At 36.1% G+C, this 70,262-nt stretch overlaps 7 protein-coding genes across 7 annotated transcripts; 5 read left to right on the top strand and 2 right to left on the bottom strand.

Annotated features, from left to right (window-relative positions):
- Window positions 1-2,840: 2,840 nt before the first annotated feature.
- ColSpa_04573 (uncharacterized protein) lies at window positions 2,841-3,770 on the top strand (the record flags this gene model as incomplete). Its single annotated transcript, XM_049270785.1, has 2 exons — window positions 2,841-3,575; window positions 3,648-3,770. 2 exons carry the CDS (start codon window positions 2,841-2,843, stop codon window positions 3,768-3,770), a joined length of 858 nt encoding a protein of 285 aa, XP_049126742.1.
- Window positions 3,771-4,619: 849 nt separating this feature from the next.
- ColSpa_04572 (uncharacterized protein) lies at window positions 4,620-5,048 on the bottom strand (the record flags this gene model as incomplete). The annotated part of the gene is made up of 1 exon (XM_049270784.1): window positions 4,620-5,048. One exon carries the CDS (start codon window positions 5,046-5,048, stop codon window positions 4,620-4,622), a length of 429 nt encoding a protein of 142 aa, XP_049126741.1.
- Window positions 5,049-11,916: 6,868 nt separating this feature from the next.
- Window positions 11,917-12,387, top strand: ColSpa_04571 (uncharacterized protein; the record flags this gene model as incomplete). The annotated part of the gene is made up of 2 exons (XM_049270783.1): window positions 11,917-12,168; window positions 12,286-12,387. 2 exons carry the CDS (start codon window positions 11,917-11,919, stop codon window positions 12,385-12,387), a joined length of 354 nt encoding a protein of 117 aa, XP_049126740.1.
- A 34,109-nt stretch (window positions 12,388-46,496) lies between these two features.
- On the top strand, window positions 46,497-47,054 carry ColSpa_04570 (putative N-acetyltransferase p20; the record flags this gene model as incomplete). Its single annotated transcript, XM_049270782.1, has 1 exon — window positions 46,497-47,054. One exon carries the CDS (start codon window positions 46,497-46,499, stop codon window positions 47,052-47,054), a length of 558 nt encoding a protein of 185 aa, XP_049126739.1.
- Window positions 47,055-49,655: 2,601 nt separating this feature from the next.
- ColSpa_04569 (chitin deacetylase 1) lies at window positions 49,656-50,752 on the top strand (the record flags this gene model as incomplete). Its single annotated transcript, XM_049270781.1, has 3 exons — window positions 49,656-49,701; window positions 49,754-49,829; window positions 49,882-50,752. The coding sequence occupies 3 exons, from the start codon at window positions 49,656-49,658 to the stop codon at window positions 50,750-50,752; spliced, it is 993 nt and encodes a 330-aa protein (XP_049126738.1).
- A 2,363-nt stretch (window positions 50,753-53,115) lies between these two features.
- Window positions 53,116-53,496, top strand: ColSpa_04568 (uncharacterized protein; the record flags this gene model as incomplete). The annotated part of the gene is made up of 1 exon (XM_049270780.1): window positions 53,116-53,496. The coding sequence occupies one exon, from the start codon at window positions 53,116-53,118 to the stop codon at window positions 53,494-53,496; it is 381 nt and encodes a 126-aa protein (XP_049126737.1).
- Window positions 53,497-54,148: 652 nt separating this feature from the next.
- ColSpa_04567 (allantoin permease) lies at window positions 54,149-55,269 on the bottom strand (the record flags this gene model as incomplete). Its single annotated transcript, XM_049270779.1, has 4 exons — window positions 54,149-54,181; window positions 54,212-54,433; window positions 54,487-55,004; window positions 55,077-55,269. 4 exons carry the CDS (start codon window positions 55,267-55,269, stop codon window positions 54,149-54,151), a joined length of 966 nt encoding a protein of 321 aa, XP_049126736.1.
- Window positions 55,270-70,262: the final 14,993 nt, after the last annotated feature.

Raw genomic sequence — 70,262 nt, 5'->3', positions numbered from 1 at the left:
TTTATCCACCACTATGCCTTCTGATAGTGGGACTCTTGACATGCCGTTCATGAGGCTCTACAAGCTCTTGATGAGAGCCAGCACTTCGGTCTAGTAACCCAGTCTCGGAATCATGGTGGGTTGCACTACCTTATCAGACAGGGAGTTCACTGTCAATCGCATCCAACACCCAAAAAATCCTCCGAGATACCAGTCCCACGGCACAGGCTGGCGTCACATGCCCTGCATGCATAAAATGGACGGTTGTTATTCGATCATAGATGTTGTTTCGTCCCTGGAAGACCCAGCAAAACTTTTGTGCTTTGGGGGCTTGATCCCGTCAGTCGACGACGCAAAATCGACTCTTCTCTTGCTACGCGACACAGAGAGGCGGGTTATGTTCCGACGTTGTATCTGTACTCTCCGTCAGACAATTTGAATGACTCCCTTTGTTCAAATAGGGGTGATGACGCTTCGACTGCTCTCGGAGTAGCCTACTCACCTTGAAGTGCTGCAGTGCGACATTCGATCGTGAGGGTGGGTGTCAACCCAATGCCAAGCATAACACAACTAGCGTATTGTACGGTACGGGCCAATTTGTTGTGTACTGCGATAGCGACGTACGCAGCTGTGCATGCCGAGTAGCCGGGTGCGCATGTGGTAGTGCAACTAGGGCCGGGGACTTGACATCCTCTATCAGCCTTATGCGATAAGCTTGCATGCAGAATGTGACGGCATGACTGGACCAACCATACTGAAGCAGCTGCCGTGAGTCGCTGATAAGACTTGCACATTGTCAAGTTATGAATCCAAGTGTTTTCAGTAATCAGTTGTCGATAGCAAAAGTCTCAAAGTCGCTAGCAGCTGTCAGCGATTTTGAGGTGTTTGGATAATACATGCCAGGGCTCATCGTGTTCAACAGGTCGCAAATGAGGACCTCTGTAGTTGTGCAACACAGAAAAAGCGAGAATCAGGTTCATGATAGCATAACTTTAACACCAGTGCGTCTTTCATCAGGCTCTCTTGACACTATTGAAAAATGCGCTGCTGAACAGAGCAGTGCTTTTCGAGCCATGAAGGTCGCCTGCGCGGGTCGAATAACAGGTGAACAAGGAGTTCAACCTTGTACAAAGCATGATGAACGTTCCCGAGACGTCTAATCAGCAGCAAGGTTGAGCCGTCATGAAGCTAAGCAATTCACATAGACATCATCTCTTCAAAGCCGGAAGATCATGTTGGAAGACTAGATGTCAAAATAGGGAACGTCTCTGAAAATGTAAACCTGTACGTTATATCCCGGCAGTCATTGCTTACGAAAGCTATGGTTCTATTAAAATGCTTCACTATCACCGATGTAGCATCCTGAGAGTGCCAGTAGTTTCGATATCCGGATCTAGGCTGTAAGGTGTTACTGGGATAAGGATTGACGTAGACATCGGATCTCCCGGCATGCACGCCCATTACTATAACCACTTCTGACTTTTGGAAGACTGAGATCTTCTCAACGTATGGATATCGATTGCGAATATTACTTGGAATCATGGCTGCTCGATCATCTTGCGTCTTGTTTATCGAAAGCATTAGATGGCCAACCACCTGCCTTCAATTTCAAAAGGGACGTGGGTTATGTATAGATATCAAATACCAAAAGGCGTAACAGGGTGATTTGGAAGATTTTCTGGCTGAAGAGCTTGATTCAGAGTGTCTTCAAATTTTTTTGGTTAGCAACAACTAGACTCTGCTCCGACAATTGAACTGTTACCTGCATGAAGTGGCGGCTTGCATGGATGCCACTGGCTTGATTACTCTTAAGTACAAGAAGCGAGAGCTCATACTGGCAGAAGTGAGATACATGACTTGGACTGTTGATGCCCATAAGACTATATGACCACTCGGGTGACAAAAATTAGCGCCAGGATTTGTAAGGTAAAGGCATAGGAAAGCGGCGCTGGTTTTTGTCATCCGAGTGATGACTCCGATTCTAATTTGAGTATGTCTTGAAAAAATGGAGAACGGCTGCAAGAAGCTGGTCTTCAACGTCCCACACTGTGGCAATCTAGTCACCGAAAGCATCCCTCCAACCCTCACATTCTTGACGTCCTTCTTGTTCGATCCCAATTCGAGCTGTCGGAGTCAACGACCCACCCACCTGTCCCAAACCTGTCAAATCCTTCTTGGAAGCACGGTTATCGACTCGCCAATCCGATAGAGTCATCTTATCTTGCGGCCTGCTTAGGCGAGGTGAAGATGCGTAACGTCAAGCGTGGGGCAGGACTTGCTTCGAAAATGCGCAAAATGCGGGGAAAATATGGGCGATGAGGAAAATCAGCTACCGCTACAAGCCTGATTAGGCATTGTTTCCCCAGATGTTTACCTTGTAGTTAACCCGCGGGTTATTTCATTCCCTTTCACGGAGGTTCGGGGATGCCACGCCACGTCACCCACATGATGTTTGGACCAATAGATGATGATGGATATGCGAATGGTGGGTGTTTGTCAATCGGCTTATAAGTAGAAATCAAGTCAAAATAGCAAAGTTTCTTTTTACCGGATCATATCTTCGACTCCAACATTTTCCAACTCGGTTTGGACATCTGTATATCTGACAACGGAGCTACCGACTGAACAGTTCGCGCGAAAAGCAACCACCCAACGCTGATAGCCGGCTTATTTCTGACGGCTTCCTGACTAAAGATACTACTATGCCTCACGCAGAGTCCTCAACCATAACAACGCCTCCCACCATCAATGGCGTTCACCTCCACGTCAATGATGGCCTACTCTCCCCAACGAGGTCGAGGCTCTAATCCAGTCCTATCCAGCAGAAGACCTCAACATCCTCCGCGAAAGGTTCCGCCGGAATGGCTACCTTCTCGTCAAGGGGCTTATCCCGCGAAGATGTTCTCTCAGCCCGTGAATCCTACTTCAAGTCACTTGCCCCCAGCGGCGTGACCAAGCCAGGAACATCTCTCAGAGACGGAATATTTGATGATGCAAAATCGCCCGAAGACTACCCGGGTATCGGTGCCGGCAGCGTCAAGAATGCCGCCCCAGGCGAGACCGACAAGTCCGCAATCTTCACCTCAGCAGCTTTGAAAGCGCACACGGAAGACTGGTACGCCGGCTCTGAGGATGGCACAGTCCAAGGCTTCTGCAACCACCCGATCCTCCACGACTTCATCTCACGCTTCACGTTGTGGGGCGACAACACGCTCACCGTCAAGCGCACACTGCTTCGCAACAACACGCCGGGCAACAAGGCCATTGGCGTGCACTATGATCAGTCCTTTATGCGGTACGGAGAGCCAACTTCCGTGACGGCCTGGGTGCCCATCGGCGACGTGCGGCTCGAGGGCGGCGGGCTGATCTATATGCAAGACGGCGAGAAGCTAGGCGAGGAGATTGAGAACGAGTTCACAGCCAAGGCCAAGGCAGCGGGTATGAGTGAAGATGAGACGAAGAACGCGTTTAATGCAAACATGATGACAACAGGATTTCTATCCGAGGGGCCAGCGGACTTCGGAAGGAGGTATGGTAAGAAGTGGTTGGTGAGTGCATATGAGGCCGGCGATGTTGTGTTTCACTCGGCACATATGGTAAGTCTATTCAATGATCCCTAGCTGGTCGTGATCTGCCCTTGGTGCATCGGTCTCTAACATGGGTGTCAGATTCATGCCTCGACTAAGAACCATGACCCTGAGGGCCGTATCAGACTCGGGACCGACTTGCGCTTCGTCGACAAGAGCCGACCATGGGATACTGTGAGGCACATTCACACCACTATGATCTGACATAGCGACTGATGACAAATAGCGATGGGATAAGCACTACAGCTTCGGCGATGGCGTTTAACATCTTCAACCACGTACTAACTACAGAATAGATACTTGATGGTATTTTCTGGCCATGTTACTTTTTCACACGTACAGAGAAAGTAGGAGGTCAATGGAGATTAAAAAACACGTTTTGGGTATTTCCGACTCCTAGCAATAGCAAGTCGTTATTTTCAACCACGATGATCATCCCCGTTCACCTAGACTGGAAACTATCAAGCTCTGTCCATTGCTCCTTTAGAGTCTTGACCAGTGCTCCTGTTTTCCACTGCACGATGGTCCTCACCTGTGCCAAATATTTGATGGTATGTTCTCGCTCGAGTGGGTGTCTTATGAGATGCCCGCCTGTGATGTTGATGTCAGATACCCTCTGGAAGTGGACACAGGCCTAGGTGAACTCACATAGAGACAGCATATGCGCCGGTAAATAATAGGCGTTAACTGCTTCGTTCGATAGAGCCAATCCCATCAGAATACAGAGATAGAACGTGATCTCGCGCTGATAGAGTTGTTAATAGTGTGCAGGAAGTGATGCCTCATACTTTACCTACCTCACTATCCATCCTCTTTTTCGTCCCCTCAAATCCCGCCGTCGGGTTTGAGCTATTGTAGTCATGGAAGCAAAATATGGCTTTCGAAGCGTAATAGTAGCCGAGACCGACGGTGGCTGGATAAATCAGCACCGGTGCGCAAACCCTTCCATGCTAAGGGATCTGCCTCTAGTCTCCGTTTTTGACTTGGCACAGGAATGAGCGCTCTTCTTACCTGGATCAGCAGCCATCCAGAGGGTTGGGAAAGGCCTCTCCCTCACCACATCTGCCTTTTCGTAAAAGAGCGGTCGGAACGAGATGGTTTCTCTCGATACCAAACCTCCACGTCGGCTTGCAGTTTCTCCCACGCCGTCGCGCTATCTGTAGGGGATTCTATCCCATCCTCGGGAAAGAAAAGCTTCAGCACCTTTGCGAATAGGTACACGATGCGATTTGCGTGCGCCGTGTCATCGTTGCTTTTGAATGTGGACGATCTCTCAAAGTTCTCCAAGCATATTTCTATGGGTGTTCGACGAACCAGGTATACGTAAAGGGCCTGGCGGAGGTGGACCCAACTCGCGGCCTCGGCTAGCCCGCCCTGTGTGACAAAACGGGCGATGGCGTCGTGATTCAATAGGTTTCTGGTACCTCTGAGGTGGTGGTAGTGTGAATCCGTTTCGTTGTCGTATTCCTCGTACAGGCGCATGATGACGACAGCCGTCAGAAGGATGGAGTCCCATGTCTCGGGCGGTTGCGAAAATGCTTCGATGAGCAGCTCGATGCAGCGGTTATGATAGTAGGTGCTTTCTAGATCGGACTCTTCATTGGAGTCGTCATTACATTGGGTGTCGAAACGACTCGCAAGAGCAAAGATACCGTTGAGCAAGATGGGTTTGCGAAGGGCTAGGCGAGGAACATCTAGAGTGAAAGGTCGGGCGTCGTGACAGGCATCGATCTGGAACGGTAACAGACATCAGCAATGTTGTTTTCACAGTAGCATCGCACTTGAAAGAAGCCTCACAGATGGCGCTATCCTCAAGATATAAGTCCGGAATAAGAACGCCTGCCGCCCAGTGAACCCGTAACATCCAGGGTCCCGGGCTGGCCCCGGAGATTTGCATCCGAGATAAGACCATCAGCCCGTTCTAGCTGATGTAAAGAGCCAGCTTGCGTTAAAGGAGAATCTCCTAGAAGATAGGATATTTGAAGCTGGGGCTGTACTTCCCCAGCGTTCCACTGACTGCTGTCGGCTGTGAGACCATCGCAGTCGGATTCTAGGAACCTTAGGCTCGACGTAAAGCTAGCACGATGGCGGATTTCCGGCGGCGGTCCTCCATTCAGCACGAACCCAATCGGTGCACTCCCATCTCCGTGTGAACCGTGGCCTGAGAATCGCTGACCGGGTGCTTCGGCTCGAAAGCTGTGCGTGGCCGGCGGAGTGAACTCGAATGCGAATTGAGTCTCGTATGAGGCAGAACCATGCAGAGATGTGTGAGAGGTAAAGCTGTTGCTCCTGTCACCGGTAGTCTGGACCGACTGGACGGCTGGCGATGATGACGCTTCGGTAGCAGCTTCATCTCCGCGGCTTACTTTGCTCTTGCGCCTGACTGAAGAGAGTGTGAGCTTATGTATGGCGTGCAAGGGGCGGTGAGATGATCGCCAGCGAGACTGAGACAGGGGAGCTGGGTGTGGATGTGAAGACGGTAGGGGCACATCGAGTCATCCAACAAAGGAAGTCTAGACAAACCTCTCTGGTCCGCCTTGCGGGCTTTATCACCAGCAGCCTTCCTCGCGCTACCGGGCGCGTGCTTGAACCGTAGCGTCGTGTCAAAGTGACATTCAAGATCAGCTTCGACACACGCGCCGCAGCCCGTCGCACCGGGTTGCACGACGCATTTACGGTGACGCCGCCGGCAGGCGTCACAGCAGCGCCGGGGCTTCATGTAGGTCCGGCCAGACCCTCGCTCCCAAACCCAGATCCGTCTCGCCGTTCGGGTGTCATCCGAATCCCGTTCTGTTGAATTAGACTCGATTAAAATGCCAAATTCACTTCGGATTAATCAACTCGAGTGTGAATGGCCGGTTAGTGGGTATTCAACCCCGAGTACCGAGGTAGGCAGACAACAGTGCGATGCTTTCTCGAGATTTTGGGATATGCGGGGGAGACAAAAGATGAATCCCGCGGGTTACATGGCCTTTTGAAGACATGGTCGGGGCTCGGGATCGACACTAGGCGGGGCAGGAAATGCGGGGTGAACCCCGAGCATAAGCATGCAGTACCGCGATTAAAGGTGCGTCACGGGGGTTGCTCCGTGTAAGATCCTGTAGGGTGTTAGTATCATGGTGCCGAGCGAATGGAGGTGGTTTCTGGTGCGATTGTGTGGCCGCTGACCGAGAGAAGGAAGTAATAGTCAGTAGACGCTATCGTCTTTACTTTGTATAAGTCAAGTCACCCACTTCTGGGCACCCCACCCATGTGGGCACCCACAAAACGAAGCTATCGCAACAACACCACCCTTTTCAATTGACTATCGCCGAGGCCCAGATGCAACTATGATACAGCTTTCTGCCTCACTAGGGCAATCAGATGCGCTAGATTCATCTATATCAATTTCAGCATTGCTAGCCTTGATCTGGGCTTGCTGTATATTGCTGATGTTAGTGAACTTAGTGTTAAGGTTGATTTTGATAGTCTTCTTTTTTTTTATTGTAGTGTTGTTGATTTAGGCCTGGAGAAGTTGTATTTAGTGGTAGGTAGTAGCTAGCTAGAAGGATTGCTTTTGGAAGCCTTTTTTGACCTTTCTGAAGAGCTGGCGTTGTGTGGTAATACTTTGATTTAGCTTGCTGAATAAGTCTAGTTGACTATTAAGGTCCTTTATTTTCCTAGGCGTAGACTATGTAATAGCAGATGAAGCAGATGCTTATCCCTCTATATCCTGGGCATCTTAGATACTTTGGGTACCTTGGGTAGCCTTATTAAGTAGTGTTATTAGTGTTATTGCTTTAGGCAGTAATAAAGAGCTTATAAGAGGTTTATTTATAGTAATAGGCTATAGTCTAGTATATTTCTAGTTATTTAGAATATTCTTTTTTATTAGTTTAGTTAAGTGTGTTAGCTAATAATAAAATAAAAAGTATCTCTTATTTATTATAGTTAAATTATTTTATTAGCTAAGGTTAAGCTAGAGCCTTTTGTGATAAGTTGTTTTAATTAGGCTAAAGATTAACTAATCTAGTGGTTAAAGGATATAGGAGGTATATAGCAGCAAGAATAATAGATAGACGTTATTAATATAGTATTACTATATGAATTTTGTTGTTATATAGCTTTTATACTTATCTAGGACTAGTAGTCTAGTTTGATTAGGCTAGGAAAAGGCAGTTTGTAGCAAGAAGACCTTTAATAGTTACTTAATAATAGTCTTATTAGTTATTTATTTATTCTCTGTTATTATAAACTCTTATTTATTATATAGGCTAAGATCTAGAAGAAACTATTACTACTAGACTATTTTGCCCTTATATATTACAAGAGGATATAGTGTTAGGCCTTTAGCTGAGATACACTTAATAATAGATACCTAGGCTTATGATCCAGGCTGCTTTTTCTGTATAGACTTAGTTTTTGTTTTACTTAGTACTAGCCTATTATGCCTTGGCCCTTAAGGATACTAGTCTTATTTATGTTATATCTGTTGGTTAGCTAGATGGCTGATATTGATAGGATCGTAAGATATTTAAACTAGTCCCTGATAATCTTAGTAGATGCCTTATTAACACGTCTAGAATCAATAGATCGACTTCTCTGGACCTTGATAGATAGGTTTCTTTGTACAAAGGCGTCTATCTATCTCTTCCCTAGAGGCTGGGTATTGCCTATGGCATGGAGGATACGCTGGGCAAAAACCTTGACTTGTTGATGCGTTGGCGCAAGCCCAAGGTCAGCCTGTATCTGTACCCAATTAGCCAGCTTAGCCTCCTGACTAACAGAGAGCCGCTGGAGGTCAGTAAATGCGATATCTCTAGGTTGGATACCCTTGAGGCGATTCTGAAGTGTTGACCGAGGGACGCCCTATTTCCTAGATGCTGCCTGGACAGGGACGCCGTTGGCGATATCCCCAAGAGCCTTGCTAACCTCATACTCGGTATATTGACCCATAGGGTATAGAAGAAGGTATCTGCAAAAGATGAAGTGATTTGGATAAGGGATGAAAATGTTGTGATAGTTTGAAGTGGGAGGCTGGTCATGGTGTTGAGGGATTTTTGGGGTGCCCACATGGGTGGGGTGCCCAGAAGTGGGTGACTTGACTTACCATTCTCTCTGTCCCCAACCCAACGGCCCAACGAGAACTGTTGGTAACAGGTAACGAATGGAAGCAGAACCTGACCGTTTCCGATCGGAAACAGGCAAACCAATATCTACTCGGTAACAGACAGACCCGTCGGACGCTTTGAGGTACATATTGACCCAATGGAGGAGCTCTCCAAGTTTGCCGTTGAAACCCACAGCAATTCCAACCTCACCACGAAACTGTACGGGTCCAATGCCATTGTCGTCTAAGGGTCAGAATGAATAAGAAAAATGACGTGTATTATATTGTCACCAAAACCAGCCAATAATCACGAAAACAATAGCCTAGGAAGTCCCCTATCATCGCATCTGACATCTAGGCTCAGATTCTAGCCACAAGGCGCTGTGCTGAAAGCTTTTCGCAGGGAAATGGAAGCGATCCCAATCCAGCACATCTATCAAATCGTTGTTTTAATGATAGATTAAACCATTTCTTCAGAGTAGATCGCATCACACCACATCGAGGTGGCTGATAGCAACGCTAAATAAAATCGGAAAAGATCATAAAACTGAATGGTAAGTCCACTTGACGATTTAGTTTAAGTTCATGGGACTAAAGCTTGTCTTGATGGACAAAATAGCTTAACAACCATGCCATTCGCGTTCTTTCTCTACTGATACTAACTGACGCAAAAGAGATGGTGTTTGGGCTATAGAAAAGCAGTCGAGTTATCGCAAATTTTGCATTCTTACGGCTTTTCCTTGGGATGGTTGGTAATCACGATGGCAGTTGGACATGCGAGTTGTGCCTAGAGTCTTGGCTACTTGCTTCCGCCCTCTTCGCTGCTTCCGTGATCTGATGGAACTACTGGGCCATGAACCCATCAGATCGGTATGCAGTAGCCTTGGACTGTTTTCTACTAAAACATCAATCACCGTCAGGGACGAGGTTATTGGATTCTCTTGTGAGAGGTCTGGTGTTAACAAAGGAGCGCGGATTGAGAACCTTAGCACTCTTGCTCGAGAATCTAATCCTTGACACCGTACCCTTTTTGGTTATCATTGTAGATCTTTCTTGGACGCGTCCCATTTGTTTGCAAGTCGCACCGGTGCCACAAGCTAGTCAGTTAGACCGAATGAATGCCCCTCTTCTACACATCTGTCAAACCTTCGGCTCATGACATTGCCAAGAGGCTGTTGCTATGCTGAACACTGAATTACTGGCTTTTCTTTACAATAACTCATCTCATGAGCCTCGATCGAGCTTCACGTTACGAACACGCTGCTACACATTGCTTCGGGACAAATGACCAACAGAGGGGCCATGATTGGCCCAGTCCGGGTGGACTCGGGAATGCTTACGTAAAAGATATCGCAGTGTCGCCGCTAACCCGTTTCTGGACTAGTGCATCTAGCTCCAAGATCCGCCAGAGGGGCAGATCTGCTTTTACAGGCTTTGACAGAAAGCCATCTCGTTTTCCAGATCTTTCTGGATTTGAGGGGGAAGCCGGGTTCAAGTGAGCGCGACGGTAAAGGCTCTTTTCAGAGAAGCACGTTTCTCACGCGTTCGCGCCGCCGTTGCTCAGTTCTTGCAACCTTCCACTTGAATCCAACACAAGGACAAGAGGAACTGTCATGCATGCGTCGGCAAAATAGTCTCCGAGCGCATTCGGTTCCCGGCAAACAACAAGCCCTACGACGAAACGATACTCGCATCTGAAAAGGCTCATTGCACCACAACGCGCAACATAAGGTTCGATTGAACCTTCGTATCTGCCGTCTCCCGTACCTATTTCCGGTGACGTGGGCAAGGTACAAGGTTTGCCGTCTCTTCCGGCATCAACAAACCCAACCAAGCGCCGAACAAACATCAAGGGCCAATTCATCAGACGCAGCCAAGGAGCCTCACAGGCGTGGGCCGCGCTCCCCACCGACGCGTCACTAACAATCTGCACCAGTCGGCCTAGGGCCTGGGCGTGGCCAGGGCATGACGCTGTCTTTGTCACAGCTGAAATGCAGAGATTTTTGCATACAAGCCACGGACCACAGCTCATAACCACGACTCGGCGCGCGGTCACCCGAGAGAGTCCATCACGGAGGAATCGAGGACCATGCCAGAGGGAGGGAGTCAAAACTGGCTTATCGGCGCTGGGTTTGTCGGCTATCGTGGTGCATCCCCCTCGGAATAGAGCGGGAGCGCTGAGCCCATGGGGTAAGTGGGAGGGCCTATCACTGGTGGCCCCCTCGTGCGATGCGACCATGGGAGGAACCGGGTATTGGAGGAAGCCGTGACGTTTACGCGTGGACGAGAATGCGGGTTGGCGCGGGGGGGATATATGCATTGCCGGCGATACAGCGAAGCAGTTTATCCTCGGGTGCTCATCATGGTCCTGGTGGTTGCCAGTGATACTGCACTGGGCGTCAGCCAAGCAAGTAGTGACCGAGTGGTGATGAGCTGACAGCGACGCTGGGTACTGTACCTCGAGGTATGCTGATATCACTCCTAGGGTGCAAAAGCGTACTGCATTTCCGGAGTGATACCATCAACATCGACAAGTGCAACAAAGGATAGGGCCAAAGTCTCGTCGACCGGGTAGCATCCCCAATCGTCAAACACCAGGAGTCTCCTACCGGCCCTGGCAGACACAAGTGATCCCAAGCCGGATGACTCCCCAGGCGCGCCAAGTGCAAGCCGAGCCCCCCCATGGCCCGTCCCAAGCCAGTTCCAAGGCTCAAGGATCCATCGGGCTCCCAAGGGGGCTCTCACGGCTGGGATAACACTGGCCAATAGCCCGTTAGTGGCCAGAATCTGCTGACGCTTGCTTCAGACTGATTGTCCCCCTGGAGGACTTGGAAGGCTGTGTTCCGCATTTGGCCGAAGCATCGTTCCCGCCCCCGCCCCTAAAAATTCTAGATCCGAAGACGGCCACGCCCTGCTGGGCCCGAGATCGATAGTGGTGTGTGTCTCCCTGCCGCTGCTGCTGCGCGCTCGATTGTCACTGCCCGTATCTATTTAGGTACAAGAGTACCTTGACATCATCATCGCTTGTGATTTTTCCACGCCCCCTTTCAACGACTCTTGACTCAGCTCGTGTGATCCATCTCCGTTTTCATAGCATCCTCTTACGATACCAATCAAACAACACGTTCAAAATCACAGTTTACAGCGTTCCACCACGAAGAGCCATTGTACTTGAGGCCCTGAATTGAGTGGGACTTGGACGGAAACGAGGCCATCATTGAAAAGGAAAAAAGAGACGTCAACCACCTTACCGCCGCCACGATGAACTGTCCCTCGCGCAACGACGACATCACGCTGGAGCATCCCGACTGGAACCAGAACCCGCCCTTTCTCGCCGCCGACCTCACCACCTGCGAGGACCTGAACGGCATCGCCAACGCCCGCGAGCAACGCCGCGCCCGGAGCGGTGCCGGGGATGGGTCCGACGGCCGGGGTGACGAGATGAATTACCAGACGTTACCGCGCGTTTACAACCCGATCGGAGGCGCCCCGTTTCGGGAGGGTGGAACTATGGTAAGTCCCTTTTTTTTTTCCGAGAATGATTCCAAAATGCTACTAAGCTACGATGCACAATATGTGTTCGTCACCGCTCAATGGCTGCACCAACGGAATGGGAAAACAGGTGGCCAGCTGCTGTTGAGCACCTCACCGCCCTCGGTATTCATGTGCAAGCGCCAACACCGACGACGTCTAAACACCACCTCACAACACGAAATGCACATGGGACGCTGACCAACATCATCTTAGGTTTCCACCCCCGAAACAAAAAGGTGCATGGTGGTGACGACCATACACCTCCCCTCTGGGCCTCCGCGCCCCCCGCTCCGCCCTCTGGGGCTGGGTGAGTTGGATCATGTCCGTCCTTGGCTGTTCGGCCATCATCTCTGCTCTCAAGAGCCCCGAGGCTGTTGCTTCGTTCCTCGTTGCATCCAAGCAAACCGCCCAATGTGAGTTTACTCTCTGAATCCTTTGCTTAGCCTTCAGTCATGATATCGCACGCAAACGCACAAACTAATTTCACCCTTCGTCCCACAAACTCTCACATGAACATAAGCTGACGGCACAGCCATCGCCAAACACTCCGCCCGCTCCGTCCGCCGCTCGACCTGCCCGACTGGCGGCCTCGGCAACGAGGACGCCTACAACACGCCCTTCCACGTCGGCGCCCTCTTCATCATCCTCGGCGTCTCCTTCCTCGCCTGCGCCTTCCCCCTCATCGCCTCCGTCACCCCAGGCGTCCGCATCCCTCGCCCCTTTTTCTTCGCCGTACGCCACTTCGGCACCGGCGTCCTTCTCGCTACGGCCTTTGTCCACCTCCTCCCCACGGCCTTCACCCTCCTCGGCAACCCGTGCCTCAGCTCCTTCTGGGTCGAGGACTACCCGCCATGCCGGGCGCCATCGCCCTGGCCGGAATCTTCCTGGTCACCATCATCGAAATGGTCTTCCAACCCGCCCGCCACATGTCCCACGCCCCCGACGACTCCGTCCTCTCGCCGCAGCGTTCGGGATCCGTCGACAACGACGACAACCGTGATCCCGGGCCCTACCTCTCGAGATGGCCCGAGCCGCGGCGCCGCCGGCAGCATGGGCCGCACCCTCTCCCGCATCGGACGGGACGAGCAGCAGGCCGGTGACAGGCTTGCCAAGCGCGTTGACGAGGAGAGCCGCGCCGTGCAGCTCCACGCCAACGGCGTCGTGACCCTCTCCCCCGCGCAGCAACACCAAAAAGGACATTCTGCAGTGCATGATGCTCGAGGTCGGAATCCTGTTCCACTCCGTCTTCATCGGCATGACGCTCAGCGTCTCCGTCGGCCACGAGTTCGTCATCCTCCTCATCGCCATCGCCTTCCACCAGACCTTTGAGGGGCTCGCCCTCGGCTCCCGCATCGCCTCCATCGACTGGCCCAAGGGTAGCCTGCAGCCGTGGATGATGGCCTCGCGTACGGGTGCACCACGCCCATCGGCCAGGCCATCGGGCTCGCGACCCATAGGCTGTACAGCCCGAACTCGGAGTTCGGCCTGATCCTGGTCGGCACGATGAACGCCCTTTCGTCCGGCCTGCTTGTCTTTGCCGCGCTGATTGAGCTGCTCGCCGAGGACTTCCTGTCCGACGAGAGCTGGCGCATCCTTCGGGGCTCCAAGCGCGTCTGGGCCTGCCTGCTCGTCTTCTTTGGCGCGTTCGGCATGAGTCTCGTCGGTGCATGGGCTTAAGTCTGCATGCCAGCTTATACCGGGGACGGGGTAAATGATCCATCGCGTCGAGAGATCTCTGGAGACCTAGACTATTAGTGGTTCCTCGTTCCGTATATTGGATGTTGTCGGCCATCCTGCGGTCTTACTGCGCCTGAAAAGACGCGGTGAGGCGTCCATTCGGAAACCATGACGAGATCATGAAGAGGGAATGGCGCGAGCTGTCTCTTCACGATCCCGTCAACATTGCCGTTCTTTGACAGAGGTGTGCAGTCAGCTGCTGACCTTGGTTTCTATTTAAAGTTGAGATTGCCGATGGCTGTTTGATGGATTATGTTCATTGAGCCACGGCTTGAAAAAGCCGATGGCCCAGGTACCTTGATTGATATTTGTTTCCGCCCATCCATGGGTGTCCGCTCGTTTAAAGTTCCAAAGGCCACAATTAGATCTCGCAGAAAAGATTAGAGGAAGGCATTAAATAAGAATACTTGTTGGAATAACAGCACCAGCTGGTTGTACGACACGCACGACTCAGGGACACACATCATGGCAGAGGGCACAGACTGGATATTCGGCCCTCGGTTATCCATTGAGGGGATCAAAAGTATATTCATGCCGAACTGACTCAGGGACGTACGAGATCATATATCTTGTGTACGAAAGCCAAGTCTTGTAGTTAGGAAGATAATCACGGAAAATACATCTTTGGTTCACCCTAACTTTAACCCGAGTACGATCGTACAAACGGGTTCTCTCAGGAAGAGAGAATCCATTCAACACTGATCAGTGGTTGCTTGGCAATCCGTGCGATTGCTTTGTGCAATCACAGATTAGCAAGAGTGAAGAGACAAGACTTAGGCTTTACGGCCGGGCTACCGGGTAGTCTTGCACTTCGTGCGAGGCGAGAAATCCTCAGGGATACCTAAGGGGTCACGCTAGAAAGTCTCTTGTGCTAAGAAGCCTTAATCCTACCTATTGTCGCCTGCTAAGCTGAACCGGGTAGATAGGATAAAGACGACTTTTGCTTTACTATCGTACAAGACAGATTCCCGTTGTCGCCTGCTAAGCTGAACCGGACGAGAATCTTTATTGTACCGTACGTAGAGTACAAAGTGTGCGCCACGGCACCAAACAAACCAATTTTGACGTCGTACGATACGAAACGACTACCGAACACAACATGGCTTCCCAAGAGGATCCAGAAGACAATCGTCAAAGCCAATATGACAATATTGATGGATACCTGCCAACGTACGAAGAAATAAGTGCAAGGAGCGAAGTCCCACTGCACACGTGGAAGAAGACTGTGAATCCTAGACGCTGGGGAAATCCAGTCGATATTACACAGCACCGTCCGAAGAAGAGATGACTACGTACATTGCGTACATCAACATGGAAATGCTTCATCTTAGGCAATCAAAGGAAAACCTGACAATATCACTGTACGAAGATTTTAACGAATGGTCTACCTTCCAATGGGAAAAGGTCTATCGTGCGTTCAGGCAGAGTTCATACGACTTATTGAGCTAAAGGGATTCCGATTACCGCCAATAAGAAATGTGAATCAACAGCTAGTTGAATTCATCAAGGAGATTGGGAGGAAGTTTGATGAGCAAGAAGAACAGCTTTCTACTCGTACAGCACTTACACCAAGTCGTACGATTACAACAACTCAAACACCTGTTCGAAACCCTGAATCAACTTTACCCCAAAACACAGCTGAACCAACAACAGAGCCAATCGAACCCCCGTACGATACACAGACAACTCAAACATCAATCGTACGAGAGCAGTCACAATCAGCTTCAGGAAACATACCTCCTGGAACAAGATTCACACAGGAGGTTGAGAGTTTTCCACAAATCCAGGGTCGTACAACACCTTTACATCAAGGAGACAGCATCTATGACCTACCACCAAGACGAATAGTCCAGAATGGATTGTGCGAGCCAACTACAATTTCAATCTTCCAAAAGGGATGGAGAAAGGACAGGAATTATACGGGCAAGCCGTACGATATCCTGTACGACAAGGCAAAGGTCTTTATCAGTTTTTGTCGACGCCTCAGGATCACTGAAGACCAATACCATGCAGTATTTCCTGATATCTTGGCTGATCGTGCGGAAGAGTTTTATCTCCATCACATTGGACCAACAAGGAGATGGGACGAGATGTACAACATGTTAGAAATGCATTTTAACACTAACATCAACCACACTCTCTATTGGACAGATTGGACAAGTCTATCCTTCGCACGAGTCAGACAAGACAATCCAGACAAGAATCTGATGGACGTATTAGAGATACTCTTAGACAAGATACCCCTCGTACAACGGGCACTTGGCCCAGGTTTTCAGGGGGAGATTATGCTTCGTACGCAAGTCACCCAAGCGTGCAGAGGTGTACCAGAGCTAGAAACTGCTCTAAGCAATCTTAAAGCACATCACACGTGCGAGCAATTCTTTTCTAGTCTAAGAGCATCACTACAAGTCGCTTTAGACAGGAAGTCTATGTCGCACGACATCAACTTCGTGGATAGAAGGTACTCTAACAACAAGAGTTACCCACGACCATCGTACAATAGACCGTCAGACAACAGAGGATCTTCTCGACAACCTTGGAAAGGTCAACCTTCATCACGACCTAGGTTTAATCGTGCAATATCTAAGAAAAGATGTTTTGTGTGCAAGAAGGAGGGTTGTTGGTCTACGAATCATTCGGACGAAGAACGTAATCGCGCGAAAGACCAATACCTTCAGGCATGCGGTATACTTGAACAAGAACCACAGAGAGATTTTGCCTCGTACCTTCTTGACTTTGAAGGAGAAAACCCAGTGGACGAATCGTGCGATGAGGAGGGAGAATTTACAGGAGATGAAGAGACATCAGCTTTCCTAATGTCTTCTTCATTCTTCCATCGCACGACAGGGGAGGATATCTTTTCATTACCAAAGACGTCAGAGGCCTGTCAATTCTTGTTGCACGATCCTTATATCTCATCGTACCAAGGGGAACTATGGGATACAGGAGCAGCGAAGTTCTCTACTGTAGGGAAACCTCAAGTCCTTGCATACCTACGGGAGAACCCTCGTACGGCAATATCCTGGGGACCAGGATCAGCAAACGTACGATTCGGGGCAAGTGACTCAATCACATCGGTTGGCACTATGGAAATGGAGAATCAGCTTGGAAAGGTTACGTATCACATCCTTGATGCTCCTACTCCGTTCCTGTTTTCATTGTACGATGCAGACAGGTTAGGTGCATATTTCAATAACGTCGACAACGTGATTGTACGGCAGGATGGAAAACCTATCCCAGTCGTACGGAAATGGGGTCACCCATTCTTCAACCTTAGTCGCACAGAGGCCAGCATGTTCTTCACAGAAGGACAACTCCGAAGGCTTCACAGACGATTTGGACATCCTCGTACGGACCGTCTTTACCACCTCCTGAAGAAGGCTGGGCATCACAACATTGACATCAACATTCTAGAAAAGGTCCAGAAGTTTTGTCATCATTGTCAATCGCACGACTCAGCACCAAAGAGGTTTAAGTTCACACTTAAAGACGAAAGCTACTTCAACTATGAGATAGTTGTGGATGTCGTACGACTAAGAGACAAGAACGCCTTACACGTTATCGACACAGAGACAAGCTTCCAAGGAGCCACCTTCCTGAAGTCCTTATCTGCACGAGATACGTGGAATGCACTTTGCAAGTGCTGGATCAGCACGTACGTTGGTCCACCAGACCATATCGTACATGACCCAGGTACAAACTTCGCATCAGCAGAATTCAGGAACTATGCCGACATCATGGGCATATCGTGCGAAGAAATGCCAGTAGAAGCCCACTGGGCAGTAGGCAAGATAGAAAGAGCTCACGCTCCTCTGAGGCGTGCGTACGATATCTTGTATGCTGAGCTTGGGCACAACACGGACGAGGAAACCATCCTCCAGATGGCTGTGAAGGCATTGAACGACACAGCTGGTCCGCACGGCATCGTACCTACACTACTTGTCTTTGGTACATATCCAAGGATTAACAAGGACTCACCTCCATCGCCCGAAATCACCCAAAGGGCAGAAGCAATCCAGAAGGCAATGAAAATGCTTCAGAGCATTCGTGCAGAAGTAGAGATCAATCGTGCGATCAACACCAGAAATGGCCCTAACCTCCAGAGCATACTATCACTACCGATCCAGAGTGAGGTTCTAGTATGGAGAGAAAACAAGGGATGGACTGGACCGTACGAAGTCCAGGCTATAGAAGGCCATACGGTGACAGTCAAGATGGTCAATGGTCCTACACAGTTTCGTGCGACACATGTCAAACCATACCATCAAGACACAGCACAGTCAGATTCAGATATCGCACGACCTATTCCTCAGAAACAGCCAAACAAGAGAGGAAGACCAAAGAAAGGCCAGAGAAGGGCTGTACGACAATCACCACGTACCAATCAAGCATTTCTATCTCAGAAAGAAAAAGACCACAAGGAGTTAGCAGAAAAGTTACGGCTTGATAATGTGATTACAACACCAGGTGCTCCGTACGAAGAATCAGACCAAACAGAGATAGACAACCTTATTAACCAGGGAGTCTTCACCTTTGTACCGTACAATCCAAAAGAGCATGACCACCTCCGTATCTACAAGACACGGATGGTACGAGAGATCAAGAACTTGTCATCTAAGCCGTACGAGAAGTCAAGACTCGTCGTACAAGGGTATGGGGACTGGGAAAAAGAAGAACTCTTAACCCAGGCACCTACTATCCAACGGATGAGCCAAAGGCTCATACTTGCGATTGGACCTACCCTTGTGCGAGACTACAAATGCAAAGGGGAACTCAGAGACATAACTCAGGCATATACACAGTCGGACGATCGTCTAACCAGGACAATTATCGCACGACTACCCAAGGAGTTAGAAGACAAATACCCTAAGAACACACTTCTCCATATCTTGAAACCACTATACGGCCTAGCAGAGTCAGGCCTATACTGGTACAAAACCTATTCTGAGCATCACAAGAAAGATCTGAAGATGACAGAGTCAACGTACGATCCATGCTTGCTGTATACAACAGAAGGACCGGATACCTTCGGGATTACAGCTATGCAGACAGACGATACACTTAGCTTTGCTACACTTGCCTTCTCCCAGAGAGAAGAAGAAGAGCTGAGAAGGAAAGGACTTCGTGCGAAACCAAAGACCACCTTATCGCCCAACAGTGAAATTGACTTTAATGGGGGAAAGATTCAATCGCACAATGACCACATTACCTTTACTCAAAAAGGCCAGGCAAAGCACCTGAAACTCGTTGATCCTGATGCGCACGATGCACATCAGCAGTATGTTTCCCAAAGGGCAAGAGGAGCATACCTCGCATCTATCTGTCAACCAGAGGCATCGTACGACCTGTCAACTGCAGCCCAAACTAAGGAGCCTGATAAGAAGGATATTGAAGCTTTGAATGTACGACTTCAGTGGCAAATCGATAACCCTACACGAGGTCTTACATATATCCCTCTTGATCTCCATCGTGCGAAGATGTACATCTTTACGGATGGATCATTTGCAAACAACTCAGATCTATCGTCACAACTTGGATTTGTTATCGTACTAGCTGAGGAAACAGCTCGCACGACAACAGACTTCCAGATCAAAGGAAACATTATACACTGGAGTTCAACAAAGTGCAAGAGAGTCACACGAAGCGTACTTGCAAGCGAGTTGTACGGGATGACCACAGGATTTGATAGTGGGATATCCCTTAGTACGACACTTACCAAGATCCTTCGTATATTACAACTCCCAAGGATTCCAGTTATCATCTGTTCAGACTCACGATCTCTATATGAGTGCCTCGTACGACTAGGCACAACAGATGAAAAGAGGCTTATGATTGATATTATGAGTCTACGTGAGTCGTACGAAAAGAAAGAGATCTCAGAAGTGAGATGGATTGATGGGAAAGATAACCCTGCCGACGCCTTCACCAAGAAATCGCCAAACTCAGCACTTGGACAATTGATTACAACAAACACATTAAGGATTCGAATCGAGGCGTACGTTGAAAGATTAGGAGAAAACACTTGACAATTAATTCGTACGACCTCACCGCCGTACGTTACCAACTATCTGAAAACGAAGTGTAACCTCAAGAAGGTATCTGATATACCTGACCACTACCAATGCCGATCTCAATGTCGGATCGTACCTCCACCATATCCACAACCTTCCCGAATTACCATATCGTGCGATCCATCTGATTGTCGTACGAGATTTCAGGGAAGAGAAGTTGTGCGATTACTCCTTGTCGATAACCATGGGGCTGGCAGAAGTGCCAAGGAAGCGACCGCCCTTGCCGACGTTCTTGCCAAGCTTGCTGCCAGGCGTACGAGGCTCACGAGCATTAGTGACGTTGGGAGCCTTGTAGTTGCTGGGGCCGCCGTTATCATCATCATCATCATCGCCCGGGTTGTCGGACGAATCAACATCTCGACCGCGGTGGGTGCAGCGAGCGCCGTGCGACTGCTAGACGCACTCGGCGCAGGCGCCACCCTGAAAGGTGGGAATGCGGGTGCACTGGCGGAAGCGCGGGGAGTCAGTAGTCGCGCATTTATTGCCACAGGCAATGGCCGCACGACCACGAGACTGAACCAAGACCGCAAGGAAGTAGCCCTGGCGGCGGATGATGCTGGCAACAAACTGCTGGACAGAAGTGTTGCTAGTGACGCGGATCTCGATATCGCGCGACGGCATGTTGATGATGAGACGCTCCTCATCCTGCAGTCAAGGTTAACGTACGAAGACAAGGTAAGGACAAAAGCAACGTACGTTGATGGCCAGAGCCAACAGAAGAGCGCGATTGTTGGCGTTGCCAGTCGGAAGACGAAGCCAACGACCACCGGACGCATCGGTATGCATACCGATGTTGCCGAAGATCGAACCACCGGGGGCAGCGAGAGACATGATGGATTGATCGTGCGAGGTGCTATTGATGAATCAGTAAGAGGAAACGTACGAGAGGAAATCCTACGTACAAGTAGTTGTTGTTGGAGTTGATTGAGGAAGAAGGGGAAGATCGTCGTTGATCGATTGTATGGGAAAACGACGCGTGCGAAGGGTGAAGAAGAAAAGAAAAAGAGGAAAAGAAAAAAACAAGTGAGAAGGGGTTTAAATAGCTAAGGTTGCCGTACGAAGGAAGGAAGGTACGTCAACAGCAGGAGCAGAAGTGAAGTCAACGAGGAAGGAAGGAACTTCACCAACACGTGACTTGCCTGCTCAACCAGGCAAGAAGGAAATGGACAGTTGCCTGGAGTTTTGATATTGGTGATTTATCGTACAACGCAAGTGGCCTAACCCACAGGGTTGTACGATGAGGTTATTGATGTCACAATCAGCGCAACCTGATTGGACACCGCAGGGAGTCGTGCAGTCACAAAAGAAAAGTTGTGAGTGTTGGAATAACAGCACCAGCTGGTTGTACGACACGCACGACTCAGGGACACACATCATGGCAGAGGGCACAGACTGGATATTCGGCCCTCGGTTATCCATTGAGGGGATCAAAAGTATATTCATGCCGAACTGACTCAGGGACGTACGAGATCATATATCTTGTGTACGAAAGCCAAGTCTTGTAGTTAGGAAGATAATCACGGAAAATACATCTTTGGTTCACCCTAACTTTAACCCGAGTACGATCGTACAAACGGGTTCTCTCAGGAAGAGAGAATCCATTCAACAGTTAATTTATTTAATAGTTAGTTATTAACTAAATATATCTTCTTATCCTTTTCCTTATATATAATAAATACCTTTACATTTTACTTAGTCTAATTAAGCTAGGAATAATACTTTGTTAGCTTTACTATATAGCTATATAGTTACTCTTAGAGAAACAGTATCTCCTTTTTATTAATTATATTAAACTTCTTAACTATTTACTTTCTAATTCTTTTTACTTTTATTTTTTTAATAGTTACTAATAACTAGTTAAGGTAGACCTTAAGGTAATAGGCCTAATTAAAACGATCTATGTTAATATAAGGTAAGTTAAGCTTTCTAATATAATAGGAATATCCCTTATTATTATATCTTTTAACCTTTACTATAGTCTTATAAATATCTTCTATAGCTAAAATAAGAAGTATAGTTAATACTACTTTTACTAGATAATCTGATTCCTTTTTAGATAATTAAATTACTTTTTTATTATCTTTTTATAGCTTATATCCAGGAATTTCAAGCTTTTTAGTAATAGTCCTAGTATTATTACTAGACTCTAGTTTTCCTAGTCTTAATATAGCTTGGTCTAATTAAAAAGATAGCCCTTAAGAGCTCTTATATAATTATCCTAGTCTAGTAAATAGTCTAGGAATTTCCTAGGATTACTAAACTTCAGGAATATAACTAAGATATAAAGCTAAGTTTACTTTATTATTAGTATTAGTATAATTATATTAAGGCTATATATATAGTTAATCTATATATAGAACCTAAAAAGCGATCCTAGAAGAAGTGGTTTATTTATTCTTTTATTATTAGTAATAAATATACTAGTTAAAAAATAGTAGCCTTTAACCTAGATAAGTATAATAGCTATTCTATTAAAGAATATATACTTTAAATTAAGATTAAAAGCGTTTATTCTAAGTAACATAGTTATAAGCTTAATAGTATACTTGTTTATATATAATCTTAAAATAACATTAATTTATAAACCATTATTAATAACACCTTTAATTAAGTTATTCTAATTAAAGTAAAGACTATTAACTTAGACATTAATTATAAAGTAAAATATTATAAAGTATAGAACAATAAACTTAATAGTAGTTAAGTTAAGCGTCTTAATAAATCTAACCTTAGTAGTTCTACTTATAAGGTTTAAGACATCTCTGTTATATCTATTAATTACCTTATAGGCCTCTAATCTTTCATATGGTTTTACCTCTCTAATTAAGTTAAAGGGAGCCTCTAGGTAAATATCTAAGTACCTATTACTGTTTAGTATCTAGCGTATTATTACTATTATATCCTAGTTAAGCTAAGGCTAGACTTAAAGTATAACGTTAAAGGGAATAATAATATTCCCTTTAAATTTCTTAGTAATAGCTTAAGTAAATATAGCTTAGTCTACTATTTTTAGTTAATTTAGGATAGAATCCTTTTTAGTAGGTTCTTAAGTATATTCTGAACTATATGTAAAGTTAGTGTGCTTATCTACTAGTATAGCTTAAATAAAAGAGGACCTTGAACTTTTAGGAGTCTAATAGGCCTAATTAGAGTATACTAGACTAGTAGGTTATATTAGCTAAGGAGTCTAGGTATAAGTATTAATATTTATTTTTTTAGCTTAAGAGCTAATACTAGAAGTACTTCTTCTTTAATATATATTTTTTAAAATAAAGCCTTAATATACTAAATAAGGCCTTACTTAATTAAGGCAGTATAAAATAGGTTATAGTATTATATCTAATAACCTAGTAACTATATTTACTTTTACTTTTTAAGTTAAAAAGACTTTAATATATATCTTAAGGAATACTAAGATATATTTAATAAGATTTACCTAAGTATCTTAAGTATATAATAGTAAATAGTACTATATCTTAGGTTAAAAGGAATGTCTAATACCTTAGTTAATTATACGTTTTACTACTTTTATAGCTTCTAAAAATAAGGTATTATTTACTATATAAGTAAAAATAGTAACTTGGTTAGGCTAGTAGTTTTTATAGGCTTTTTAGATAATAATATTAAGAACTGTATTTACTTTAACATTTAATTCTTAAAGTACCTTATACTTATAGACGTTATAGTTTAATATAATTAAGTTAGCTTCTTTATTCTTTTTAAGTTATAAGTATATCTAATACCTTCTTTAGTTATATATATTATATTAATACTAATTAGAATAGCCTAGAATAAAACCTAGCTTACTAAAGGAGAATAGTTATTAAGCTAGTAGTATATATAGCTATAGAGAACTAGATATAAAGATATTATAACTATATATAACTATAAGTTAACTATTAAAAATAATCTAGGCTTTAAGACTAGCTTTTATAGTAAGTATAAGAGCTACTACTATTTTTAAAAGTTTATTTATAATAAGATTAGTTATAACTTTAATATCTTTAAAAATAAACTTCTTAAAGAGTATACCTTTAACTTAATTAAAGCTAAAAAGCTATTTTAAGGAATAAGGAACTATAGCTAATAAGAAGAAAGTAGAAGTATTAGAATCTTTATAATAACCCTTATATTTTAACTTTTATTTTACTTATATAAGTATTACCTTCTTAAAAGTACTAAAGTTCTTTCTTTTAAATAGATTAGTAAAGAAAAGTCTTATCTATAAAAATACTACTATAATTATGTTTTTAGAAAATCATATAATAAAAAGCTTAATTAGCCCTTAAGTACCTATTATAAGCTTCTTTTTAGCTTTTACCTTTTCTTTTATACTCTTAACCTTTTAAAACAAAGTTATAGTTTTTATTAGGTTATTATCTTTAATTAAGTTTCTCTTTATAAGGTCCTTAATATAATAGTTTAGTTAAAAAATAACTTCTTTATTAAATTATTTATAAATATTAAAAAGAAACTTACTTAGTTCTTACTAAGTCTTTTTTTTAGCCTTAATCTTTATTATTACTTAGTATTTATTAAGTAAATACTATAATAATACTTTTTTTTTTTTTTATTAAAATAACTTATAAGCCTAGTTAAGGCTTTATACTTATTAAAGAAATCAGTAATATTATAACTATTAAAGGTAAAAGCCCCTTTAGTGTTTAGTTGTTACTTTTCTGGTAAAGTAAGTCCTTTAGAGAAGTAGTTAGATCTATTGTGTAGTCTAACAGACCTTGTGGTTAATGTAGTGAACCTGCTTCACTAAAGATAGGATCTAAAAGATAGAGGTGAAAGAAGTTGATTCTCTTAATGACCTTGTAAAAGGTCTACTTTATATAGTGGTAGACCTTCTATGTTTATTAGTAGAGGTAATATATGCTTTTCCTGCCTTAAGATATTACTGTACTAGTAATATCTTATAGGGTTATTGTCTACGTAGTCTAGCTAAAATGTTACTATACCTGCCTTTTTTCTTACTAATTCTATTAATAAATCTGTTTTTATCTTTTATCTATTATTATAGCCTTAATGCTATGAATTCTAATAAAGATTATAAGTCCTAGACCCTACTTAGTGTTAGCTTTCCTATATAATCCGTCATGTTTCCTATTTCTTTTATTATTCTTTATAGATTTATATCTTTTAGTAGCCTGTTTATTCCTTTACTTTTGTTAGTATATACCTTCTTAGTAGGGGTACTAGTTGTAGCGCTAAGAGCGTTACGTTTCTTAGTAGCCTTAGCGTAAAGGTTAGTGGCTTTCCAGGCTTTAGTAATACCCTTAGCGCTAAAGGCATAAGGTTTAATGTTAGGTAGGTAAGGGTTACTGTTACTATGACTACTAGTTACGTTTTTGCTTAACTTGTTGCCCCTAGTAGTAGCCTTGCTGTAGGAGTTAATAGGGTTAATAGTGTAGCTGTTTTAATTCTCTTAAATTAAAAGCTGGTCTACTACTATGTTAGTCTTATAGTTAATAGCATTAAGCTTATTAAATATTATATTAAACTCTTTAAATTTTATAGTAAGCTTAGTAAAAATTAAGACCTTATAATAAACTTTAGTAGTAAGTTTACTATATAACTAATTAATTATATTATTCTAAGTAATATTATTATCTTTTTTAGCTTTAATCTTAATATAAAGCTAGTTAATAGCCTTATTATAAGTTATAGTAAGGTCTTTAAATTTAGCTTTAACCTTACTTTATTAAGTAATAACCTCTTTTTTTTATTAAAGAAGTATCTTAATAATAGGTATGTTACTAATAGCCTTACTAGTAAATCTAGTGTCTTTAACTTACGCTAAGCTTAACCTCTACAGTTCAGCAAAATATCTATTAATAGACTTAACAAGATATCTATTCTTATATAATATATGTACTACTAGAACCTACACATAAGATAATAACTTTACTAACTAACCTAATACACTAGTCATCTTAGTATTCTAAGCTCTTTAATAAGCTTTCTTAATATTATAGATAATACTATTTATAACAAATAAAGTATTACTATTCTTTTACTTAAATTTTTTTTTAAAGAACTTATTAAAAATAATAAATACCTTCTTATAAAGCTTATTATTAAAAGTAACAGTTATCTCTCTATTAAAAGTAAAGATAGTATTCTTAAGGGAATAATAGTAATTACTAGCCTTACTATAGTAGTTACTTCTACCAGCTTTATTATAGGTAAAGGTAAAAGTGTTAACTATCTAAATAAACTTATTATTACTGTTCTCCTTATTAAAGTTACTATCTCTATTATTATTAGAGCTATTATTCTTATTACTTAAAGAGGCTATGTTATTAGCTCTATTATTATCTTTATTACTAAGGCTAATAAGGTTCTTCTTTAGGCTAGAGAGAGTATTAGTGCCTTTAAAAAGTTTATTTATGTTATGACTTCCACTAATGTCTATAATATTGCCTCCTTTGTTAGCAGCAGGGTTACTAAAAATCGAGATACTAGTTAAGTTATTGTTTTTGTTAGGTGCTAGCTAGGTAGCCTTATTACTAAAAGCATTAGTAATAAGCGTAGAAGAGAAAGGCTTAATAATAATATTATTATTATTTTTAGCTTAAATAGTTATTATTAGGTTTAGTAGTAAATATATTAAAAAAAAAAAAATCTATTATTATTAAAATAAAAATATTAAAATAAAAAAATAAAAAAAAGGTTATTATTAAAGCTATTATATAAAGTAATAGTATTATTAATAGATCTAATAGAGATAATAATTATCTAAAAAACAAAAAAAATAAAAAGAAAATTTATAAGGCTAAAAAGAAAAGAAAAGGTAAAGTTAAGGTAAGTAATATTTTATTAGCTAATATAAGTACTAGTAGCCTATACTTATACCTATTACGCCTTCCTTTCTTACTCTACTTTTTTAATAAAATAAATATATTTAAAGATTTCTTTTCTTACTATATAAGAGGTCTATTAGTATTTATTAATCCTATAAAGCTTACTACTATCTCTAAATATCTTAAAGTAACTTATAAGTTATCTACTTAAAGATAATTACTTTAATTTAAGATTTTATAAGTATATTAGTAATAATTTTTTTATTAAGCCTTAAGATATTTCTTTTACTATACTTAGCTATCTAATTAATTAAATAAATTAATTTAAACTTATTTATAAGTTCTTAGGCTATTCTAATTAGTTCTAGGCATAAAACCTAACTATTATTCTTAATAGTAAAGCCTTTTTATCTAATAAGGAATTTAATATAAAGTTAGTTATATAGTTAATAGATATATTATATAATAATCTTATTTAGTTCTTAGATATCCTCTTTATTTATACTATTAACTGTTATTAGCTATAACTAAGTACTTTTCTATTAGAAAAGATTTTTTCCCTAAGCTAGTTTCTAGAGTTATACTACTAAGACTATTAAGTAAACCTGCTATATAGCTAAGAAGTTAAGTTTAGTAGCTAAAATACCTTTTATTTTAATTATTTTAAAGGAATTAGCTTACTTTATTAACTATTTCTGCTTAGAATACCTAAATAAATAGTATCTTTTTTTTAAGTAAAAGTAAACTATATTTTTTTATTAAAAATCAATTAAATTATACTTTTTATTATATTTATCTTTTACTATTACTCTTATAATATTAATTAACTTAATAGCTTTTTTCTAGTATAGATAATAAAAGACTTTAATATTAGCCTAAGTACTCTTATTTTCTATACTAATAACCAGTATAATTACTAATCATAGTTTAAATCTTATTACTACTTTATTAAATAAGTATTTTATAAAGAATACTAGAGTATTATTAAGGTTAAATTGTAAAGCTAGGAGTATTCTTGTTTAAGGCATATCTAGCGTTATAGTAGTATAAAATTAGATTATAATTTCTATTATTTGGTTTTTCTTTTTATTTATACTATTAGTTTATATATAATATAATATAAAAAAAAGAAGTTTAATGTTTAAAGTAGTAAATATATTTTACTAAATAGTAAAAGTAAATTTTAGATCTTAGTTAAATATAATTTATTATAGTAATCTCTAGTTTATAAAAAGAAGTATCTAAGCTAAAACTACTACTTAATCTACTACTATATATATTATATACCTTATAATTAGTAGTATTTATTTACTAAATAGATAAGAGACTATATATAACATATTTAGCCTAGGTTAATTTAGTATTAACTAGAGAGTACTTACTAATAATATATTAAGTATATTAGTAATAAAGTTAATAGTAATAGTATAAAAAGGGGTTATATAGACTAAGATAAGCTATAATTCTTTTAGCGTTTTTCTTCTTAATTTTTAATATTTTTAATAAGTAGAATAATATTTAATATAGCTAAAAACTTTTATTTGCTTTTGTTTAATAAAAAGGCCTTTAAGCTTATAAGTTATCTTATTTTCCTTAAAGTAGTGTTTATTATTATAAGTAAGTTATAGTACTTTCTACTTATAGCTAATTAGAATATAGAGTTACTATTGTTTTATTATTTCTATATAGTAAAAAAGACTATAGTTAATAGCTTATAGTAAGACTCTGTTTTTGTATTAAGCTATATTAGGAGTAATATATTTCTTGTTTTTTTTAGCTACTATTTACTATTATAATAGAATCCTTTAGTATTTTTTGTTTTATTAGTATTCTTGTTTAAGTTTACTTCTGAAATCGTCTATAATTTCTAGCATAGTGACCCTAGTCCCTTAGTTAATAACTATCTTATTTTTTATATAGTATACTACTACTATAATATCTACTAATTTGTTTTTTATACTAGTTTTAGCCTTAAAGTAATTACCCTTAAACGTAAGTAACTATAACAATATATCTAGTATAATATTAAGTTTACCTAGGATATAAGTAATATAGAATTTGAATTATAATAAGTAAATTACTATTACTATAAGTTTTAGGTTAGTTTTATTAAGGTTTATTATTTTAAGTAAAGTATGTGTTACTATGTTTATTGTTGTTATATGGTTTGTAAGGATATTAACTAGTAAGCTGTTAGACTAGACTATTTTATAGAGCTTGTAGATAGCCTAGATAACTACTATGACTTTTGTTTCTGTAGCCTTATAGGCCTTCTTAGCCTTTAAGGTAGCTTTAGACAAGAAGAGGACAGGATAAATATACCTGACAAGGATATTATAGCTAGGGATCTTAGTCTTATCTTAGTTAATGTTTAGCTAGAAAATAAAAAGGCTAAAGATATTTTAATAGGTATTAATCTTAAAAAAGAAGGCTTAATGTAGGTTATAGTAGAATCTAAAAGCCTAGTAGTAAAGGTTATTCTAGAGTATATTAAATGTAATATATTTAACGTTAATGCCTTTAAATATAGCTTTCTATACTTATTTTTACTAAGTAGTTTAGTTAAGGGTAGCTTAAAGTTTTTCTTTTGATTTTATTTTAGTAAAAAGAAGTTTTTTTTTGTTTTATAGTAGGGTAAATATAATATTAAACTAGGAAATACTTTCTTTAAGCTAGCTTACTATACCTAAGTAGGTTTCTAAGGCTACTACTAATAATAAAAACTTAATTTTCTTAAATACTATAATATAGTTATTTATATAAGTAATTCTACTACTATTAATAATATAACTAAAAAGTTTAATACTAAAGTATCTTATAAATAATTTTATTACTAATAAGTAAAGGTAGTTTTTTTAATAATCTTAAAAATAATCTTAAAATACTTAGTATAATTTTTATTATTATTATTAAAGATAATAATATTATTAATATATATCTTTATAAACTTTTAATACTTATAAAATAATTAGTTTATATATCTCTATATAAATACAAGTATATTCTTAAAGCTTATAAGGATAATATAGAACTTCTTAAGCCCTTTAAAAGAAATAATAACTATTTTGTCTTAGTAGGCTAAATAAATAAGTAGTTAATAGAAAAAACCTATAGTGTCTAGGACTATAATTCTAGATTTACTTTGTATAGCGCTAATAATATTGTCTTAGTCTAGAAGAGGGTATATATTAGGTATAGTAACCTGGTATATAGCTTAGACTTAACGTTTAACTAATATTAGTTATTATATAATCTAGACTAGCACTATAAGGTTATATATAGATTAGAAAATAACTTATAAAAGTATAAAGTTAATCTTAACTCTATGTTTAATATAAAATAGTATACCTAATAATAGTCTTAGAGCTAAGTAGTTAATAACCTTAGCTTCTATATAGAAGTATTTATTTATAAGATTATTAGTTATAGTGCTAGGGATATAGAAATCAAAGGAGACTTTTCCTTTAACTTAGATGCTTACCTTAACTCTGTTTAGTGTGTACTAGTAATTATGATCCCACTTTGTGTTTTGTATAAATGTGGTAATCCAGGCGTAGTCCACAAGGGTTACTATGTTTTCTATGTTAAGGTATACTTCTGTTATTTGTTTTCCTAGGTCTAATATAATACTAAGCCTTATATATGTTACTACTATTAGGTTATTAAGGATATCTAGTTATAGGTTAGCTTTTATAATTAGATGATCTTAGGCTATATAATAGATGCCTTTACTACTTTTAGTATTTAGTAGTAAAGTAAGGCTTTTTCTAACACTAAGGGTACTACTAGTAGAGAAATTATGTATATTAGACTTATTAGTTTGTTTTCTATGGTGTATAATTTAATGAAGTTTATTGTTAATTTTAAAGGGTTATTATTATCTTTTTTGTCCTTACTTTTATCTCTAACCTAGTATCCTTAACTTATTAGGTTACTAATAACCTTCTTAGTATCTAGGTTATTCTTGTAGATTATACTTTTGACCTAGTAAGCATTAATGCTTATACCTATATCCTTAACGTATAGTTTTTATAGTTATTATGTCTGGTAAAGGTAGTAGAGAGGGGGTTGTTGCTAGTTCTAGTTGTTAAATTATTGCTTTTAGTATATAGGTTAGTATAGTAGCTGATTTTATATACCTAGTAATAAGTATTCTTGGTGTTAAAGTTAGCTATAATCCTTTTTAAATTCTTACTACTCTAAGTATTTCTGCTTTTTCTATAGCTTTACTTATTATCTTTATAGTTATGTCTTATAGTTATATAGTTAGTATTTAGCCTTATCTCTATAATATATGCTTTTATTATTTTTTCTATTATCTTTTTTTTAACCTACTAGGCCTAGGTCTAAAAAATAGGTTACTAGCTTTATTTTCTTTTTAAGTATATCTTAAAGTACTTATTATTTTTTTTTAGCCTTAATAAGGTATATATTAATTATATTACTTTTCTATAGCTCTAGACATAGTAAGTATAAATATAGGTATAACGTTAATCTAAAATAAATAAGTAGTTAGAGGTTAGTAATATCTTTCTATGCTTTAGTATAAATAAAGGCTATTATAATAAAGGTCCTAATTAGTTTTTTATTAAAGTTATCTTAGGCTATATATAAGTATATATTAAACTAATTTTTAGTAGTACTTAGATATAAACTAAAGACTTTTTTTAAGGCTATAAACTAGTTATTAAGACTAAAAGTAAATATAATTTGTTTAATAGTAGAGAGTTATTTTTAATACTAGATAATAGTAGCTTTCTATAGAAGTTTAAATAGCTCTTAGTATAAAGTATTCTTTATAGATTTTATTATAGCTTTTATTATAATTAACTATATCTAGAGGTTTATATTATAATAATAAACCTATTTTCTATTAAAAAATACTTTTTTTTTAAAGAATTTATTATATAAAGCGTTAAGCTAGAAGATTTTATACTTTATTAATCTTTATACTTAGGTAGTTATTTATAAGGATAATATTATTATTACTAAGGTTAGTGTATTTAACTATATATTATAAAGAATATTAGTAAACTTGTTAATAAGCTATATAAGTGTAGCGTCTAAGGTCTTAGTCTATTAAACTATATAAGTTAACCTTAGTATATCCTAGGGTTTCTTTGTTGTTACTAGTAGAAGGCTATTTAGGTAAGTAAAGGTCTAGTGATCTTCTATTTTACTTATTAGTTCTTATATAAGGTTAGTGCTAGTTAAGGGTATTAGATATAGTGAAGACCTTGCCTTGTCCCTTGATGATCCTGATATGCCCTTGGTTATTAGAAATAGCGGTAAGGCTGAGTCTCTTAGCTAAAAGGGGGTTTAGTGTTGTTCTTGTAGTAGGTTACTTGCCTTGTGATCTATAGCTATGATAATAGTCCTAGGCTAGTTACTTAGGTTACCTTGGTCCTCTGAGATTAAAGACATGTTGTTAACTATGTCTTTGTCTCTAAAGAGCTTGTCTTAGTGTATAAGCTAAATAATCTGCCTTATTATTCATAGATGCCTTTTAATTTCTTTTTTAAGATTCTACTTAAAAAAGTATAATAGTAAAATATAGGTTTTATTATTAAAAAAGGGGATCTTATATTATTTATTATTAAAGTTAATATACTAAGATACTATAAATAGTTAGGTATAGTTTTATTAAAAGTTATCTAAAAGACTATAAACTAATAGTTTATTTAGCTTTTGTTTAATAAAGCGCTATATATAATAGATATCTTAGATATAGGTATAAGTTAATTATACTTTATAGTATAAGGTTAGTTTAAAAATTTTGTTTTTTAATTTATTTAGCTAAGTACTTACTACTACTATTATAGCAGTAATAGTATAGCTAGCTTAATTAATAAGAGGTATTTAAGTATATCTATAAGGTTTTAGATTTAACTATAGTACTTTAGTCTTTTAGGTCTTATTATTAGCTATACTTAATGTTAATGTTAGTATAATAGTGTATAAGGTAAGTTATTATATTATTGCTTTTGTTAAGCTAAGGTTTACTTTTTAGTTGTTTACCTTAACAAGAGATAAGATTTGTATAGTGAATTTGTTTCTTAATAAGAGCTAAGGAATAAAGTAAAAGGTTATACTACTACTTGTTACCTCTCTGGTAAGGCAAGTCATTCAAAGGAGTATTTAGATCTATTGTGTAGTCTAACAGACCTTATAGTTAATATAGTAAACCTACTTTACTAAAGATAAGATCTAAAAGATAAAGGTAAAAGAAGTTGATTCTCTTAATGACCTTGTAGAAGGTTTACCTTATATAGTAGTAGACCTTCTGTGTCTATTAGCAAGGGTAATATTAGTAGTAATATCTTAATAATTAACTAATATAAATAATCTATTTTACCTTAATTAGGCTTAATAGACTCTTAGTTCTTAGTTATACTTATATTAACTATTATTAATAGGTTTATTATTAAGAGTTACTAGGCCTAGAAGTTTATTATAGTAAAGGAGTCTAATACTAGATTAAGAGAAGAGGTTATATTCTTACTAGCTTAATTAGGACTCTCTTTATACTACTAATAGCCTAAGCTTAAATCTTTACCTTTACTTCTCTTAGTAATTCTAAAGTTAAGAATCCTAGGACTAGTTTTAGACTTAGTATTTATATTGTTATTAAGGCTTTAATAACTCTAAAAGGCTTTATTAGTAAATAAGGCTACCTAATTAGTTAAACCTCTAAACTACTTTATATTAATTATTAATAAGGTTAGCTTAGATATATTACTAATATCCTAATAAACTAGTTATAAAAAGTATAAATAATATTAATTACTTTAAATTAATTTTAAGGTATTATATATAAAATCTCTTTAAAGTTATTACTTAGCCTAGTTTATTAACCTAATTAGACTTAAAAGTAGTATTTTATATATTCTTATAAGGTATTAGTTTATTATATCTTTAATTAAGTTTTTAAAAAAGGTACTTATTAAGTCTAAGCTAATCTTAAAAGAATATTAAATTTCTATTACTACTAATCTATTAATACTAAGATATTTAGTCTTTATTAATAGTATAATATTAAACTTAATTAAATTAAGGCTTATATAATAATAAGATCTTAAGAAGTTCTAGGCTTAGTTTATAGTTATAATTATTCTATAATCTATACTAAGAGAGCTTTTTAGCTTATTAATCTTAGTAAAAAGTATTATTCTTATTTTATTATTTTTCTTTTTCTTTTTATATTTTATAGGCTTTTTTTTTTAATTAGGTTTACTTAGTATTTATTTACAAAAAGATTACTGTTACCCTTATCGATAAACATAAGAGGTCTACCACTATATAAGGTAGACCTCCTACAAGGTTATTAAAAGAATCAACTTCTTTCACCTTTATCTTTTAGATCTTATCTTTAGTAAAGCAGGTTCACTACATTAACCACAAGGTCTATCAGACTATATAATAAATCTAACTACTCCTTTAAAGGACTTGTTTTACTAGAGGGGTAATAAGTAGTAGTATAACTTCCTACTTTATTCCTTAGCTCTTATTAAAAAATAAATTTATTATATAAATTTTATCTTTTATTAAAGTAAATAACTAAGAAGTAAACCTTAGCTTAATAAAGGTAATAATATAATAACTTACTTTATATACTATTACATTAACGCTAATATTAAACATAGCTAATAATAAGACTTAAGGAACTAAAGTACTATAGTTAAATCTAGAACCTTATAGATATACCTAAACACCTCTTATTAATTAAGCTAGCTATACTGTTACTACTATAATAGTAGTAGTAGATACTTAGCTAAGTAAATTAAAAAGTAAAATTTTTAAATTAACCTTATACTATAAGGCATAACTAACCTATGCTTATATCTAAGATATCTACTATATATAACGCTTTATTAAACAAAAGCTAAACAAACTATTAGTTTATAGTCTCTTAAATAGCTTCTAATAGAATTATATTTAATTATTTATAGTATTTTAGTATATTAACCTTAACAATAAATAATATAAGATTCCCTTTTTTAATAATAAAGCCTATATTTTACTATTATACCTTTTTAAGTAGAATCTTAAAGGAGAAATCAAGAGGTACCTATAAACAGCAAGGTAGATTATTTAGCTTGTATACTAAGATAGGCTCCTTAGAGATAAAGACGTAGTTAGTAATATGTCTTTAATCTTAGAGGACCAGGGTGGCTTAAGTAACTGGCCTAGGACTATTATTATAGCTATAGATCACAAGGTAAGTAACCTGTTATAAGGATAGTACTAAACCTCTTTTTAGCTAAGAGACTTAGCTTTACTACTATTTTTAATAACTAGGGGTATATTAAGATTATTAGAAGATAAGGTAAGGTCTTTACTATATTTAATACCTTTAATTAGCACTAACTTTATGTAAGAACTAATAAGTAAAGCAGAAGATTACTAGACCTTTACTTGTTTAGGTAGCCTTTTACTAGTAATAATAAAGGAACCTTAGGATACGCTAAGGTTAACCTATATAGTCTAGTAGACTAAGACCTTAGATACTATACTTATATAGCTTATTAGTAAGTTTACTAATATTCTTTGTAATATATAGTTAAATATATTAACCTTAGTAATAATAATATTATCTTTATAAGTAATTACCTAGGCATAAAGATTAATAGAGTATAGAATCTTTTAGCTTAACGCCTTATATAATAAATTCCTTAAAAAAGAAGTATTTTTTAATAGAAAATAGGTCTATTATTATAATATAAACCTCTAGATATAGTTAATTATAATAGAGATTATAATAGAATTTATAAGGAATACTTTATACTAAGAGCTATTTAAACTTCTATAGAAAGCTATTATTATCTAGTATTAAAAATAACTTTCTATTATTAAGTAAATTATATTTACTTTTAGTCTTAATAACTAGTTTATAGCTTTAAAGAAAGTCTTTAGTTTATATTTAAGTACTACTAAAGATTAGTTTAATATATACTTATATATAGCTTAGAATAACCTTAATAAGAAACTAATTAAGACTTTTACTATAATAGCTTTTGTTTATACTAGAGCATAAAGAAACATTACTAACCTTTAACTACTTATTTAATTTAGATTAATATTATACCTATATCTATGCCTATTATGTCTAGAGCTATAGGAAAGTAACATAATTAATATATACCTTATTAAGGCTAAGGAAAAACAGTAGGTACTCTGAGATATACTTAAAGAGGAAATAAAGCTAATAACCTACTTTTTAAACCTAGGCCTAGTAGGTTAAAAAGAGGATAGCAAAAGAGATAATAAAGGCATATATTATAAAGATAAGGCTAGATATTAACTGTGTAACTATAAGATATAGCTATAGAGATAATAAGTAAGGCTGTAGGAAAAGTAGAAATACCTAGGGCAGCAAGAATTCAGAAAGAATTATAACTAACCTTAACGCTAAAGATACTTATTACTAAGTATACAGAATTAGCTATTATACTAACCTATATACTAAGAGTAATGATTTAGTAACTAGGACTAGTAGTAACCCTTTTCTTACTACCTTTGCTAGACATAATAGCTATAGAAACTATACGTTAAAGATATAGGCATAAGCGTTAATGCTTACTAGGTTAAGAGTATAATCTATAAGGATAACTTAGATACTAAGAAGGTTACTAGTAACCTAATAAGTTAAAGATATTAGGTTAGAGATAAAAGTAAAGACAAAGAAGATAATAATAACCCTTTAAAATTAGTAATAAACTTTATTAAATTATATACTATAAGAAATAAACTAATAAGTTTAATATATATAACTTCTCTACTAGTAATACCTTTAGTGTTAAAAAAAGCCTTACCTTACTACTAAACGCTAAAAGTAATAAAAGCATCTATTATATAGCCTAAGATTATCTAATTATAAAGGCTAACTTATAACTAGATATCCTTAATAACCTAATAGTAGTAATATATATAAGGCTTAGTATTATATTAGACCTAGAAAAATAAATAACAAAAGTATACCTTAATATAGAGAGTATAGTAACTCTTATAGACTATGCCTAGATTACTACGTTTATATAAAACACAAAGTAGAATTATAATTACTAGTGTATACTAAACAAAGTTAAAGTAGGTATCTAAGTCAAAGGAAAAGTCTTTTTTGATTTCTATATCCTTAGCACTATAGCTAATAATCTTATAAATAAACACTTCTATATAAAAGCTAAGGTTATTAACTACTTAGTTCTAAAACTATTATTAAGTATACTATTTTACATTAAACACAGAGTTAAGATTAACTTTATACTTTTACAAGTTACTTTCTAATCTATATATAACCTTATAGTACTAGTCTAGATTATATAATAACTAATACTAGTTAAACGTTAAGTCTAAGCTATACACTAAGTTATTATACTACTAAGTTAAAAAGTCTTTTTTATAGTTAACTTTAATAACCTTTTATTACTATAAATAAAAGAACTATAAAATCTTAAAGATATATATTACTTTTATTTTATAAAACCTAGTATATTAAACGCTATACTATTATAAGATATACTAAAACGCTTTATTATAAAAAACAATAGCTTTAGTACTCTTATTATTTACTTAAAAGAATACTTAAAAACTATTACTAATAGAAAAGTATAAGCTAATATGTACTATATTAAATAGGCTAATATAATATACTTACTATAAGACTTGTTAGGGAACCTGCTAAGTGTCTTTGAACCAGGTAAATAAGTAAAAAGTAATTCCCTAGGAGCTTAACTAATAACAGAAAAGCCTAACCTATACATAATCTTTAACTACAGAGTATTAAAACCAGTAGATATTTTATATTAAATGTTTAGCTAAGGAGTCTTTGTTGTAATAGGTAGCCCTTAATAAGTAAAGATATATGCTGGAATCCTAGATAAATTTAATATATAACGAGACAAAGGTGTTATTTTAATAAAAGATAAGGACTAAATATAAGTTGACTTAGTAGAAGGATAATAAAATTAGAAGACGTTAATATAGCTATACCTTTTAAGGTATATAGATAAGGCTTTTCTTAACGATTATTATAATAAACTTTATAAGGCTAGAAAGATAAGCTAAATAAGATAACTAGCTTTAATTATTTACCTAACTTTTATTATAAATTACGTAGTAAACAATAAGCCTAAAGCATAACTAGTTATAGACCTTAGGCTACTTAACAAGGTTACTATACTTAATATATACTTTCTTTTAGACTAAGACAACATTATTAGTACTATATAAAGTAAATTTAAAATTATAGTCCTAGATACTACAGGTTTTTTCTATTAACTACCTATCTATTTAGCTTACTAAGATAAAATAGTTATTATTTCTCTTAAGGGGCTTAAGAAGTTCTATATTATTCTTATAAGCTTTAAGAATATATTTATATTTATATAGAAATATATAAACTAATTATTCTATAAGTATTAAGAGTTTATAAAAGTATATATTAACAATATTATTATTTTTAGTAACAATAATAAAAACTATACTAAGTATCTTAAGATTATTCTTAAAATTATTAAAAAAAATTACTTCTACTTATTAATAATAAAGTTATTTATAAAATACTTTAGCGTTAAACTCTTTAGTTATATTATTAATAGTAATAGAATTACTTATATAAATAACTATATTATAGTATTTAAGAAAATTAAGTTCTTATTATTAGTAGTAACTCTAGAAACCTACTTAGGTATAGTAGGCTAGCTTAAAGAAAATATTTTTTAGTTTAACGTTATATTTACTTTACTATAGAATAAAAAGAAACTTCTTCTTACTAAAATAAAGTTAAAAAGAAAACTTTAAGCTACTTTTAACTAAACTACTTAGTAAAAATAGGTATAAAAAGCTATATTTAAAAGTATTAACGCTAAATATACTATATTTAATATACTCTAAAATAGCCTCTACTACTAGGCTTTCAGATTTTACTATAACCTATATTAAGCCCTCTTTTTCAAGATTAATACTTATTAAAGTATCTTTAGCTTTTTTATCTTCTAGCTAAATATTAACTAGGACAAGACTAAGATCCTTAGCTATAATATCTTTGTTAAGCATATTTATCTTGTCTTCTTTTTATCTAGAGCTACCTTAAAGGCTAAGAAGACTTATAGGGCTATAGAAGTAGAAGTCGTAGTAGTCGTCTAGGCTATCTATAAGCTCTACAAAATAGTCTAGTCTAACAGCTTACTAGTTAATATCCTTACAGACTATATAGTAATAGTAGGTATAATAATATATATTTTACTTAAAATAATAGACCTTAATAAAGCTAACCTAAAACTTATAGTAGTAGTAATTTACTTATTATAATTTAAATTCTATATTACTTATATCTTAGGTAAACTTAACGTTATACTAGATATATTGTTATAGTTATTTATGTTTAAGGGTAATTACTTTAAGGCTAAAACTAGTATAAAAAACGAATTAGTAGATATTATAGTAGTAGTATACTATATAAGGGATAAGATAGTTATTAACTAAAGGACTAGGGTTATTATACTAGGAATTATAAATAATTTTAGAAGTAAGCTTAGATAAAGATATTAATAGAATAAAAAATACTAAAGGATTCTATTATAACAGTAAATAGTAGCTAAAAAAAACAAGAAATATATTACTCTTAATATAACTTAATACAAAGACAAGGTCTTACTATAAGCTATTAACTATAGTCTTTTTTACTATGTAGAAATAATAGGATAATAGTAACTCTATATCCTAATTAGCTATAAGCAGAAAGTACTATAACTTATTTATAACAATAAACATTACTTTAAGAAAAATAAAATAACCTATAAGCTTAAAGGTCTTCTTATTAAATAAAAGTAAATAAAAGTTTTTAGCTATATTAAATACTATTTTATTTATTAAGAATACTAGAAATTAAAAAGAAAAACGCTAAAAGAATTATAGCTTATTTTAGTTTATATAACCCCTTTTTATATTATTACTATTAACTTTATTACTAATATACTTAATATATTATTAATAAGTACTCTCTAGTTAATACTAAATTAACTTAAGCTAAACATATTATATATAGTCTTTTATTTATTTAGTAAATAAATACTACTAATTATAAAATATATAATATATATAGTAATAAATTAAGTAGTAGTTTTAGCTTAAATACTTTTTTTTATAAACTAAGGATTACTATAATAAATTATATTTAACTAAGATCTAAAATTTACCTCTATTATCTAGTAAAACATATTTACTACTTTAAACATTAAACTTTTTCTTTCTATATTATACTATATATAAACTAATAGTATAAATAAGAAAAAAAACCAAATAATAGAAATTATAATCTAATTTTATATTACTATAACGCTAAATATACCTTAGACAAAAATACTCCTAGCTTTATAATTTAACCTTAATAATACTTTAATATTCTTTATAAGATACTTACTTAATAAAATAGTAATAAGATTTAGGCTAAAATTAGTAATTATACTAGTTACTAGTATAAAAGATAAGAGTACTTAGGCTAATATTAAAGTCCTTTATTATTTATACTAGGAAAAAGCTATTAAGTTAATTAATATTATAAGAATAATAATAAAAGATAAATATAATAAAAAGTATAATCTAGTTGATTTTTAATAAAAGGATATGGTTTACTTTTACCTAAAAAAGGGATATTATTTACCTAAGTATTTTAAATAGAAATAGTTAATAGAGTAAATTAGTCTTTTTAAGATAATTAAAATAAAAGGTATTCTAGCTACTAAACTTAACTTCTTAGCTATATAGCAGGTTTACCTAGTAGTCTTAGTAATATAACTCTAGAAACCAGCCTAGAAAGAAAATCCTTTTTAATAAGGAAATACTTAGCTATAGCTAGTAGTAGTTAATAATATAAGTAGAAAAGATATCTAGGAACTAAACAAAATTATTATGTAATATATCTATTAGCTATATAACTAACTTTATATTAAATTCCTTATTAAATAAAAAAACTTTATTACTAAAAATAATAGCTAGGTCTTATACCTAGAACTAATTAAAATAGCCTAAGAACTTATAAATAAGTTTAAATTAGCTTATTTAATTAACTAAATAACTAAGTATAGTAAAAGAAATATTTTAAGGCTTAACAAGGAAATTATTACTAATATACTTATAAAATCTTAGATTAAAGTAATTATTCTTAGGTAAATAACTTATAAGTTACTTTAAGATATTTAAAGATAATAATAAGCTTTATAGAACTAATAAACACTAATAGACTTCTTATATAGTAAGAAAAGAAATCTTTAAATATACTTACCTTATTAAAAGGATAAAGCAAAAAAAGAAGATATAATAAGTATAGGCATAAACTACTAATACTTATATTAGTTAACAGAATATTACCTACCTTAACCTTACCTTTTCTTTTCTCTTTAGCCTTATAAATTTTCTTTTTATTTTTTTTATTTTTTAAATAATTATTATTTCTATTAAATCTATTAATAGTACTATTATTTTATATAATAGCTTTAACAGTAACCTTTTCTTTACCCTTTTATTTTAATATTTTTACTTTAATAACAATAAACTTACTTTTCTTTTTAATACATCTACTACTAAACCTAATAATAACTACCTAAGCTAAGAATAGCAGTAATACTATTATTAAGCCTTTTTCTTTTACACTTATCACTAACGCCCCTAGTAATAAGGCTACCTGGCTAGTACCTAACAAAAACAACAACCTAACTAGCATCTCAATTTTCAGTAACCTTGCCACCAGTAAAAAAGACAACATCATAGACACTAGTGGAAGTCATGACATAAACAAACTTTTTAAAGGTATTAATACTCCCTCTAGCTTAAAGGAGAGCTCTATTAGCCTTAGCAATAAAGACAATAACAGAGCTAACAATATAGCCTCTTTAAGCAATAAGAATAATAGCTTTAATAATAATAGAGATAATAACTCTAACAAGAAGAACAGTAATAATAAGTTTATCTAGATAGTTAATACTTTTACTTTTACTTATAATAAAGCTAGTAAAAGTAACTACTATAGTAGGGCTAGTAATTACTATTGTTCCCTTAAAGATACTATCTTTACTCTTAATAGAGAAATAGCTACTACTTTTAATAATAAGCTTTATAAAAAAATACTTATTATTTTTAATAAGTTCTTTAAAAAAAAATCTAAGTAAAAGAATAATAATACCTTATTTATTATAAATAACGTTATTTATAGTATTAAGGAAGCCTATTAAAGAGCTTAAGATACTAAAATAACTAGTATATTAAGTTAGTTAATAAAGCTACTATCTTACACACAGGTTCTAGTAATACATATATTACATAAAAACAAATATCTTATTAAGTCTATTAATAAATACCTTACTAAACTACAGAAGTTAAGCCTAGTATAAGTTAAAGACACCAGATTTACTAGTAAAGCTACTAATAATACACCTACTATTAAGATACTTCTTTAATAGAAAAAGGGGATTACTATTTAGCAAAATAAAATTAAAGCTAAATTTAAGGACCTTACTATAACTTATAATAAGGCTATTAACTAGTTTTATATTAAAATTAAAGCTAAAAGAAATAGTAATATTACTTAAAATAATATAATTAATTAATTATATAATAAACTTATTATTAAAGTTTATTATAAAATCTTAATTTCTACTAAGCTTACTATAAAATTTAAAGAGTTTAATATAATATCTAATAAGCTTAACGCTATTAACTATAAAACTAATATAATAATAAACTAGCTTTTAATTTAAAAGAATTAAAACAGCTACACTACTAACCCTATTAACTCTTATAATAAGGCTACTACTAAGGGCAATAAGTTAGGTAGAAACATAACTAGTAGTTATAGTAATAATAACCCTTGCTTACTTAACGTTAAACTTTACGCCTTTAGTACTAAGAGTGTTACTAAAGCCTAAAAGGCTACTAACCCTTATACTAAGGCTACTAAGAAACGCAACACTCCTGGTACTACGACTAGTACCCTTACTAAGAAGGCACATACTAACAAGGGCAAAAGAACAAATAGGCTACTAGGGAATATAGATCTATAAGAAATAACAAAAGAAATAAAAGATATAACGGATTACACGGGAAGGCTAATACTAAGTAGGGTCTAGGACTTATAATCTTTATTAGAATTTATAGTATTAAGGCTATAGTAATAGATAAAGGATGGAAATAGATTTACTAATAGGATTAGTAAAGAAAAAGGTAAGTATAGTAATATTTTAGCTAGACTATATAAATAATAACTTTGTGAGATATTACTAGTATAGTAATATCTTAAGGCGAAGAAGGTATATGTTACTCTTGTTAATAGACATAGGAGGTCTACTATTATATAAGGTAAACCTCTTATAAGGTTATTAAGAGAATCAACTTCTTTCACCTCTATCTTTTAGATCCTATCTTTGGTGAAGCAGGTTTACTATATCGACTACAAGGTCTATTAGACTATATAATAGATCTGACCGCTCCTCTAAAGGACTTACCTTACTAAAGGGGTAACAATTACTTATATAAAAGGTTTATTTAGCTATATTATATTATTATAGCTAATTATTTATTTCTTTATTTTTTTAAAGAATTCTACTTTTTTTAAGTCTTATTTATTATAGTTTCTTAAGGTTAAGCTTACTCTTATATTTAAAACTAAGTTTAATTAAGTTAAAGATATTATTTTCTTTATATCTTTTTAATAATATATTTTATTAATCAAAGCTATTTTTAAAATACTAATATTAGATTTATTATATAATTAAAATAAAATAATAAGAAGATTAGTAGTTTAATTTTACTATAAGGTACTATTAAAACTACACTAAACACTAAGGTCCTAGTATTATTATAAGTATACCTAGAGTAACTAATTACTCTAAGTAATTACCTTAACGCCTAGACTATAAGATACTACTTTTTTCAAGTCTTTCTTAGCTTAATTAAGGCTATAAACAAACTAGAAAAGTGTATCCTTTATGTTTTATAATCTGTTTAGATTTGCTCTTATTATTAAGTAGTATATATATATATATTATAATCTTTAAAGGAGAATATCCTTCTAGACCTTAGAGGTCTAGTTAGGCCTAAGAAAACAAAGTAATAGTTACTTATTATATGTGTTATTTAGATATTAAAGTAATAAATTTGTTTATATTTATCTAAGTGCTTGTCTAAAGATATCAAGCTTATTTGTCTGTTTTATGATTAAATATTAATTTCTGTAATAGTATTTGACTAGAGTCCCTTTTTGTACTTAGAAGGGTCCTGCTTAGTCATGTCTGATTAGGCCTGTGATTATGTTTGTAGGCTAATAAAAGGAAAAATAAAAACGCGAAACCCTGCCCTTTTCTAGTAGTAGTAGTAGTAGATATAATAGTAGTAGTAGAAGAGCTAGGGGCTAGTAGAGACGTTATTAAAGTTAAGTAGTAGTAGTAATGTTAATAGTAGTAGTAGTAGTATAACAAAAAAAGAAAAAAATAATAATAAAGTAAAAGTATTTATAAAAAGAAAAAAAAAAAAAAAAGTAAAAAAAAAAAGAAAAGATATTAATAATAAAGGGTTATTAACTTAGCTAAATAAATAAATAAAAGTAAATTATAATTATAACTTTAACTTATAAAGATTAGTTAATTTAATTAAAGAAAAAAAAGTAAAAGGGTACTAGTAAAAGACTAGTGTTTTATTTAATAAATAAAACTTAATATTATAACTATTATAAGAGTAATATAACTTAAGGCTTATAACTTAAAGAAATAAAGAAATAGCTTAAGTATTAGCCTTATATTTTAAGGGAATAATAAAAGAACTTAAAGCTATAAAAAAGAAAAGTATATAAAAAAGATAAAAGAGGTTATATATTAAAGGTAAATAAGAGGTCTTTACTATAAAGTAAATAATTCTTATATCTAAAGACTAGGGGATTAGAGGCTTATGCCTTAAATCTAAGGTAGTTAAACTTAACTATAAAGTAGTATAAGAAACTATTAGCTAGGTTAAGAAGTAGTAGATATAAGGGTAAAGCTAAGAGGAAGTAATTAGCTAGAGAGACGGTTGTTAACCTAGTAGTCTGTTAAAGCCTAGAAGAGTTCCTAGACTCTTCTAAAATACAGGAGCTAATAGGTAGAGTAGTAGAGGGGTAGTGGGGATACCCTTAGAGGTCCTAGGGACAGGACTTCGGGGGGGGGGATCATGTTAGGCGCCTAGAGGGGGGGGGGGGGGGGGGGGGGGGGGGGGGGGGGGGGGGGGGGGGCACCGGCGTAGCACTAGTAGGGCTGTTGACGGGGTAGCTAGGGGCTGCACTGGTATATAGTCAAGGGATTATAAAGGGATTCTAGTTACGCGGCTAACACAGACTCTAACAACAAAGGTTAGCTATTAAGACTAACGTTAAAGAAAGGCAATAGTATAATGCCGCTGAATTAGTGTTATAGCCAGGGGAACTGGGCTTAGTTAAGGGGGGGGACCTGGGGGGCATATAAGGAGCAGCTGCGGCAGACCTAGGGGAAAAGGCAGATTGGAATAACAGTCAACACCCACCCCTACCTGTGCCCATCGCCGACCTCGTTACTCTGTACGACTCCAGCCTCTGACATAAAGTTACACAGACTACAGGACAAACATCATATTTCAGAAGACCCAAAGCCATTTTTATTTCCGAGCAGCCTATTATACTCGATCAACCATAAAAACTGTATTTTGCAATTGGTCAAGAAATGGTGGATGATAGCAACGGACGGCATAGAATCTCGCTCAAAAGCTTAGTTTGAGCACGCTGCCACTTCGAGTGTATCCGGTGTTTCCTATCAAATTTAAGTGTTGAAACAACATTATTACTGATGAGCAATGCAACAAATGTGGGTGAGCTGGAAATGATGGAGCCGGGTTATTTCTTTAATTTTGATTTTTGATTTTATTTACTTAAAGATGTTCTATCTAAGAGCCTAGAATCGTCAATGGAATTTTTGTTCAGTTGAAGTTGTCAGTGGCTTTAGCGTGCAAACAGGCACAAGTGTTCCCAGACCAAATAACCCAAAACTTTGTTCCTTTGCTTTATCCAATCGGGCCGGTAAGAATCATACACATGCAGTCTTGTCTGGCGGCAATCAATCCACTGGATGGTATCACATCTCCGACTTTTTTCTTCCGAGTCATTTGCTCAGTGCATCAATATTTTCTTTCTCTCAGCACAAAAAGAATTGGGCAGAAGTTTTATTTCTTTGTCTCTTCAAGACACGCTAATCAATGTCAAGCCAAGGGCGCAGCCAGATTGTGGGCTTGTCACTAGAGATGACCAATAATTTAGCTTCACCAGGGGTGGCATTGACAAAAGACGTGCTTGACAAGGTGAGAAATGCCCTTACTCGTTAGGCAAAGGCTAAATGCGGCGCGGTTTGACGCGCCCTGTAGGTGGAGATTTAAAATTACAGCGACGTGTCTTCCAGAACAGTCAATTGACAAGACATTTGGGCCTGTCCTGTTAGCAGAAATGTCGGCAGCTCTGCGAAGCGTGAGGTGTGTACAAAAGATCCTGTCAGCCAGACCGTGGTCTTCTTTGACAAATAAACCAATTCTTTCATTTACATCTATCATTGGCCTAAAGCATCAAACAATCCTCTCATTCGCCAATCACCACACTACCGGCGATCCCTATCATTCAAGGGTGTTTTCGTCCTCAACGTTGACAGCCATGGCACACTCCACGGAAAGTCGGGAAAGCAACCACCGGACAACAACTATCAGACCAGCCAGCCTCGCTGATGCCACAGCAATCGCCGAACTTGGCGTGCACGTCTTTTCGGTCACGTTTGGCCATTCAGTAGAGCCGCACGAACTCCAAGCGTTCCTCGACGAGTCTTACAGCCTCAGTGCGATTAGCAAGGATCTCAACAACCCTAACAAAGACACCATTATAGCCACCGATTCGAACGGTGATATTCTGGGCTTTGCGATGCTCACACGGGGCTCATCAGAACCGTGCGTGGCCCACCTTGATGGAAGCGTCGAGCTGCAGCGGATATACCTGTATCCCAAGGCCCACGGCACAGGCGCTGGCAAGCTCTTGGCGGGTAGATTGGAGGAGATGGCTAGGGACCAGGGATATGAATACATTTGGTTGGGTGTCTGGGAAGAAAATTTTCGGGCGAAGAAGGCGTATGAGAAATGGGGATACAAGACATGCGGTACTCATGATTTTGTTGTTGGTTCTGTGGTTCAAACGGATGACATCATGGTGAAGAAGCTTTGAATCCATGCCATGTAGTAGCGATTACTTGTGGAGAGCAATGAAAACTCATGTAGTCGGACAACGCGTATTGCGGCTATACTCGACCTGGGATGCCTAAATGGGTCAAAATGACTAGGAAGTCATGGCCTATGGGCTGCAAAATTAGATAAAGAATGTCGGAAAAACTGTGTTCAATTCGAAAAAACTTCGGGTTTGGCGAGATAAATGAATGGACAAAGCTGCGAGTTGATAGAAGAGACCGAGTCATGCTGCTGACTTAAAATCGTCAATCAGGACTACTTCTTATTTCATCTTCCAGTCATGTTCTAAGCTCCAAGCGTAGGCAACTCGATAAACATCCTCTTCGTGCCACCACTTCCCGATTAACTGCATGCTCACAGGTAGCTTTGTCCCTGAATCTTTGAGGAGGCCCTCCTCTATTGGTAGCATGCCAATCGGCATCGCCAGCACTGGGTGTCCAGATTGGTTGAAAGGTGCGGTGTTGGCAGTGAGTCCGACTTGTTTCCCTATCTTTTCTAAAGGCGATGCATTGTAAGGGGTATGAGAGTTGGCGATATAAGGCAAGTTCGGTGTTACAAGAACATCAAACTGTGAAAGTGCGGCATCGTAATCATCGCGGAGCTTCCTACTGAGGTTCGTCGCCTTACCAAGTAGTCCTGGAAATGCGGCTTGTGCGTAGACTCCGTTAAGGTAAATGTTCTTGGACGAGACATAGGCGTTATCCCACTGGTCCTGCGTCAAGGTCTGGAACTTATCGGTCAAGTCGGTCATGACATGGCCCCTTCTGCCAAAGGCCAGGTTTCTCTTTGCGAGATATCCCCCAGTCTTGCTGATGGCGGTCCAGACCGCCGCCCCATTTAAGTGAAAAGGGATCGATACTTCTTTGACGGTCGCTCCGAGTTCACGGAAACCCTGAATTGCAGCTATGACACACGCTCTGACTCGTGGTTCGACGGATGGTTGATCCATGCCTTCGACCAGAATGCCGATCTTGACATCTGACAAATCTTTTGGGTTTTTCAACCTGATCAGGTTCTCGTAATATTTAGGAATATCTTCGGGGGTAGGTGCAGCGAAAGATCTGTCATCAATTTTGTCGTTCCCCGCAATGACCTGGAGCATTAGTGCATTGTCAAGCAACGTTCGGGTCATGGGTCCAACGTGGTCATTCGTTGGCTCATTGGAGCCGCAAGCTGTGTATGGTACTAGTCCAAACGTCGGCTTCAGACCGTACAGCCCACACCAGCCGGCCGGGACACGGATTGAACCTCCTTGGTCTGCACCAAGAGCCATATCAACATCTCCGTTAGCAACAAGCGCACCTGAGCCACTTGAGCTGCCGCCACTGCTGTAGCCCTTTGCGTACGGGTTGTGAACATGCCCAGTCGAAGACGAACTACTTGTCGCTGAGTGACACATGTTCTCGCATACGGACTTTCCTGCAATGACTGCTCCAGCTTCGAGTAGCCTGGTCACACAAGTCGCGTCTGCATTCTATCAAGCCAAGTCAGCCTGGTGACTCAGCGGTTCACTTGACGGAAAATACTGACCGGAACATAGTCTTTGATAAAATCAGTACCCAGAAGCATGGGTACACCTTTCACAGCGATATTATCCTTTACGGCGATCGTTTTGCCTGCAAGCAAGCCACCCTCCTTCGTTGTGTCCTCCACACGGCAGCGCCACGCCCAAGCTCCCAAAGTGTTTTCTGAAGGCTCAGGAAATTTGACCTCTTTCCTGGGAAATCTTTCCTCGTCTACCTGTGGCACATAATCTAAGAACGAGGATATTAGCGTATTGTAATAGCTCACCAACGGGTCGCATACCAGGAAGTGACATCAGTCCCACAACAGACTCGTGGAACACAGCAAGTAGTCTTTGGTATTCATCCTTCTCTTCTTCTTTCATGGAAACCCCAAGAGTCGTTAAGGTTTCGTCAAGGACCGCTCCGGTTACAGGGTTGGCTTTTGCCACCTCCAAAGAAAAGACAGACATGATGTTGTACCGGTATTGCTCTTAAAACGCAGTCTTTCGCCGTACCGAAAAGCCAACTTATACGGAAGCTGTACAGGTCTCATTTCCAGGTATCCAGTAATATAGAATCCAGTTTACCCCTTTCCGAATGCGAGAGTACCGGTGGTACAAAGTCAAGATAAGGAAAATCCCTCCACCGCGGCAAAACAGCCCAAGATTCTTATCGTTATCTTCGGGCCCATTGCTGTTTATCATTGGGCTCTTTGTGCATGCGATTCCAACTTCAAAGCGTCGGAGACAATGAACCGATAGATCAATGCAGCTTGATCATCCCCGCGATTGCCTTATCTCGGGAAGGATCTTCCTACTAGCCAGTGTACCCCACAGGACATCCGTCCCATTACGATAACGGACACATAGTTTCGGAGGATCTAGCCTGGCTTCCGATTCAATTCATTGAGCCGACCTCAAGGAGTCCTCCTATATGCATGAATGTTCCAACGTAAATAAACCCCTCATGTTTTCTGTCTTCAAGGCGAGAACCCAACCTCGATGCCATTGCCTCTGTTGATCTCCTGACGGCTTTTTCATTTTAAACAAAACAGAAACCAACTCAGCCTTCTCACCATGGTGCATGTTGAAGAGAGTCTTCAAATACCTCGAGACTTTGAGGGTGAGTATTGATATCGTGCTTTTGACTGCATACGCTCAAAACCATCTTCAAGGGTTTGGCGAGGAGGGGTTCGACCCTAATTGGCCCAACGGTGCTCGTATCGCTGTCTCCTTTGTTCTCAACTATGAGTAAGTCTTCAGTACTTTCTATCGGTGGTTATGAAGCTGATGAGGTTGCCAGGGAAGGTGGCGAGCGCAGCATCTTGGACGGTGATGCTTTCTCAGAGCCATACCTCTGGGAAAAGGGCTCATCCGGAGGCTATAAGGAAGGTGCTAGGTACTTGAACGCTGAGCAAGACTTCGAATACGGAAGCCGCTCAGCGTCATGGCGCCTTACTCGGCTCTTCCAAGAGTTCGGGTGGACCTTCACCACATATGCAGTGGCATACGCACTGAAGCGTAACCCAAGCTTTGCAAAGGCTTTAGTGCGAGATGGACACGAGATTGCCTGCCATGGACTTAGATGGCTGGATATTTGGGACTACTCACTCGAAGAGGACAAAGACTATATCAAGAAGAACATCTTGATGATCAAGGAAGTTTCAGGTGAAATGCCCGTTGGCGCCTACTTTGGGCGTGGAACCCCCAATACACCATCCTTGTTCCCGGAAGTCTGGAAGAGCCTTGGGGGCGAGTTCCTGTGGTCTTCGGAATGCTACAACGATGACGTGCCCTATTGGCTTGACTTGCCTTGGGAAAAGGACTTGCCAGAGGAGAAGAGGGAGGGCATGCTGCTCATTCCCTACAATTACGATTGCAATGACGGGAAATTCCACATGTCGCCAGGATTCGGTAGCTCCGTCGGCGAAACATACGAGCAGTACTTGAAGAACACCTTCGACTGCCTCTACCGAGAAGGAGGCAAGTTGATGAACATTCCTCTACACACACGCATTATAGGCAAGCCAGGTAGGTCAGAGGCACTGAGGAAGTTCATGAAGTACATTGCAGAAAAGGAAGGAGTTTGGGTAACAACGAGACGAGACATCGCAAAGCACATGAGATCACAATTTCCTTACAAACCAGATAGGAAGTGGATGAGAGGCGCATAAGAATAGAACACGGTTAATTACCAGGGATTTTTTACATTGTCAGAAGCCTCGAAAGGTGTATTAGTGACATCGACGGAAAAAATTTCTACAGTAACTAAATCTTTGGGAGAGAATTAATACAGATTTGGGATGAAGAAATGGCTATGCAATGTGCGGCTCTAGATCATTTGAATTTGATCCCGTGCCTTATTTGCGGAGAAATGGAGGTCGAAGAGCTTCACTGGGAAGCTTGAGAACGGAATGAGATGCAGCTTCAGACGTCCGTTTGTGTCGGAACATCCGATCGAACAAGCTTCGGAACCTCCGAACCGATGAGCTTCGGATGTTGTCCGAGGGGATCCTAGTCAGACACGGACCACGTCCGACGATACCTGCCAACCATATTGTGCGACATCGGCACCGTCGCCGTTACGATCACCAAAATCCGATAAGTATGTATTTCGGATGTCCGCCACGACTTGTTCGAATCATTTCGGAACCTATGCACAGAACACCTCGTTGTCAGTCGATGGAGATAACATCCGACGCCCAACAGTTGGCTTCATCGCCCTTGGTTGCCTTCACAAGTGCGCCAAGCAACCCTAGAAAGAGGGGGAGGACTGCGTGTACAAGGTGCAAGAGCCGCAAGCAAAAGGTATTTGGAAGAGTCCCTAAATGGAGACTTGCCTTTCCTTTCTGATAATGTTATGAAGTGTGACAACCAATTACCCGTGTGCTCCAATTGCCACAAATCAGGAGCGCAGTGTGACAAAGCAGACGTCACTGATGAAGCTCCATCAATTGCGTGAGTAGTCATCCGATTTCAATTGTGTTGACATGTACTTAGCCCGATGCAGATACACGAGAGCTTTAGAAGCGCGACTAGTCTTTTTGGAGCGCAAACTGACCCAGATCACCGCGTCAAAAGCAACATTAGAGCCGAGAGATGATGCGAGCACCTCCCCAGTCACGTCAAGTAGAGATTGCAATGCTCTTAGTGAAGCCGATGCACATGTATCAACAGGGAACCTGGAGGCGCCTGCTTATGTTGGTCCTTCATCGGGGATGCCCCTAGCCTTGAACCTTGGCGAAATGGTACAGGCCACAGTCTGGAGCAAAATGTTACCGGACATTCAGGATGGGACCATCAATAACCAGGCCAATTGTATCAATCCAAGTCCAAGAAATGCCACGGTGGAAGGCATGCTGACTCATAACGTTAAAGAGCCGCCAACTGACGAGCAAGGAGCAAAGATGTTAAAGGCATATACATCACAACTGCACTCAAAGTACCCCTTCTTAGAACCTGAGGAGCTGTGGAAGTTGCACAATCAACGGAATGCACTGGCCGTAGCGCCGATGCAGAATCTGACCAAAGCTGAGCGGTTTGGTATATTTAAGCTATATCTCGTTTATGCAATAGGTGCAACTTTAGTTCAACTTACGCAACGAGGGCCGAGTTGCTCCCCGGAGGTACGTGGTCGCTTTCGTGCCTTACACTTTTAGTTTCTAGTCCGTTGACGTCCCTTGTCCAGTCCTTATACATAACAGCAATTGAACACACATCCTTAGCCAAGGAGTCAAGGACCCTTCAGAGCATTGAAGCAATGACACTACTGGTTGTGTTTCACCTTCGATCCGCCTCCAGTCATGGTTTGTGGTACATGGTTGGCCTGGCAATGAGGACATCCATCGATCTGGGTCTCCATCGCGCTGCACACGAGCAGAATCTTCCTGCATCCAATGTTCAAAGAAGACGCAGATTGTTCTGGTCAGTCTATTCTTTGGAGAGAACCATCGCAACATCGCTCGGACGCCCCTTGAGTATCGCGGACAATCAGATTGATGTCGAGCTTCCAAATGCCATCATCAACGAGACCCTGACTGCATCTGATATCGTTGGAAACGACATTAAGCTCGCAGTAATCCTCTTCAAGCTCCGTCGTATAGAATCCAAGATCCATCATTCAGTCTACCGCACAGACAAGGCACTCGACGCTCTACGACCGAAACTCGACCGGTTGTATCAGCGTCTTCAATCGTGGCGGGCTTCGTTGACGGAGTGGATCCCAGAGGCACACCCGGACATGAATTATGCATTGTTGCTCTACAATCGCGCTTTGAGACTTCTCATCCAACCCTTTCTACCAATTTTACAAGCTTCGGATCCCTTCTATCGACTCTGCATGCGAGCAGCTGGTGACTACTGTCAAACCCACAAAAGGCTGCACCAAACCTTGGATTACGGACATAGTTTTATCGCAGTGCAGACAGTGTTCGTTGCCGGAGTAACCCTGCTCTATGGTCTGTGGACGCAAGGGAACACACTGTGGTCTGTGGCTCTTTCTAATGACATCCGGGCTTGTTCACTAGTGCTCTTCGTGATGAGTGAAAGAGCTCCATGGGTCCGCAAGTACCGTGACGCTTTTGAGGTCCTTGTCAACGCCGCTATGGAAAAGCTACAAGACAACGAATCTGGCCTTGCAGAGATGGCTTCGGCTCAGATGCGGGCTGAGAGAGCGACGGGCACTGGCATCAACGTGCAGAATGCGGATCGAAGGAGGGATGGAGTCGTGGCCCAGGCCTCTGATAGCCTCGAAGACGTTCTGGCATCAGACCACGGAGGCTTTGGTCTTGGGGAGTTTGAGGGCGCTTGGCCAATGGTCGCTGAACTCGCAAACTGGATCGATCAAGATGCCGGAAGCCCAATCTGGATGCCTAACTTCGAGCTATTGCAGAGTCTTTCAGGTGCTTGGAATGATTGATGGGGAAAAAAGGACCACATATGAATGCATACATTTTCAAAAAAGGGTATAAAAGGCAAAACGACGAAACTCCGAAAGACCTTTCCGGCGAAAGGTTATTGTAGTGAAACAAGTTACTTTCATTACAAAAAACGTTCAAAAGCGATTTCAAAAGAACTGCACTAGCAATCTACATACCTCCATCATACAGAAGGTTTATCATCGATAGAGTTTACACCAGGGATCTTTCCAATTCGTGGGCTGATATCGGCACCATCAACAACCAAAAATACTCCACGAATAGTCTCAACACCTTCTCCAGGAAAAAATCCCTCCGTTGCCGCCATGCTTTCAAACTCTATGGACATCTCTGACTCCAGCCCAGTTGGATAGACTTGCACTGGCCATATCAGGCAAGCTACATAGTAGACCAATGAGCCCATAATGAGCGAAAGTAAAAACCCCAGTTTGTACATGTTCTTACTTGCCTCATTAACGGAGTTCGGGTCCAGGTTTCCAGCAATACCGTGGACGGTAAACACAACACCAGAAATCCACGCTACGATAGCTCGTACGTTCCATCCTTTGAAGTAGGTGTACGGAGAACTTCCAGCATCAGTGTAAAGACTTGGGACGTGGAAATTGCCTCGACGTAAGACCCAATAGTCTACAATCATAATCTTGAGACGCCGTCAGCCTTGTTTATCTGGGCTATGGTGAAACAAATTTCACTTACCCCACAGGTCGGCATTAAGAATACAGTGTAGGACCCCAAGAATGTAAGAAAAGAGCTGGCGCTGGCAATGATCTTCCATGGAACGCAAAGAGGTGCAAAAAGTGCACAGATAACCTGGCCTCTGACGATGTTGATGTATCTGGGCCAGAGACCACTGATGTCGGCACCGACTGGCAAAGAGTTTGAGCCGGCATTGGTCGCAATAATAGCAAGAATCATGCCCTTGAAATATCAAGTCAGTGTCAGTGGAAACGCACTTTGTAGGGACGGCTTACAGTTGAAGCAAAGAACATTCCAGCTCGGGCCCCAGGACCCCAGTACTCTGTTAATATGGCATTGTACAAGTCCCAGACATTCCAGTAGCTCTTTCCGAGAACGCCAGAAGCCGCGCTTGTTGTTGCACAGCTCAGGAACATAACAAGTACTTTACTAACCAAGATACCTGTTGCCTGCGACCAAGTCGCTTGCGCGGGCCGTGTGGCATATCGAGCAACGTCGGGCTGATTTACCAGAATTGGACACAGTGCAGCCATAACGCTGTTTATGGCTTGAATCATTGGCCAAACTAGGGCAGCACCGCTCAAACTTTTCCCGCCAAAGTCGAAGTTTCCCAGGTTTCCTCCGTTCATGTGAACAGCCCATCCGAGAACTCCAAACAGACCTGCTGTTGTCGCTACAGATTTGATGACAAAGAGGTGTCTTAGGATGGTTGGGTGGATGAACATGACGGGAAACTGAATGATCCAGAAGATGAAGAACGCGAGCAAGTTCTTGGAAGTTATTCCAGCACCAACTGGCAAGCGATTCATGATGTTTTCCCAGCCAGACCCAAAGATGGCACGTAACGCCACTGAAATTAGCATACCTCCATAGAAGGACTGCGTTGCGAAGTAGATGACCGCGACGGATGCTCGTACGATGATGAACAACTTTGCGCCATTTACACCAGCGGCAGCCCGAACGTATACGGGAAAGCCCACGTGATATCGGGTCGCACCACGAGAGTTGAGGATGACAACGACACTGAGGATAGCAGACCCTATCACGGCAGCAAGCATGCCATGCCACCATTGCTAATCTTTTGTGAGTAACTGAACTGAGATAAATCAGGCTTCCTCAACGTACCAGACCAATAGAGATTAGGGTCGCCCCAAGGTTGTATGAGCTTGGAGAGAACGTCTGAGTCAAGTAATAAGTGAAAAAATGCAAAGCCGTCCAGGTCCGGTGTTCTGTAAGATGATTAGCTGTCATATTTTGGTTGCATCGATTTACAGTTAGATGATTAGGAAACACACCGAGTGGAGTCGGAAGCAAGTCTTCATTGAAGTAAGCTGGCCCAAATTCTGGATTGTCTTTAGTCTGAATGAACCGCTTAAACTCTTGTTTAGAGGAGACGGCTTTTCTAAGCCTTGTCGCTCTCAACATTGTTGTCAATTACGAAACGGGAAGCCACGGTACACAAGTCTCCTATTAGAAAAGCTGCATGTGAAAACATACCATTTTATTAAGGTGTTGAGGTTACACGTCTGAATTGAAGCGGTATTTATGAGTTTGAGCGCCATTGGTCTTATCGCTTTGGTATACCTTTTCCAACATCACTGTTGTATTACTGTCTAAATATTCCGATAAGAATTAGCTGGAAATCTCTGCATGTAACCGCGTTGCCTTCCTATTGATAACCATGCCAAGTAAAGAATGAATCAGTACGTTTTGCAGGCATAAATGGCGTCGGATATCCGCCGGAATGATAAGACTAGCAGACGACCATCGGCATCGGATCATCCGATGGGTAACAAGCCTATTGTGGGGACGATCGCTTCGAAAATTGCCGAAGCCCCTGTTAGACGTGACGCATCCAGTTTTTATTCAGAATGACATTTGCCTCTCATCAGTGCCACACAATTTTTTGCCGACCCCGGAGCCGAGAAGAGGCCGATAGACCAATCTTTCGACGGCGGTGATCCGAGTCTTGGCTCCCCGGACGCCTGGTATCCGCTCTCAACGTTAGATACTAGTTAAATTTTTTCATACACTAAATTTTACTCAGCGGCTGCACAAAAAACTATCTCAACACTGTTTTTATTTTATTTTGCAACTTGTTTAAAAGTACCCTAACTACTGTTAACATCTAATGCTTTCAATTTCATTCCAACCGATCGTCACCAAGGGCTGAAGCATGAGTAGCGATCTAGAGACGACCACGGCCGAAAAGGCTCTTCACGACCAGACGAACATCCTTCCCCTAAAAAAGCTTCTAGTAGTCTTTGCAACTCTTGCAATCACCTTGTTAGTCTCATTCATTGACCAAAATGGCATCAGCGTTACACTACCCACCATCGCCGCCGACCTCAACGCGGAGGATACCATCTCATGGGCTGGTACCTCGTCGCTCATCGCAAACACGACGTTTCAGATGCTCTATGGGCGCTTTTCGGACCTCTTTGGCCGCAAAGCTGTCTTTCTGAGTGCCATTGGACTCCTGTCCTTCGCCGATTTGCTATGCGGCCTTTCGCAAAATGCGACCATGTTCTATATCTTTCGTGGTATTGCGGGTATCGGCGGAGGTGGCATCACGAATCTCGCTATGATCATTGTCTCTGATGTTGTCACTCTTGAACAACGGGGAAAGTATCAAGGTATCCTTGGGTCGATGGTGGGTTTAGGGAATGTCCTCGGCCCTTTCCTCGCTGCCGCATTCGTTGAAAAGGCAACATGGAGAGCATTCTTTTGGATGCTCTCACCATTGGGGGTCATTGTCGGCATCATTGCATACTTCTTTCTACCATCCAAGCCGCCAGATGAAGGTTTTATGAAAAGCGTCAAGAAAATCGACTATGCTGGCTCCTTCACATCCTCAGCCGGGGTCATCTTATTACTAATTCCTATTTCTGGAGGTACGTTGAAGTTGGTTTTCCTCGGAAACTTACGAATCGGGAACTCGGACATTTACTTACGCACCTAGGCGGTTCATATTTCCCATGGAACTCGGCGATGGTCATCAGCATGCTTACGATTGGGGCTTTCGCTCTTGTGTCTTTCGTGTTTGTTGAGTGGAAGTTTGCAAAGCTTCCTATGATGCCAGGTAGGAATCTCACGAATCCACTCCTTAAACAATAGTCAAGTACTGACCCAACCAAACCAGTCCCGATTTTCAAGAACAAAGTGGTCGTAGTTCTTTTGGCTCAATCCTTTTTATTTGGTGCGGCGTATCAAGGATACCTCTACTATGTCCCTCTCTACCTCCAGAACGCCCATCAGTACTCCGTCATCCAGTCTGCTGCGATATATGTTGCACTAGTTGTGTGCCAGTCGGTATTCTCAATCATTTCTGGACAGTATATTTCCAGAGTCAAGCGTTATGGAGAGGTCATTTGGGCCGGGTTCGGATTGTGGACGTTGTACGTGAAAACCTTAACTTTACTGATTGCTATTTTGACGGCTATTTTGACGGCTGACAAATCTTGCAGAGGCGCGGGACTAACTTTGATTTACGATCGACACACCAAATCTGGAATCATCGTCATCCCTCTGCTGATCATCGGCATTGGCGTTGGCTTCATCTTCCAGCCAACTCTCGTTGCTCTTCAAGCGCATTCTATCAAGTCTCGACGAGCAGTAATCACATCCAACCGCAACTTCTTCAGATGTGCCGGTGGTGCTTGCGGCCTCGCTGTATCTGCAGCAGTGCTGCAAGCAACCCTAAGGGCAAAACTCCCACCAGAGTTTAAAGACCTGGCAAGCAACAGTTATTCGATACCCAAGCTAAGCGATCAGGATATGTCCGTAGTTTTGGATGCATACATGGCAGCAAGCCGTGCGGTTTTCATTCTACAGATACCATTGATCGGCTTGTGTCTGATCGGCTGTTTCTTTATCAAAGACCGAGGTCTGCACCCGATCAATGATGCAAAACTCGAAGACACTTCCAGTGAAAGTCGAGACGAAGAAGAGGGAACTTCGCACGAGAAAACTTCTCCAAACAGCAATTATCATAGAGGCGAACAGATAATGGCGTCTTCTCCTAGGCTTCAACCAGAAAGAAGTGCCAATTGAAACCTCACGATTCATGATGATAACACACGGCATAGAGGGCACAGAAAACTTATAAACTATAGAACATATAGCAAAAAAGACCTAGAGCAACTTACTCGCAACATTTCAACGGCAATCCACGCCCACCATTTAGCAACCATTCCAGTGGCGACTATATCCTGTAGTCGGACTGTGAGGAAGTGTTATGGTCAGATATCCGATAGTGGTGTTTTCTGCTAATAGGCAGCTGAGGTCGATACTTGGTAACAGTAAGGTAAGTCTTGTTGGTAATCTTGCTGGTCTGTTGGTGTCTAGTGATCAGTCAGGCACGTCTAGGCGTAGATAGCTTTATAGCTTTATAATAGAAAGATAATCTAAGAGTTACTTATAAGAGAGTGAATCATGAAGTTAATTGCTAAAGAGCTATAGAAGGTATTTAGTCTAATTAGAATAATTGTTCTTATATCTTATTGTTATTTTATTAAGACTAATCTCTTAAAGTTGGTTTTTGATAAGGATTAATCTTTAGTATATTGGTCTTAGGTTATAGACTACTTATTAGTTATTAGTTTTTTTTATTTTTATATAATTTTTTTTAGTTTTTTTATTTTAAAAGGGGATTAATATATTCTTATGTTATTTTATATATAACCTTATCTTATAACTACTAAGCGCTTATAAAGTAACCTTAGTTATATTATACTTATTAAGTTATAATATTAGGTCTCTTTTTTAAAGGTCTTACCTTTAAGACCTTAAAAGTAGGTTATTTCTCTTAGGTTAAGGAGTTATTAAACTTATTTCTTTATTTATTTGTAATACTAATATTATATTAAGTTATATAAAAAAATTAAAACTAAAAATAAAATCTTAAAAAATAAAGATAAAAGATTATAAGTGTTTTATGCTTTTAGAGTTTATTAAAGCTTATTTTATTATTATTAATATATTTTATATTTATTATTTTTATATAAAAACTATTTATTATTTTAATAAAAGTTTTTTTTATTATTAAAGTTATATTAAAGCTAAAAAGCCTTATAATAGTGTTTTAGTAGCTTTTATTTATAAGTATTTTTTAATTAAGTATAGTCTTTTTTTATTTAACTTTTGTTTATAGTATAAAAATTAAATGCTTAATAAAAAGAATAAAATAAGAAAAAAGAGGTAATAAGTAAAGAGCTTTTAAGGCTTTATAAAAAGCTTACTTAATTATAGTTTTTAATAGCTATTATAGTTAGCTACTTATCTAGGATTTAGAAAACCTAGAAACTTATTTATAAGCGTTAAGCTAAAACTTTTTATTATAATATATAAGAAATTAATAAGTTTAATGCTTTTAAGTTAGTATTAGATACTTATAAACAAGGAATAGTAAAGGAGTTCTAGTTTATATAGGTGCTTAATAATATAGACTAGTTCTTATATAGGCTTAGTAATAAGTTCTTAGACTTAGGGCTATTAGTATAGGTATTTAGGTCTAAAGTATTTATAAGTTATAATAGTCTTAGAGTAGCTATTAAGAGTACTAAAGGTTCTTAACTAGTTTTTATAAGTTATTTTTATATTTATATTTTTTTTATTTAATAAGATATTATATTTTTTTTATTTTTTTTTATTTATTAATAATTTATTTAATTTTATATTTTAGTTTATTTAGTTCTATAATAATATAGTTATTAGTATTTAACTCTTATAGTACTAGTTTAAATAATATAATATAAAAGACTAGATAGATCTTTATTATGTTTAGTAAGTTAAGTTTAAAGTTAACGTTTAAGACTTTCTGAATGATTTTAAAAGATCTAAGTTTTTTATAGTCTAATTTATTACTTAGTCTTTTTGTTTTAATATTATATTATAAAAGATATACGTTATTTTCCTCTTTAAAGGTTAATTTCTTAACTCTTAATGTATTAGTGTATTTCTTTATTTATACTTTAATAAATTTAAGATCTTTAGTAGTATTCTCTTAGATTTCTTGTAATTTATTATAATCTACTATAGCCTTTAGTGCTTATAGTTCTTATTAAGGTTCTTTATATACTATAAGCTTAAATCTATAATTTAGGTAAAATAGGGAGTTTAAAGTATTTTCTTTTATAGTACTATTATAAGTAAATTAAGCTATTAGTAGTAATAGTACTTAATTATCTTAGTTATAATTAATATAATATTATAAATATTGTTCTAGTATTTAGTTAATTTGTTTAGTTTATTTATTAGTTTATAAATAAAAAGTAGTTAATAGCTTATAATTAGCTCCTAGTTATAAAATCAAGGATTTCTAAAATTTAGATATAAATAGTTTATTTTTATTAGATATGATTTTTTTAGGTAATTTATGGTTACTAATAATATATTTTAAAAATATATATATTAGGTTTTTTATTATACTTAACTTTAAGTATAAGATAAAGTATATATATTTTATAAGTTAGTTAATAATAACTATTATACTATTATAATAGGTTTTTATAAATAGTTTTCTTAACTTAAAGAGTTTAATAATAAAGTCTAAAGAGATTAAGTACTAGGCTTTTAGTAGTACTAGTAATAGTTATAATTATTTATATAGTTTATATAGACTGTTTTTGCTTTTCTTGTATATATTATAATTCTTAATTATTAAAGCTATTTTTGTTTAAGTGATTTATGTATTATAATGTTATTGAATTTGTTTAAATGTCTTAGTAACTCCTTAGTATTTATAGGCCTTAGTACTATGAATCTCTATGATTTATTTAGGTGTTATTCTACTAGTTATATTAGTATTAATATAGGTACTAATTATAATAAGTTTCTATGCTAAAATAAGGTTACTGTTATTATCCTTTTTAAGGATAACTTAAGTTTTTTTTAGTACTAGGGTTTTATAGTCTGGTCTTTAGCTTAAGGTATTAGCTTTTTTGTTTTTAGATCCTTTAACGTAAATAATCTTAAAGTTAAATTTTAATAGGAATTTAGACTATTTAATTTGTTATTTGTTAAGGACTTTAGAGGTAGTAAAGTAAATAAGGTTCTTATAGTTAGTATAGACCTTGACTTTATGTTTAGTTCTAGTGTTACCGGTCGGAGAGATGTATGAAGGATGATTGTATTAAGGTCTATCTTGACGTGCACACCGCTACTTATAGTTGGGCACGCACTACCCACGTGATGGCTGGCATCACGTGACGCTGGCAGTGGCCACCCTGCCAAGGGGGTAACAACTGCCCCCCGACGCTTTAACAAGCAATAGTCCCTATTGCTTCACTGGGCTAGTCCGGTAACCTTCTTCTGCAACGGCAGAAGGCATGTCGGTAGGCGTGTCGGTAGGCGTGTTGGTAGGCGTGTTGGTAAGCGTGTTGGTAAGCGTGTCGGTAAGCGCGTCAGATAGATAGGGTTGAATTGAAGGTCGGCAGATAGGGGTGTCGTCTACTGCAGAGAGGTCGATCGCAACGTACGAGTGTAGGGCGTAGGTGTTGTTGCCTTTGTTTACCGAGGTTTGCTTCTCGGCCTGACCGGAAGGTCTGGCGGCCGACTCGAGGGTCAGCCAATTGCCCTCACGTGAAGGTGCAATTATAGCTCTTTTGAGAAGTTGCTATCTTCCTGCCCTTTCTGTGAGGTGGCAGCTCCTTGGCCTTTCGGCCGATACACCTGTCTCCCTACCCGTACAGAGGTTGTGCTACCACTTGTTACCGGTCGGAGAGATGTATGAAGGATGATTGTATTAAGGTCTATCTTGACGTGCACACCGCTACTTATAGTTGGGCACGCACTACCCACGTGATGGCTGGCATCACGTGACGCTGGCAGTGGCCACCCTGCCAAGGGGGTAACATCTAGATAACTAAGGTTTTTATTTTTAGAAAGCTTTAATAATTACTATAAGTTCTTTATTATAGATTTAGTAATTAAGCTTAGTTCTATTAAGCTTCTAAGAAAAAAAAGTATAAAAGTATAGCCTTTTTTTATTATTATGTTAACTAAGTTGTTTACTAATAGTGTAGTTTAAAGCGTTAGTTTTTAGTTTAAAAGGTTTTCTTAGGTCTAGAATAATTAGAACTAGTTTAAAATAAACTTATTATTTAACTTCTTTAAAGGCTTTTTTTTATTCTTTAGTTTATTTAAAGAGTATATTTTTTTTAATAAGCTTAATAAAGGAGTTAATTTTATTAAAGTATTTTTTAAAGAATTATTAGTAAAAGTTAATAAATTTTAAAAAGGATTAGATGTTTTTAATATTTTAAGGTTAAAGCTAGTTCTTAATAGCTATGATTTTTTTATTTTTTATTTAAATTTCTTTTAGTATAATAGTAAATCTTAAGAAGTTAACTTATTAGTTATAAAATATGTTTTTTTTAGGTTTAACTAGTAGTTTAGCTTCTTATAGTTATTAAAGTATAATATAAATATACTTCTTATATTCTTTAAGGGTATAAGAGTAGATAAGTATATTATTTAAGTAGATAATAATAAATATATTTAGAAATTCTCTTAGAATATAGTTAATTATTGTTTAGAAAGTAGTAGGTGTGTTAGTAAGTTTGAAAGGTATAACTAGATACTTAAAGTTACCTTTCCTAGTATAGAAACACGTTTTTTATTCTTTACTTTTCTTTATTCTAATTAGGTTATAGGCTCTTTTAAGGTTAATAGCTATAAACTATTTAGTATAGTATAGCTAGTCTTATAATTCTAAAATAAGAGGTAATAAGTAATAGTTCTTAATTATAATATTATTAAGTTATTAGTAATTTATATAAAGTTATAGTTTATTATTTTTCTTTAATATAAATAATATTAGATATTTTATAAGGGATATTAATAGTTAAATATAACCTTTATATAGGTTTTGTTTAAGGTATTTATTAAGTATTTTATATTCTATTTTATTAAGTCTATAGATTTTATAAAACTTTAAGTATACTCTTTTTTTAAGTAGGATCTTATAATTATATAAGTTATGTTTAAGTAAGCTAGTTTTTAATTTTTTAGTAAAGAGTTTAGTGTACTTATAGTATTGTTCTAGGATTAAAGAGAAGTATTCTTTTTTTTATTAATTATTAATAAATTATTTAAATTATTTATTTTTTATAGGCTTAATTCTTTTAATGTATATAATATATTTATGTTATTTTAATTTATTTAGGGGTTATAGCTTGTTGAATGGATTCTCTCTTCCTGAGAGAACCCGTTTGTACGATCGTACTCGGGTTAAAGTTAGGGTGAACCAAAGATGTATTTTCCGTGATTATCTTCCTAACTACAAGACTTGGCTTTCGTACACAAGATATATGATCTCGTACGTCCCTGAGTCAGTTCGGCATGAATATACTTTTGATCCCCTCAATGGATAACCGAGGGCCGAATATCCAGTCTGTGCCCTCTGCCATGATGTGTGTCCCTGAGTCGTGCGTGTCGTACAACCAGCTGGTGCTGTTATTCCAACATAGCTTATAATTTTACCTTATAATTAAATCTCTTTATTAGAGTTAGCTTATTCTTTAATTTATGTTTAAGTTATATTATTATAACTATAGGATTCTAAGAATAATATTTATATCTTTAATTTATATTATATTAAAGATTAAATGTTCTTAATAGTTATAAGTAACTATAAAGAGTTATATGGTTTCTCTGTTAATAGTGCTTTTATTATACTTAACTGTTTTTTCTTTTATGTTTTATAGGGTATAAGGATTCTCCTTAAATCTCTATATAATTCTTTATTAATTTACTAGTTAAAGTAATATTAAGTTTACTTATACTTTATTATTAATTATAACCTAAGTAAACTATCCTTTAATATAGACGCTTAGAATAAGGTGTAAGGCGTCTATTGTTATTATAAGGTATAAGGACTTTTTTAGTGTTATTGTCTACTGTCTTGGTGTAGTTAGTGTCCTTAGTTTTTTAAGTAGTGTTAGTAGTTTGATTTTCTTTTTATGTTTATTAGTTTTACTTTAAGGGGTATTTGTTCTTTAATCTAGGTTCTTTAAGCTTTTATTTTATTTATATAATATATTATATATTTATTATATATATATTTAGATTAGTATTTAATTAATCTATTATAGTATAGAACTAGGTGTTCTAGACTAAGTTATATATATAATTAGTTTACTTTAAATTCCTTAACTATTTATATACTAAGTTAGTAATAGAGGTAGATTATAAGAATTAGTTATTGTTTTTTTTGTTAAAAGAAAAAGTTATTAAGTTCTTTATTTTAAAGGTAAAACTAACGTATATGCATAGTGAGCGATACATTATAGTAAGCGACGCACGTCCTCTTACCCTCTAGCTATTCATATAAGTTAATTAGGTAGCATTATACGAAATTAAATAAAACTACTTATTATCCTCTTCTTTAGAGGTCTCTTAAACTACTTAACATATTTATACGTTATGTCTAGTCTTTCTGTAATTACTATATCGTTACTTGCATATTTTACTCCTCTTTATATAAGCCTTCTCTTAACGCATATTTTCGCCTTTAACATTAATAACCCTTTTCTTTACTTAGATTACCTCTACTTTAGCTATATTAAGGGACCCTCTAAGACATAATTAGGTTTTTTTAGCCCTTTAACGTTTACTTAATATCTTATTTACTATATAAAGCTTATAGTACTTAGCTTTAATAAAAGCTAATTTATATATTAACTTATTAATACTTTTAGCCTATAAGTTAACTACTTTATATAAATAGGTTAGTAAGCTATATTAATAACTATTAATCTTTTTTTTAAGTAATATAAAGCTTTATATAGCATTATATACTATAGTTAATATCTTTAAGTCCTAAGAGCCTTAGCTACTTAGGTATAAGTTAAATAGTGTTAATGTTTTTGGCTTGAAATCTAGGTAAAAAATAACTACTTTTAAGTTAAAAGGGATAAGGCTAGCCTATTTAAAGCTAGCTTATATGTTTTCTTTACTTATTAAAGTAAAAAAGGCTACTTTAAAGGCAAAAAAAAAAGTTATTCTTAGTAATATATATAATCTATATTTATATTATTTTCTTAATTTTTTTACTATATAATGCCTTTAGTAAACTAAAATAGTTAACATTAAAAGGCTAAAGCTTATAAAATAAATAAAGAGATATATAAAAAGTAATAATATTATATTTCTTATAGTAATTATTAAACTTAATAAACTTATAGCTATTATAACTATTAAGGATTAAAAGCTACTTAATACCCTTTATATAAGACTTTATATACTTTTTAAAATACTATAGCTAATTTAAGCTAATCTTATTTATAGTTTATCTATTTTTACTAAAATAGATATACTATTAAGGTAAAAATTAGCTATTAGTATACTATAAGAAGAGGTAATATTTGCTTTTAACAATAACGTACAGAGGTAGCGCTTAGCTATCTACATATATGCCTTGAATGACAGAAACCCATTTGCAATTACCAGGCTACTTTATACAAGGCCTTCTATAGTAATCAGAGGTTATAACAACTTTTATATATAATAATATTCCTATTAAGAAGCTTATCTTAATAAAATTATAGATATTATTATTATAGATTCTATACTTTATAATTATATTTTATATAAGGGTAAACTAGGCCTATATAATTACAGGATCCTTAGCTAATACCCTCTAATAGTTAATTCTATATTAAAAACGCGTCTTTAGTTGTAGTTAACGTTATATAAAGTTCTCTGCTTATCAGGGTCTAACACGCGTTATGTTGCGTTTATTAAGAAAGTAATCAGCTATATCTTATATATTGTTAAGTTATAATAGAAATCCTTAATTAATTAAGTTAATAACTTATTCAAGAATTACTATTTCTTTTAGCTTAGTTATCTTCATTAATTTTAATTATGTTTCTTGTTATAATAGTCGTCTAGCGTATTAATAGCAGAGTGTTGCTTTAGGGATATTATAGATAAAAGTAGCCTTTTATATAAATAGTTTTAGGTCTTTTTTAATAGCTTTAAGTATAAAGAGAATATGGCTTTTATTTAAAGTAAAACTTATGGTTATATATAAAGAAAAGTAGTTATAAAAGGAAAAAGTAAAGAGTTAGGAGGATGTGTATTACTTACTATAATGCGTCGCTTACTATGTATGTACGTTAGTATTTATTATAGATATAATTAGCTTAGAATACTTTAGTATAATATATATGTTTTTAGTTAAAGTACTTATAGTTTTTAAATATAGGTTTCTTTAGGATAAATACTACTAGTTTCTTGTTAATTCTAGTATTGTTTAAGTAAGAATAACAGGGGGTTATTCATAAATAGTCACAAGGAAAAGTAGAGAAGAATAAAGGTAGACAGAAAAGGTATATATATATATTAACCGTTAAGGTATCGTTTTACCTTGTTGTTATTATAAAACTGTCTAAGTAGAGGGGATATCTCTTAGTTATATAGAAAGTCTTTTAGATACGTATAGTATCTAAGTATATATCTAAGCGTATATCTAAGTGCTGAGAGGTACTTATAGTTTCTTATATATATATATATATGCCTATATATGCCTGTAGATAAGTATAAGCGCTGGTATATGTAATACTTAGAAGTATATGCGTTTATATGTAGTAGACTGTATTAGTTTGCAGTAGTTTGTATTAGTATAGTTATATATAGTAATATATACTTTTATAGGTTATTTTTCAAGAAGAATCTAGAAAAAATAACTATATATTTATAGGACTTTTAGTTATAAAGTTATAAAGAGATTTATATAAAAGAATTATAAGAATTTTACTTCTTAATTCTTAGTTTCCTCCTTAAGTTATATCTAAGTTATAAATATAACTTATTTTATATAAAAACTTATAAAAACCTTATATAAGGAAAATTTTAAGAAAAATAGTTATAGTTATAGTTATAGTTAAAAACCCTTAAAGGAAAAAAAAAAATTTATAAAGGGGAAACCTTAGTATTTAAGCTGTATTACTTTCTTTTTAGAAAGTATTTCTTTATTATTTATAGTTTCTTTAGGTAAAAACCCCTTTTTATTAAGATTTATAGTTTCTATAAAGTATTTAAATACTTCTTTATTAACAGATTTAGTAAATATATCTGCTATATTATTCTTTGTATAGATATAGTATAAAGAGACTTGATTATTATAGATAGCTTGTCTAGAAAAGTGATATTTTATATCTATATGTTTAGATTTCTTATGAAGCTCTGGGTTTTCTGTTATACGTTGTGCTGCCTTATTATCTATTAAAATAATAGGCTTATTTAACGTTATATTTAACTTTAAGTTATTATATATATAGGAAAAAGAGTTATATAAGTATATAGATTCCTTTATAGCTTTATATAAAGCTATATATTTAGCTTTATAAGTAGATAAAGCAATAGTCTTTTGTTTTATACTATTTTAGCTTATTATATTATAGTACCCTAAGGTACTTATATATCTAGTAGTAGACATTTTATTATCTAAGTCTTTAGCCTAATTAGAGTCTGAAAATATAACTAACTGTAAATTAATATTACAGTTATATATTAATCCTAGATTAGGATATTTATTTATATATCCTTATATTCTATTAAGTGCAATAAAATGCTCTTTAGATGGGTTACTTATATAATAAGTATATATATTAACTGGATATGTTATATTTGGCTTAGTCTTAAGACTTAATAAGAGTAAAGATCTTATCTCTTGTTAATATTAAGTTATTTCTTCTTTTGTTGCTTGCCTTGTATTTTTCCTAAGCTTAATAGTAGGATTTATAGGCGTATTATAAGGATAAGTATCCTTTTTATTATACTTTTCTAGTATTTTATTTATATATTTGGTTTAATGGATATATAAGATCTTATTTGCTTTATTTATATATATTTTGTTCTTTAAAAACGTATATGGAATTCCTAAGTCTTGTATTTGTAAATCTTTATTTATATTATTATAGAAATATTCTATATCTTTATTTATAGAAGCTACTATTATTATATTGTTTATGTAACAGGCTATTATAGCTCTTATATTATTATTATTAGCTATAAAGATACCTTTATTATAAGGGGATTCTTTAAAGCCTAGTTTTATAATTATAGATCTTAACCACTTATACTAGAGTCTAGGGCTCTGTTTTAGACTATATAGGGCCTTTTTAAGCTTATAATATAAAGCTTTTTCTGTTATATTATCTATATATTCTAGGGTATTTGTTTTATAGTTATAAGAGAAACCTGTAGGTAATTTTACTTATATTTCTTTATTTATATTAGTATAGTAAAAGGCATTAGAGATATTAAATTGTTTAAAAAACTAGCTTAGCTTTATTCCTATTATAAATATAGCTTTATAATTCTTAGGTTTACAGGTAGTATTAAAGGTTTCTAGATAATTAATACCTATATATTGATTAAAACCCTGTACTACCTACCTAGCTTTATATTTTAATGGATTATTATTTATATCTGTTTTTAATTTATATACTTATCTTTCTCCTAAAGGCTTAATTCCTTTAGGTAAAGGAAGTATTATCTAAGTATATATATTATGTAAGTTATTAACCTTTAAAACCATTGCTTGAATCTATTTATCTCTAGAAGTAGAGATTATAGCCTTTTTATAGGTAGTAAGGTCTTTATTTGTTATTATAGTAAGGATATATATAGCTTTATTAAACCTATTTATCTTGTTATTTTGATTATTTATAGTAGAAAGTATTAGTTTAATTATAGGGTAGTCTTTTATAGTATATAAAGCGCTTTCTTAGTCTGTTACTTATTTATAGTCTTTAAGCTTATTATTATTCTGCTTAGGAATTTCTACTATTATCTTGGATTTATTATTATTATTATAATTATTACAATTATAATTATTACAATTATTATAATTATAATTATTACAATTATTATTATTTATTATATTATTATTATTTATTAGCTTTATATTTATACCTCTAGGATTTAAGTCTTCTCTTTTACTTTTATAGTTATGTAAAGATATCTTATTATTACTACTATTTTCTTTATTATTTATATTTATATTATTATTATTAATAGTAAGAGGTATAAACTGATTTTCTAGAATAACTATATCTCTAGTCTAAAAGGAAGTTTTCTTTTAAAAATTATATACTTTATATATATTAAATGGATTCTCTCTTCCTGAGAGAACCTGTTTGTATAATTATACTTAGGTTAAAGTTAGGGTAAACCAAAGATATATTTTCTGTAATTATTTTCTTAACTATAAGACTTGGCTTTTATATACGAGATATATGATCTTATATGTCCCTAAGTTAGTTCGGTATAAATATACTTTTAATCCCTTTAATAGATAACCGAGGGCTAAATATCCAGTCTATGCCTCTGCCATGATGTGTGTCCTTAAGTTATGCATGTCGTACAACCAGCTAGTGCTGTTATTCTAACACTTACAACTTTTTTTTTTATAACTACACGACTTCCTGTAGTGTCTAATCAGGTTATACTGATTGTGACATCAATAACCTTATTATATAATCCTATAAGTTAAGCTATTTATGTTATATAATAAATTACTAATATTAAAACTTTAGGTAACTATCTATTCTCTTCTTACCTAGTTAAGCAGGCAAATTATATGTTAGTAAAGTTCCTTCTTTCCTCATTAACTTTACTTCTGCTTTTACTATTAATATACCTTTCTTCTTTTATATAGTAACTTTAAGTATTTAAAACCCTTTTTACTTATTTTTCTTTTTCTTTTTTCTTTTCTTCTTTACCCTTTATATACGTTATTTTCTTATATAATTAATTAATAATAATCTTCTTTTTTTTCCTTAATTAACTCTAATAATAACTACTTATATATAAGATTTCTTTTTATACATTTCCTTTTACTAATTTATTAATAATACTTTATACAATTAATCTATTATATCTCTTATTACCCCTAGTAGTTTAATCTTCAGTAATATTAATATATATACTAATATATCTAGTAGTTATTAGCTTTATCTTTTAACTAGTAACGCTAATAATTACGCTCTTTTATTAACTCTAGCTATTAATATATATTACTTTTATCCTTACCTTATCT

The sequence above is a fragment of the Colletotrichum spaethianum genome, assembly GCF_022836535.1.
Source record: "Colletotrichum spaethianum MAFF 239500 DNA, contig09, whole genome shotgun sequence".
Classification (NCBI taxonomy): domain Eukaryota; kingdom Fungi; phylum Ascomycota; class Sordariomycetes; order Glomerellales; family Glomerellaceae; genus Colletotrichum; species Colletotrichum spaethianum.
This window is presented reverse-complemented; position numbering and strand designations above follow the sequence as displayed.